The 72,089-nt window shown below is 43.2% G+C and overlaps 1 long non-coding RNA gene and 2 other non-coding genes across 3 annotated transcripts; 1 reads left to right on the top strand and 2 right to left on the bottom strand.

Moving 5' to 3' along the window:
* Positions 1-5,774: 5,774 nt before the first annotated feature.
* On the bottom strand, positions 5,775-5,845 carry trnag-gcc (transfer RNA glycine (anticodon GCC)). The gene has a single exon. It is a non-coding gene; the product is annotated as a tRNA-Gly (tRNA).
* Positions 5,846-11,438: 5,593 nt separating this feature from the next.
* Positions 11,439-11,518, top strand: trnas-uga (transfer RNA serine (anticodon UGA)). Its single transcript has one exon. It is a non-coding gene; the product is annotated as a tRNA-Ser (tRNA).
* Positions 11,519-44,139: 32,621 nt separating this feature from the next.
* LOC114429745 (uncharacterized) lies at positions 44,140-47,905 on the bottom strand. The gene is made up of 6 exons (XR_003669909.1): positions 47,863-47,905; positions 47,627-47,776; positions 47,386-47,505; positions 45,144-45,211; positions 44,809-44,989; positions 44,140-44,661 (listed from the first exon to the last, which is right to left on the bottom strand). It is a non-coding gene; the product is annotated as an uncharacterized LOC114429745 (long non-coding RNA).
* Positions 47,906-72,089: the final 24,184 nt, after the last annotated feature.

The raw sequence follows: 72,089 nt of genomic DNA, 5'->3' as shown, positions 1-72,089 counted from the left end.
ACTTTGCTTCTTTAGGGAAAACATTGAGATGCATTTTCACACAGGTTGGTTTGATCCACTGACCTCTGCACTTAGGAGGCCAGTGCCTTATCCATTAGGCCACTGGGGCTAACATGTGCCTCCTCCATGTGTGTTAAGGTCTTCCCCTTCCTGGGTGATTCACAGGGGTGTGGGGTCAATCAGAGGTGCTGTAACACCATTGTGATTTGGAAGATGTACTCCAGACATTGACAAGAATTCTTAAAATAGGCACAAAATTCTTGGCTCTGTAAGACTAAAATGCGACTTAAAACATGACAGAAAACATTCAAGTAAACCATTTTGTTCTAAAACCAGAAATGAAAAACCACTAATTTAAGATTAAGTAACTTAAAATTAGAATTTAAGTCTATCTACTAAATTACCTTTAGGAAATGACACCTTAATCTGCACAAATGTAGTTAAAATAAGACATCATTTCTTAAAACAGTATAACAAATATAAGTGAAGTTGTCTTAAATCAAGACACCAAAAGTGTTTCATTCAATATATTGTATTTAATTCAAAACAGGACCACTTCCACATTCCAAAAAACATCAACAACAAATGTGACGAATGTGATGAACTTTTCTTTGAAAATCAAACACAAGCTTCTACAAACAAAGGGGCTCACTCACTCAGGGAAGGACTTCCACTCACCAATCGCTTCTTTGTAGTGGGGGGTCAAATCCTGCTCGTGGACTGAATGGTTGTGTACCTCTGTTTGCAGTACTGACAGGAGTGTAGAAATGCACTTTGGGTATGTGCAGGGCATAGTAATATGCCATGAGGTAGAGAAGTCCCTCATTAAGTCTGTCCATGGTGAAGGTGCTCACTGGAGTGTTTCCAACGGCGATCATGCAGTTGTCCTCAGAAACGAGCAGAACAGGAGAAGACAGGCCCCGCTGCTGCATGAACCCATCAGGATCCTCAGAAGTCTGGATGACACAAATAAATGAAGAAGATTAGAAAAACAGAACTTTGACCTGGATGAGGACATTAGTGAAATTCTATGGTCACAATAAATCCCCTTAGCATTCAGCCCTGCAAATGCTGAATGCAGCACAGCTAGAGCCAATGAAGTCAGTACTACATTAAGCACACTGTAGAAAACACTTCCCCTTCCCCTGGAACTTTGGAAATGATCAAAGTTTATCTCAAAGTAACTAAACTAAATATAAAATGTATGAAAAACAGGAATATATTATGAACAATCTTACCGAAAGGACATGGAAAAGAGCCTGGCTGCTCGAGCCCAGTTTCTTTGGTGGCATAGTGCTGGACGGACAGAGCAGTGGCAGGGCTCTGAAGACAGCTGTGATATGCTCCACTGGTTGAATGGAAAAGGCACAATACAACGTGGTACTATAAGTAACTGTAACATAAATAACTGAGACATTATTATGTAAAAAGAACTAAATGCATCATGACTTCACCTCCATTCAAAGTTTTTGGAGGCTTCATGGCCTTCTTCATCACACCATAAAACTGGACCTTTGAGTAGAAGCTTTTCCATCTGTTCTGCATCTCTGATATGTGCTGGAAGTTGGTTGGTTGGATAAGTGGCTGCAGCTCGTCAAGCACCTGAAAAACAGATTCAGTGAAGAATTAAAAAAAGTCTAACATTCTATCTAAAATGATTCACCATCAGGCCAAACAAATCTATAATGTGTGAGACATATGAACATTATGCTATTTATGTCAGGCTACAAACTGAGTCATGTGAACTAAGTGGGACCAACATTACTTACGTGATCCAGTTCCCTGAAACAAGGGTAAGCCTCTAGAATCCTTTAAGACGTCAGAGGTGATGAAGCGTCTTCGAGACTCGGATTCAAGGTTCAGCAATTGAGTTACTGCAGCTTTGTTTGGCTTTTTGGACTTGTACATTTCTTGGAGGGTCTTGTAGTGTCCTGCTTGGATTTTCTGGCTGTCCAGACATCAACTGAACAAGCTGAAGACATTACAGGGACATTATGATGGAAAGAGGACATGAGATATCCAAACAAGCAAGTTGTCAGTATAATAAACTGAGTAAGTGGTAGCATTAATTCATTAATGTTTGTGTTGCTTGATATAAAAGTAAAATATTGGACCAGAGTACAGACACTCTTGGACACATAGTGAAACATTCCAAAGCTGCTGAATGTCCAGAATGTGCCATATGAATGAACTCATCCAAAATTATATTTAATACAATACATACATTCTTCATCACTGCTGTCCCGTTTTGCACTGGGGTGCTGGCTCTAGGTGACACTGGGATGCCCATGGAACTAACAGGTGAATGTTCCAGAATAATGGTGGATGCACTGGAATCTCCAGAACTGACTTCTTGCCGTGGTTTCTTGGAAGGTGGAACTTTGGTTGCACCTCATGTTTGGCAGGGTATCTAGAGTCCTCTGTGGCTCTTGCGATGGAGATAATATCAGTCATAGTGTTTCTTATGAGTCGGCAAAAGAGCTCCTTGGATAAGGTCACATTGTGCTCAGTTCCCAGTCCTTTCTGCTCGAAGTAGGAGCGTCGAACCTGTTCAAGCTCACTGTCCGTGAACACCATGTATTCTGGGTTGGACATAGTCACAAATTTAGAAGTATTTGCCTCCTCTTTTGAAAGGTCACTGCCTCCAGTGGGGGAGATTGATTAATTTCCAGAGCAATATCCACCTAAAACACATTTACACAAACATTTATTGAGCATTTTTGTCATAGTCACATTATCATTTTGGGGAATGAAAAATAACTTATAACTTTTTGAAAAATGTATTTGAAACAGATAGTGATATTGAACCATGTGCTGTTTATCAGTCCTGTTATACTGTGACAGACAGATCTGACCTTTTCATTTTGATTCACTACAAGCCATATAGCCCGGCGCCTCCAGAAATGTTCAGGACCAGGAAAGAGGTCTTTAACGTCATCTCGGGAAAGCGATGGGATCAAGTCTTCTTCAATATTAGCAGCTGTAAAACAGAAAAGTTAGTCAGGGCCAAGAAACAGAGGTTATCATTAAATACCTTCAGATTTTTACATAGTATGTGAGGATATTTTGTCAGCACCTGTTTCCACATTTTTTATTTCTTGCTACTTCTACTTCAAGAGTAGTATGTGAACTTAACATCATGTATTCATGTCTTACAAATGACCAGTTGTTGCTGTATTTTCAGTGTTTACAGTCCTTGACATTGAGAGAATGGCCCCACAGCTCAATGAGACATAAGCTATTACTAGATTAGCCCGTTTTATGTGTTTTAGCTGCTAAACTTTAGCCGTAAATCCACAACTTGTTAAGCTAGGCTAACTACATTAACTCACCATTAACACCAGCACAACATCAAAGTAACCCTTGTAGCATACCTCTGACTGTGGCAGGTGTAACCTCGTCCAGTTTGTCCATTTTATGAGTCTGACATCCACAGTTTGTTGAGAATTATGATTTCACAGCAGCAGCAGGTAACCTCTAGCTCAGGGGTGGGCAATTATTTTTTTGCGAGGGCCACATAGACTTCGGTTAGAAAAACAAAGGGCCACATTTCTTTCATAAATAATAATATGAATTGAATTGGAGATCACTGGCACAGTATCTACCTTTATAAATATGCTCTTGTTACATTTTCATCACTGTAAGCAGTGTGTGGGGGCATCTCGGTGTCACATCGGTCGGAGAGTTGGTCATTGGGGTTTATAAAGGTTAAATATACACCTGCATGCTTATCTATGACAGTTTTAAAGCTACAAGAAGCATTTTGAATGGATTCAGTTAAATCTTAATTCCCTCAGTTAGTTCTGAGTGATAAGACGAATAAATACATGCTTACTTGAACCCTGCCTGGACCTTCCCCCACCTCAGCTCCATACATTACAGGCCAGTAGAATGAGTTTGCTCAGACAGACCTGTCCTTTCTCATGTTTCCTGGATGACTCACCAAACTGAAATGAAAGTTCTTACTTTAATTTGAGCCTAGTTTAGTTCTAATCTAAGGAATGAATTACACAAACATCTGAAGCTGAAGGTTTTTATTTCACTATATGAACTCAACACTGACCTCATGTGTCCGCCTGTTCTTGTTCTGTAAAATGACATTTTCTGGTGAAATAAAGGTTCAAATAAATAATGTGATTTAACCACATAATAGCATATAAAACTATAATCAGATATATGGAACTACTAAAGTTACACCAAGGTAACTAACTGGTTCATAAATGGCTGCGCGATGTTCCATTATCAAGAACGTTGGCTCTTCTCTGTGAACATATCCGCCGGTCCGGGTTTTCCTTCAACAGTCATGGTGCATTGAAAGGAGGAGCGGGCGGATCAGCTGCTCTCGGTGTGTGCGCGTGCATGTGCGCTTATGTGTGTGAACGCGGACGGGAGGAGAGAGAGAGTTGCGCAGAGTTGAATGAATGGAAAGATAGATATATTATAAAATCGCATTGGCGGAAAAACACCACAGAATCAGTGTGTGGCGGAGGGAGTTGATGATGTGAACCGGTCTGTGTGTTTACTGCTCTCTCCTCTGTCCTCTGTGTGTGTCCAGGTCCACTCTGAGTGTTGCTGGTTGTATGTTGAAACACACTCCGCACAGAGCAGCAGATGATGTGAAGATATTTTTACAGAAGAAAACCATTAGAGTTCAAACTAGTTTTAACAACGATCAGATCCCAAAGCTCTGAAAGTTGGACAAGGTCTGAGCTTTTTAAGAGCAGATGTCAGCTGCAGCTCCGTGGAAACATCTGAATGCGCCGTGGCGTTTCTTCACGCTTTACCGTACATTTCAGCATAGTCGCGCAGCATTTTTAAAGTGTACACAGCGCGTCTCTCCAAAGAGTAGATGGGATGACGCAGTGCTGCAGCTTAGAAGAAACGAGGGTGGGAAAAACGTTAGCGGTGATGCCGTGCTGACAGCTGACTCTTGCTGCCTTCTTCTTTTCTTTCTTCTTCTGTTTCTTCTTCTATTGTGCGCACGGTCCGCGGGCCGTACTTTGCCCAGGTCTGCGTTAGCCAGTCGTTAGACACACCTGGCCCAGGCAGCCAGAACATCACAGGTAAGGATGGACACATTTAGTGCTATTGTTTGTTTGACCCAGACCCACTGAGGTCCTCCTCCACATATAAAGCATGTTTCCCACCAACAGGTAGAACTGATGAAGCTGCTTGGAGGAGCAGAGAAACGTCTTCAAGAAAACTCTACAAGTCCAGACGCCTTGCTTCAATCTTCTCTATGAACATGAGCTGGATGACATGTAAACATACAGTGTGCTCTTTGTAATCTGTATTCTGGCTCTAAAACAAGTGCCCCTTGTGAGGGTTGAAGTCACAATCTTCAGATTATGAGACTGACTCGCTGCCTACTGCACTAACGAGGCTCAGAAAGAGGTGAAACATGGTCTTTTCTCTTTTTCTTCTTTAAATAAAGACATCTACAGTGCTCATGCTGGCTACTGCACCAACAAACATTCTTAATTCAAATCAAATGAGTGTGTTCTATAAAAAGGCTCTAAAGGTAAAACATCACAGTAATTCTTCCTGGGACACCTTCACTACCAGTGATGGTAAGTGCTCTTGTTTCAAATGTGATGTGCACTGTACCACTGAAGCTCGTCTGTGAAGTGTAGTGCCTCTGTGTGTGTGTCACAGTGATGTTAACAGAAGTCAGATAGGTCTGTTAACACATATAAAAACAACATGCTGAACAACAGCATAGATGTGAAGGTGAATATATGTCCCCTCACATGTTCCTCAGTTAAAAGGGTCATTGCATTGGCCGGGAATCGAACCCGGGCCTCCCGCGTGGCAGGCGAGAATTCTACCACTGAACCACCAATGCTGTGAAACGCTGACATCTAGTGGTGCCATCGCAGGTTGCAGCCTCCTCATTCCAAAATCAATCCCTCCTCCACATAAAGTCAAAAGTTATAAATTCGCCTCATTACATGACCGGTTGTGTGTAATGACGCGGCTCACCAGCAGAGGGCGTGTGACGGAGCAACAAGCAGGAAACTACAGGGGAGAAGAGACACAAGCATCCACAGATCAGAACAGACACACTCAGCTCTTCTCTCTGAGACCATGATGATACCGTCACATATCATCACTGCACATGTTTTTGGCTGCACGTCTGGAAATGAGAGGAGACAGAACATTATCATACATGTTGCATAAGTAAAGTCACATGACTTGCACCACTGTAAATAAAGGAAACCACATATTCTCAGACTCTTAGAACACAGAGCTGAAGGATGAATGTAAGACAGCAGTTTGTTGCTCTCTGACTTTTCTGCCAACAACAGTGAACATGGTCTGGACCAGGGTCCCTTTAGCCACCAGGCTCTTGATGGCCTCCACATCGTATCCTCCGGCAGCCAGAGCCTTGGATGGAATTTTGGGGGATGAGGACTTGAAAATGCTATATGATGGTGTTAATTCAGACTGCAGCAGGTGAACGTGAAATATCTGGAGCATTAGTGTCGATATGTGGAGACACCTTAGCACAACATGAGCTTTGTGGATTTAAAGAGGCTGTTGGTTTCGCCTAGAGTAAGTGCCGGCAGTGTGAATGTTCATTTAAGGACACGCAATTGTATTTTGACCAAGACAACTTTGAACTAAGGACACTAGAAAGACATGTTCGGCAGTGCAGTGACATTGAGAAGCAAATACAGAGGATCTTAGGAACAGTTTAAAGACTACATTTGGCATCAACAGGAAGAGCAAGCTGGTAGAATTTCCAGCCTTTAACTTGAGTGAACAAACACCTCAGGATATGATGCATGTAATTCTTGAAGGCATTGCTCCATTAGAAATAAAGTGTGTGTTAAACATTCCGTTCTTTTAGGTCAACTAGACTTGGATGCCCTCAATACTGCATTAACTGGATTTCCCTACTCTCCGCTTGATGTCAGAGACAAACCAAGCCCTATAGCTTACAGCACATTAGCTTCAAGTGACAGTAAACTGAAGCAATCCTCAGGCCAAATGACTGTTCATTTATTATTGATACAGCTACAGATACTGAGTACTACAAATTCATCCTTGAACTCATAGAAAGTGTTCAGATGTTGTTTGCTCCTGTCATTGGTCTACAGACAATTAGCAGGTTAAAGAGACTGAACAGCATTTAAAACATCTGAAATGTCTTTTCCCTGATAACAATATTTATATCTGATTCATGCTCCATCGCAGATAGAACTCCTGGGACCGATGGTCCGTCACATGTGCATGAGGTTTGAATCAATACATTGTTTTTTCAAACAGTGGGCTGCAAAGGTCTTTAGTAAGGCATAATCAAATGTATGAGTGTTGTCAAAATGTAAGTCATCCTGAACACCCAATGTTTTTCAATGAGTGTGCATCGGGACCAACTTCAGAAATACGCAGCATGTCATATTTGAAAGAAAAACAAGGGCTTTCCTCGGAAATGATGACACAAACAATGCAGTGTCTGTTGAATGGATTCATCTAAATGGTAATAAATATGTACGGAGAAGACATTACTTGTAACTGCTGTTAATTCCAGTGATTTACCTGAGTTTGGACTCGTGAGCAACATCTATGTAATTAACTGGTGGTTATATTGTTTTGAGCTGCAGCAGCATAATACTGTCTGCTATGATAGAAATTACATGGCATATTCAATAGAGAGGCCAAACATGGCACAAGCAACTGAACTCATAACATCTGAGGATCTGTTAGATTCCACTCCCTGTTATAGTTCTACTCACAAGGATGTGACATGTCCCCACAAAATATTACCTGGCAGCTGTGCTTGGGCTACACAGAGCCTCATCTGAGAGGTTGTAACAGGTGCAGTTTTTAATCGGTTTGCCTCGGTGGTTTTCGTTGTTTCGTGATTGTTCTTTCTGTATGAAAATAACAGTAACACTAATCTGAAACAGCAGATCAACAGTCAGTCAAATGCTGATGCTGCAGTATACTGAACAAGCATGTTCTTTGCTACATTGTGATTCAGGGTGCAGGTGAAGCAAGGGTCATTTCATTTTTTGCCATTTTGGGTTATTTTGTTCTGTTTGTGGACAACGCACATTTACAGCATGTTATTTGTATTATTTGTATGTTCTATAGACCAGTCTGCTGTCATTTTAACAAGATGCTGGATATGAACCAGGTCAGGTACAGATGGCAGCAATGAAATAATAATAATAAAAAGTGTTCATTGTTCTTGTTTAGTTTTTCTTAAATTGAGGAGTTGTGTGAATGCTCTTACTCTTATAATAAGTCTTGTTGCTCCACTGGGATTTATTATAAAACATGTTTTCATCTGTTTCTGGTTCTTTTTACCTCAAAATTAGCTGAAATATCAAGAAAAACTTACCATACCTTCCTAAAATGAGATATATTTTTACCATAACTCAATAACACGCTTCATACCGATGAAGTGTGATGGGATCATTCCACACGGCACACCTGATGAAGGGTTCAGAGCTCCAGTGAACAGCTACCAAATGTAAATGTAGCACTCAGAACCACCTCCAGGACTTTGATCTGCTGGATTAGTCATGGAGGAACCAGGAACAGGACTCACCTGGACATGCAGCTGCTTGTCAGCCCTTTGTTCCATTATATATGAGCCAGCAGAAATGTGTGTGTATGAATCCACCGTCACCACAAACACTTTCCCCTCTCTGTTCTTCTTCTTCCTCTGCCTCTTCTTCTTCTTCTGTGGTGTTTTCTGGCAGCTGACATCCACACAGTGACATTTCTGCCTCCTCCTGTCTTCAGTCAGACTGTTTCTCTCACAGTCTGTAGAGAGAAGCTGACATTGTTGCACTGATTAACCTCAACCACACACACCTGTGTGAGCCGCACCATCATTCTAACAGTTCCATTGTTACACTGAGTGACAGCAAAGCAGTGAGCCCCCTGCTGGTGATCAGCTGCATGTACCAGAAGCAGACAGAGATTTCTGATATGATGTTAAAGGTGTCACAGAGGAGGATCCGACTGTCTGACCTCTGATTCTTCTGTCAGCATCAGACACATCACAGTTTGATCAGTTTTCAGATCACACACAGCAGCATCAGTAACACTGAGCAGACATTACACACTCCATCAAACACACACACACACTGCTCACTTATAACAGGGATAATAAGTAAAGTTCTTTACAATAAATTCACATTCACATGTTATTATCACTTCACACATGGCACAGTATATATGGCAGAGAGTTAAAGGTGGAATATGTAGTCAGAGTTAATACCAAATATTGACACTAGGTGGCAGCACTTCAGCCTCCATCCACTGCTGCACTACCAGCACCACTCAGTGCTTTTTGTTTCCATTGACTGTACAACATGATTCAATCCATGTTATTTATATGACAAACTATGTGTAGTGTTTCTATGTGTGTAGCTGACATGTTGCTCAGCTTCCATTGGACACATATACTAGATGGAAGCTGCAGCAGGATTGGCTGATGACTGATCACAGGTGTGAACAATCAGCCGGTGACGAGTGGAGCAGGAGCAGCTGCCCATGCTGCAGAGACACAAACAGCAGCAGCACTCTGTGACCCATGTCCACTCTGTGTGTCCTCCAGACAGTCTTCCTCATGTCTCTGCTCATGTCTTTATCAGGACAGCAGTCAGGTCCAGCCCTCTGGGGGATTTCTGCTCTCACTGTTTAACTCTGATTTCCTGATAGCAGCACTCACACAGCTCAATGCTGAAGAATCAGATCCTTTCATGAATATGTACTGCAGCTAATACAGCAGTAAACATTCACCCCTTCACTCACACACAAAGAAGGAGAAAAAGACCAACAACAACAACCAGGAAGTACCCAGACCATGACCCTCAGTCCATGTTAGACACACAAATGTTCTCTTGCTGCCTCATATATCCACCCACTGACAGTTACCATGGTAACCAGGTCATCAGTGGTTCTGGTCATCTGTTCTGTTAGTATCTTAAGTGACTGCAGACAGTGTTGTTAGATGTGTTTATGTTTTACGAGTGTTCACAAAGTGAGAGAAACATGTATTAGCATGTTGCTAACAGACGCTAATTCCATGTTGTCTGTGTTACCTTAAAGCTAGACTCATAACCAGAGAGTAAGTACGCTTATATGAAGTTATGAGGTTAAGTTGGTTACATGTGTGACTGTGAAATGAAGATGCATTTGTTTATTTCTGAACAGAATGTTTGAGATTAGTGCAGCATATACATTGAAAATGTTTGGATGTTTGTATTTGGAATCAAAGCAGAACATAAGCAGAGAGCCAGACAAAATGGTGAACTAGAACAGAGCAAATGTACTGCTGAAAATGTCCTGAGCTCATGCGTCTTACTGTACAACAACGAGAGTGGAAAGACACACAACTGTCCTCACCGGGATTATGGCTGTAAATTGTGTGCATAGACAGAGGTTTTATGTGTCCAGGTCAGGGCAGACATTCAGCTTGTAGCTGATTGACTAACTTACTACAATGAGACATTGTTTGTGTGTTTGCTGCAGTTTGAGTTGTTGATCCCACAAATCCAAAGTGTTACTGTTCATTTGACCTGTGTGCCTGTAAGGAGACACTGAAACATGGCATCTTCTGACAGCTTTAGGAGCACCTGGACCACAACATTATATTAGACTGTGATGGAGATGCTATCCATCAGTGATATTAGCACAACAGTGATTCTTTTCCATTTGTCTAATACAATATTTAGCAGCAAAAAGACTGTTTGAGGCCTCACAAAGTGAGGAAGGTCTAAAAGTATGAACTAACCTTCAGCATGATACCTTGATGCTTCACATCAGTCTTTCTGCTTCTCTTGTGCTGTCTGACATGTACTGAAGTCTCACTTTCTGTTTGAGGAACATACTCTTCCTCACTGATCTCACAAAGTGACGAAGACTCTTCTGATGTGTTTTCAGCCTAACATGAATGAGAGGTTGATTATTATTGTTCATGTCTTGGATGTTTAATAGTTGTCAGATCATGGTTTGGAAGAGGCTCCACAAAGAAGAACATTTCAGTGCCTGTCTAAGTGAACCATCACAGTGGACTTGTGTTGTAATCAGCATGTCATTCACTGCCATGCAGCCAGCTGTGTAGTAATACTGCTGATAGAAGTGTCAGTGAGAGCAGCAATTAATTCAAATTAAATTAATTAAAATTAGTGAGAGCAGGGAATTGTGCCTGTCATTCTGGAATACTGATGTCTATACTGGAATGCTGCCACTTATTCTAGATTTCTGGAACTTCTGGAATTTTGACTTTGACTTAACTTTCTGTGATAGCTGTCTGTCAAACGGAGACTCTGGGCGGCGCAGATTTAACTTCGAATGAAATGGAAACAAGTAAAGGAGCACCAACACCAAACTGGACAGGACAACCTGGACAAGACCATGCACTCATTGACAGAACCAACCTGGGTCATCAGACTCTTCATTGTTACCTTTTCCTAGTTGTTGTGGCCGAGTGGTTAAGGCTTGACTTGAAATCCATTGGGGTTTCCCTGCGCAGGTTCGAATCCTGCCAACAACGGTTCTTTTCATCTCCAAGATCACTTTATGCCCCTCCATGTCTGAGGACCAAACCCTGGCACAGTCCATCTGACACTTCCAAAAACTGTCATTTTAAAATTGCTGGACCGAGAGCAACTGGTGTGCAATGAGGAGGCAAAGGATAAAACCTCCCAGCACATTTCAAACCCAGTTTCACCCTGAGGCAGAGACTGCTTCACCTTAAGGACAAAACACCTGGGAAAGGCAGAGCTCAAGGTACTACAATAGTCAGAATGATTCATCATGTGGTGACCAGATGAAAAATCTCATCTCTGGCTCAAGACTTGTTGAGATAGCATAGACAGACACACTCTGAGTCTGTCCACATCAGTGTCAGTGAAGATTTCAGATTGTTTATTACGTGTTCATCCTTGAGCTTTTCCAAACTTGTTGTGGACAGCATGCTGTTCATGTCAGGATGGCCGAGCGGTCCAAGGCGCTGCGTTCAGGTCGCAGTCTCCACTGTTTTATCTTATCTTATCTTCTCTTATCACTGTCTGACACAGTGCTCGAGTAGGATATCTAGTGGTGAATAAAATGAATTGCGGTGCGTGTTATTGGTTCATGGATTGTTTGGGATTTGGATCTCCATGCACATGCACACTAGTGTAGTCTCGTTCGACCACACATGGTTGAATGGTTTCAGGCTGACACAATAAAATACATTACACTTTCAGTTTCACTGCATGAAGTTGTTATACAAAGTGACATTTGAGGTCAGGGTGTCCGCGGGGTCTTAAACAGTATTAAAAGTTGATGAATCAACTGTGGGAAAATGAAGGCCCTTAAAAAGTATTGAAAAGTCTTAATCTTAATTTGAAACGTGTGTGCAGAACTCATACGGCCCTCTCACTGCAGCCTCACACAAACAGACAGACAGACAGGGTTTAAAGACGTTTCGCTGCTGAACAGCAGAATCCGCAGTTCAGGTGAACATGTAGCGGAGGAGCAGGATTTGTTGCTACTATGTGGGTTTTGCTAATTTGCTGTTGACCTGAATGAGTGATGATAACGAGCCGGTCATGTTCAGGGAGGGGGCGTGACGTGCTCGTAGCATCATAACAGACTGAACAGCAGGTCTGAGGACAGTGTTATCTGACCTGTGAGGTTCATCCATGAAGGCTGAGTCACTCTGACTGACAGCAGTCAGCTGGTTTAAGGAGTTATAGAACATGGTTACATGATGAACGCCCATTTAAAAAGTATTGTTATTATCCTGCTACAGTGGACCATTGTCTGCCAGGATGATGTCTGCATACAGCTAAAACTGTAACAGACAGAATGAAGAGTCTGTCAGCTGGAGCTCAGCTTTAGAAAGAGAGGAGACACTGAGGCAGAGGAAGAGAGGTGAGGAAGATGAGAGAAGAGATACTGTAGCTGTATTAGAAACGTGTTGAAGAAAACAAAATATATATCTCAATCACAACTATTAAATAAATAATAGTGTATATAAATGTGCCAATGTGCCAATGTGCCAATTCACATTGGCACATTGGCACATAATGTCTTTTGTGGAAAAGTTCAATATTATAAACTAATGATGTCACACTGTGATCAGATGATGAACTCAAAACACCTGCAAAGCAGACACAATCATGGACAGATGTTGAATAAATAAAAAATAGTCAGCATGGATATCCTCAGGAGCAATAATGGGAATATGACTCCCATCCATCACCCTGCACACTGAGGGAACCCATCAAGACAGACAGTTATCAGGACCGTTACCTGGATCAGAGCCTCAATCTCCCAGGTGAAAGAAAAGAGAAAGAGGAGGATGGTCTCAGGTTCTGAGGGCGACTCCAAACTGGCATAGTAGTGTAGCAGTGGAAGTGAGTTGCAGATAAACCACAGATACAGGTTGGTGAAGAAGTTTCATACCTGTATAAAACCTCAACCACGAAGGGACTCGAACCCTCAATCTTCTGATCCGAAGTCTACCTGGCTCACGACAGTCTGTCCAATTCCAATCTCCTCGGCCTATCGCGTACGCCGCCGTCCAATGTAAGATTGGATTTCATCCAATCGCGCGGCGCGACGACGCTCGACAGCGCCAATGGCGGCGCGCATTTCCATTCTACATTGGATGACGTAGCGAGTCCATAGCAACCGCTTCCAGTCAGTCGGTCGTCTACGACGAAGGATTCGACGCGTCTAAAAAGTAAGTAAATACTGCAAACGTGCGGTTTACAACAGCGTCTTGTATCGTTATAACGTGATAAGACGCTGTCACGTTGTAAAACAGCGGCTCATCCCGTTATAGCATGACAGGACGCGATGAGCCGCTAGCTTGTTATAACGTGATAAGATCACGTTATAGTGACATAAAGAAAACATAATTCAGTTCAGCGCTTCCGTACATTATTTGAAAACCAGGAGCACGTGTTCTTTATATTACACGATCGCTGTGGACGCGTATGTATTCGCATATTAACTGTTTATTTAGTGCAGCGGCGTCACAGCGTGTTGTTCATTATTGCATGCTCAGCGTTTTTTATTGTTGTCAGTGTCTTTAGATGAGCAATAACCACACGGCTATGGGAGAAGATGAGTGGATGAGCAGGCTGCCAGCTCAGGTGTTTGCCCTGCTGGAGGCTGCAGGCCAGCTCCTAGGCAGCAGAGGTGGCATGACCTCTATGAGAAGGTAAAGTGTTAGCCTGTTACTTACTATGGACATTATTATATAGCATCATGCAGTTTAATGAGTGACAGTTGCTTCAATACACACAGATAACATCAAATGCTGTGTCTGTTACATCATGTAATGTTGCTTTACCAGCCTGCCACTCAGTGTCCTGCTCCTCTCCTGTTCACTAAATCTCCCTTTGGTGGGGTGCACTCTGCTGCATTAAAGCCCAGCTTGGTGGCTAGGAGGACCACCAGTCCTCATCCTCTGTGAGGAGGAGGCTACCACCACCTCCATGCCACAGCCTGGTGTATCCTCAGCATCTGGGTATGTCAAAGCACATTTATTTGTAGTAACATTAGTTGCTATTAAGAAATATTATTGTGTGATTTGTGCTTTCTGGGTTCTTATATTTCTCATCTCTGTTTTCCCCCCAGGCTGTGGTTGATGCTGGTGTGCCAGGCATAGACAGAGTTGACAGCTTGGCAGAGTATCTGGTGGAGCTGAGGAAGCAGTCCTCTCTAGCCCTCACCAGTCAGCAGGTCAGATGTTTGTGTGTGCTTCTGTGCCTGTCATACATGTCCACGCTTATATTTTCTTTTCTCATGTGCCTGTGTTGTCATTCTGCTCTCTCTCAGGTCAGCACCATTGTTGCGTCGTGGCAGAACCTTCTGGACTACGGCAAGCAAAGGGTGGTGTTTGCTGCCAGGCACCAGAGCAGGCTGAATACAGGCAGGTTTAGGTCGCCAGAGAAGAGGCAGGACTTTACACCCGGGGTGGAGAGCGACAAGCGCTCACCACTACTGCACCACTGGCTCACTGGCCAGATTGCTGTCGTCTAGTGGAAATGATCTTCATTAGGCTCTGTGCTATCCACCGTAGTCCCAAGAAAAGGGGGACAAGCACATTTTCCAGATGGGACCACATCTTGGAGGATTACCGTAAAATAAGGCAGCTTATTCTGTGTAATGGGGCTGTCATGCAGCAGACTAGTATGCAGCTGGTGGACATTAACCACACTACTCTGGTGCAGTGGCACAACAAGAGGGTGAAGAGGCAGGACAGTATGGTACTGATGCAGGTGCTGGATCTCCCCAGTCGTGGCAGCTGACCCTCTGCCCCATGCAAATGTGCCCCCAGCATCTGCCCCAGCCTGTCCTTCTCCTGCCCCTGTGACTACTGCTGCTCCTGCACGTACACTGCAGCGTGAAGTACTGCACAACACGTGTAAGAAGTGTGGACAGTACAGGACAGCAGAAACTGGGCACAGCCAGTACAAGGGGACAGTCTACTGAAAGTAGAGACTGTCCCAAAAGAGCAGTGGCTGGACAACATAAAACAAAAAAAGTAATATGAGAGAGGCATAGATGACCCCTCGGACAAATACCCTCAGCACTGTGCCAGACCTATTTTTATAAATAATTGTTTTTGTTATAATTTATTACTCTGTAAAATGCTTGTGACAACTATAAATAAAGTTTGGTAAAGTGAGTAATGTATTGTTTTCTGTGTGTTTTTGTGTTGAGATTAGAGTCTGTTAAGTGCTGTGTACATGAGAAGTCTTTGCTTAATGCTGTTGTGTGGGCGTGTAGAGGGCGATGATGGATCTCACCACACACCACAAATGCAGACATAAAAATATCAATATATCAGTAACGTAAGGTTAATAATCGGCAAAATCGGTGTTAAAGTGATGTCCAGTTACACATTTTTTTAAATCAGTCCAAATCTAATGCATTAATATTTGGCGTTTGTGGGACTCGAACCGGGAACCTTGGAGTCGAAGCATAAATTAATATAAAAATGAAAAACAGGTTTAAAATCATTTATGTCCAAATAAAAATCATCTCTTCCCTTCTCTCACGTTTTTCTCATTTTTCTCCTCTTCTTCCTTCTTTTTCCTCATTTTTTCCTCATTTTTTCCTTCTTTTTCCCTCTTCCCCCTTCTTCCCCCTTCTTCCCCCCTTCTTTCCTTTCTTCCCCCCCCATGACAGACTATTGTTCCCCAGCTTTGGCGCAGACGCCTTATCCATTAGGCCACATGGTCTAGTGTGTTTGTCACATAAAATTTTCTTGGCAGGTCCTGTAGAAACTGTTGTCTCTTCAAATTAAATGTACTGAATGTCGATCTATAGGAGCCAACTACCAAAGTCTTTATGTGTGGAGACATTTACAGACAGCAAAGGATACGTTAGGAAAGATATATACATGATTGTGACGGCCACAGGGCCTAGTGCTTGTTGTGTTTGTTCCACTCTGGTTGCAGGGTTCCATCAGGGTGGAGCTGTGTTGATTGCAGAGGCAGAACCCCTGGCCAGTGTTCTGAATGAAGTATTTAGCTCCACCTGATCCTGCACTGCATATATATTATACACTCAACAAAAATATAAATGCAACACTTTTGTTTTTGCTCCCATGTTTCATGAGATGGACTTGAAGATCTAAACTTCATTCCACATACACAATATTACCATTCCTCTCAAACAGTGTTCACAAATCTGTCTAAATGTGTGATAGTGAGCACTTCTGCTTTGCTGAGATAATCCATCCCACCTCACAGGTGTGCCACATCAAGATGCTGATCTGACATCATGATTAGTGCACAGGTGTACCTCAAACTGCCCACAATAAAAGGCCACCCTGAAATGTGCATTTTGTTTCTGCTTTATTGGCGGTCTGGGGACTCAGAACCAGTCAGTATCTGGTGTGACCACCATTTGCCTCATGCAGTGCAACACATCTTCTTCGCATAGAGTTTATCAGATTGTCTATTGTGGCCTGTGGAATGTTGGTCCACTCCTCTTCAATGGCTGTGCGAAGTTGCTGGATATTAGTGGGAACTGGTGCACGCTGTCGTATACGCCGGTCAAGCACATCCCAAACATGTTCAATGGGTGACATGTCCGGTGAGTATGCTGGCCATGCAAGAACTGGGACATTTTCAGCTTCCAAGAATTGTGTACAGATCCTTGCAACATGGGGCCATGCATTATCTTGCTGAAACATGAGGTGATGTTCATGGATGTATGGCACAACAATGGGCCTCAGGATCTCATCACGGTATCTCTGTGCATTCAAATGCCATCAATAAAATGCACCTGTGTTCTTCGTCCATAACAGATGCCTGCCTATACCATGACCCCACCACCACCATGGGCCACTCGATCCACAACATTGACATCAGCAAAGCGCTCACCCACACGACGCCACACACGCTGTCTGCCATCTGCCCTGAACAATGTAAACCGAGATTCATCCATGAAGAGAACACCTCTCCAACGTGCTAGACGCCATCGAATGTGAGCATTTGCCCACTCAAGTCTGTTACGGCGACGATCTGGAGTCAGGTTAAGACCCCGATGAGGATGACGAGCATGCAGTTGAGCTTCCCTGAGACGGTTTCTGACAGTTTGTGCAGAAATTGTTTGGTTATGCAAACCAATTGTTTCAGCAGCTGTCTGAGTGGCTGGTCTCAGACGATCTCGGAGGTGAACCTGCTGGATGTGGAGGTCCTGGGCTGGTGTGGTTACTCGTGGTCTGCGGTTGTGAGGCCGGTTGGATGTACTGCCATATTCTCTGAAACGCCTTTGGAGACGGCTTATGGTGGAGAAATGAACATTCAATGCACGAGCAACAGATCTGGTTGACATTCCTGCTGTCAGCATGCCAATTGCATGCTCCCTCAATGCTTGTGGCATCTGTGGCATTTTGCTGTGAGACAAAACTGCACATTTCAGGGTGGCCTTTTATTGTGGGCAGTTTGAGGTACACCTGTGCACTAATCATGATGTCAGATCAGCATCTTGATGTGGCACACCTGTGAGGTGGGATGGATTATCTCAGCAAAGCAGAAGTGCTCACTATCACACATTTAGACAGATTTGTGAACAATGTTTGAGAGGAATGGTAATATTGTGTATCTGGAATGAAGTTTAGATCTTCAAGTCCATCTCATGAAACATGGGAGCAAAAACAAAAGTGTTGCGTTTATATTTTTGTTGAGTGTACATGTAAGTCTGTTCCGGTTGGCCAGCAGGTGGTGCAGAGGCACGGTTGGTTTGGTTGGAGTGACAGCTCACATGCTGCACTTTTCTTCAGTGACACCGTAGTTGCTGAGAGAAGTTTGTGCAGGGCGCCATATTGCTTTCAGAAGTTTTCTTCCTCTGAAAGGTAAGCAAACACATGTTGCCAACAGCCAATTGAAAGGAGACACAACACAAAAACTAATCAAGTTTACTAACATGAATACAAACAACAAACCTAAAATAACATCCCTGAAGCACATACACCCAACACTAACCAGGTCTAAATGCATTCACTAGTTAACTAGTGCAACGTTTTGCCTTACTAGTGTGAGAAATAAAATATTTAATATCAAGAAATGAACTGAACTGGCTTTCCATACAACACTGTCATGAGGTCCACATTGTCCTGTAATGAAATCCAGAGTCTGAGAGTGTATGACTGGCAACAAATAACAATTTCACTTTGTAGATTAAAGCAACATGTGCTTACACCAGAATCAGTCCTGTCAGGTGATAGGCCACCTCCTCAGGACAAGACTCAGCTGTTCACCTCCACCTCAGAGACAAAGGACACTCCTTTGAGGACAACAATGTTCACATTTTAGACAGAGAGGAAAGGTGGTTTGAAAGAGGAGTCAAGGAAGCATCTATGTTAAGCTGGAAAAACCTTCCCTTAACAGAGGTGGTGGCCTCAGACATCATCTTTCTACCACATACAATGCAGTGATTCCATCCATTCCCAGGAAGTTTGCACATACTCACAAGTCCAGACGCCTTGCTTCAGTGGTCTCTATGAACATGACCTGGATGACATGTAAACATACAGTGTGCTCTTTGTAATCTGTATTCTGGCTCTAAAACAAGTGCCCCTTGTGAGGGTTGAAGTCACAATCTTCAGATGATGAGACTGACTCGCTGCCTACTGCACTAACGAGGCTCAGAAAGAGGTGAAACATGGTCTTTTTTAAAATTAAATACATCTACGGAACAAACATTCTTAATTTAAATCAAATGTTCTATAAAAAGGCTCTAAAGGTAAAACATCACAGTAATTCTTCCTGTGACACCTTCACTACCAGTGATGGTAAGTGCTCTTGTTTCAAATGTGATGTGCACTGTACCACTGAAGCTCGTCTGTGAAGTGTAGTGCCTCTGTGTGTATGTCACAGTGATGTTAACAGAAGTCAGATAGGTCTGTTAACACATATAAAAACAACATGCTGAACAACAGCATAGATGTGAAGGTGAATATATGTCCCCTCACATGTTCCTCAGTTAAAAGGGTCATTGCATTGGCCGGGAATCGAACCCGGGCCTCCCGCGTGGCAGGTGAGAATTCTACCACTGAACCACCAATGCTGTGAAACGCTGACATCTAGTGGTGCCATCGCAGGTTGCAGCCTCCTCATTCCAAAATCAATCCCTCCTCCACATAAAGTCAAAAGTTATAAGTTCACCTCATTACATGAGCGGTTGTGTGTAATGACGCGGCTCACCAGCAGAGGGCGTGTGTAATGACGCGGCTCACCAGCAGAGGGCGGGTGACGGAGCAACAAGCAGAAACTACAGAGGAGAAGAGACACAACAAAGATCAGAACAGACACACTCAGCTCTTCTCTCTGAGACCATGATGATACCGTCACATATCATCACTGCACATGTTTTTGGCTGCACGTCTGGAAATGAGAGGAGACAGAACATTATCATACATGTTGCATAAGTAAAGTCACATGACATGCACCACTGTAAACAAAGGAAACCACATATTCTCAGACTCTTAGAACACAGAGCTGAAGGATGAATGTAAGACAGCAGTTTGTTGCTCTCTGACTTTTCTGCCATGTTCAGTTCGTAGCTGCAACACAAGCACAGTCAGAGTGTAGTTATGATCAGCTGAGAGCGGGAGGCGGTCCTTGAACACACCATGAGAACCGCGGAGACTCAATCCAAGGCAGCTCCTCTGCAGGCTGAATGTTCCGCTCGTGTTTTCTGTGTGTGGATGAAAGAGTCCAGATGAGTGTTGGAGCAGCGCTGCAGGCCGACAGTGAAGGAGCTGCTAGCGGACTGTGTCTCTTCATGTTCAGCTCATGTGGAGCTCTGATGATCTCTGCACTTTGCTGCTGGAGAGAGTCCGCGCGCTGCGCAGCGGCTTCTCCCTCTTCTTCCTCTCAGAGATGAAGTCAGACTATCAGAGCTCCATCAGAAGCTGTTTTCCAGCTGAGCCGCATGTTGCTTCAGAGACTCAGAGGACAACCCGACATCTGCTGACGTCACTTTGTCCCAGAGTCCGGCTGTTGCAGCAGCATCAGACCCTGATGATGGTGCAGACAGACTTCTATCAGAGCTGCTCGCTGCTTCTCTCGCTGAGCAGGTTGAATAAAGTCCATCACTGTTCTGTTTGTGTCACAGCTGTTATCATGTAAACAGACACAGACAGAGCAACAACAGGGAGGCTGCTGTAAAAATCAGCTTCATGTTTCCATTGTGAGGGCGCCCCCTGCTGGAGACACACTGCATCAGAAACATCACTGACTGCAGCTTTATGCTCTTCATAAAGAAGGTGTTCCACAGCAGGTTATTGATCACATCCAGGTTTGATTGATTAAAACAGACATGGCTTAGCATTGCTTGTGTCAGTTAAATCACTTTGACCCAGTTCCAGGCAGATTTCTTTATTGTGCAGCACATTTGAGATTTCTTCTGCTGCATCAGTTGTTGCCATTGAGGTTGATCTTTTCAGTCTAAATCCATGTTGGCTTTCATTTAATAACTGATGTTCTTCAATAAATGTTTCTAAGCGATCATTAAACAGTGTTTCAAGGACTGAGGCTGGTCTGTAGTGTGTGAAGTTGTTAGGAATAAAACCCAAAATATCAGCTGTTCATCACTCAAGTGCTTTTATTCCTGCAGGAAGGAGCAGTCACACACACAGACAGTCGCCTCTGTAGGAGTGCTCAAGGTCTTTTCAGAGCAGCTCCCTTCTTGTACCCTCTGTTATCTGACAGACACAGCTTCTCAGAACACACACATCTTAGAATAGGCACAAGCATAATCATATATGACAGTAACATATCATGTATGAGATCATAGGAGTAACATCACATATATTTCCATAGTAAGACATATGGACAGACTGTCTCCACAAAGTCCAGCAGGCCACAGGTTAGGTTGTTTCCAGAATTCTTCCAACAGATCCTTAGATACTTACCTTTAAATCTTCTGCCTGACTTTGTATCAATGTGACATCATCATCTTATTTTCTTTCAGGGCTTCTTGGTACTTTTTAAGTCTTCTTGGTGCATTGAAATATTCTCAATGTGCAGTTACATCACTAAAGTGAATTGTTGATCTTTGTTGTTAACAGGAACATGAGAATCTGAAGCAGTCTGTCCTGTTTTTATCTGATGTCTTGATGTGTGGCTCACCTGAACATCTGATAAGAGACTAAAACTATCAGGAGGACGCTGCCAAACCACCACAGACAGTCAGTCCTGCAACAACAAGTGTTCACAAGTGTGTGAACTGCAGGAGAAGCACGCTCGTGATAAGCACTGCAAAACATGCCCCATGATCTGCATGAGCCTCTGACTTCTGTGACCGGGCCAGTGGTTTGCACTTTTGTCCACTAGGTGGAGCCACATGCTCAGACAGGCTCAGGTCTGCCTCCTTTCCCATCCACACAGCATGCTTTAAAAACATATGTATGTGTATAAATATGTATGAGTAGTAGTTTATAACACATTTGTGGGTGTGTGATGACACAGTTTTCAGTCAGTTAGTAAAAAGTTACTCATTAATACTCATTACTCATTAATAAGTCCAATTAGTCCAAACCCTCATCTCTCCTGTTCTCCAGCCTTCCTCACCACACACACACACAACAAACTGTGGTGACAGGATAATACCAGATATCATGGCACTATTGAACTCTTCATAAGAATTCTTTTCTTTTCTATTAGCAGTGATCAGTCTCATCTGAAGCTCCTCCTTCATGGTGTGGTTACAAACCACAGCACTAAGCAGTCTTATCTGAGGGCAGCAGGGGCTGATGGGAGTTTTGAGCAGCTCGTCCTCGTTTGGCCTCAGCTGCATCAGAGTGTCACTTCTCTGTGAGTTCACCAGAGGAAACATGCTTCTCCTGCCGGCTGCTGCTCTCTGCTGGCTGTGTTCAGGTGAGTGTTTCCAGCCAATCAGGTGCCGACGAGCCGCACCTGTAACAAACACTGACCTCCACCTGTCTCTGCAGCGCTGGTTTCCATGGCAGCAGATCTGACCCAGGACGATGCCTCGCTGACCAGGAGAGTCGGTGGACATGTGTCCTTCAGCTGTGGAGGGCTTCAACAGTGTCGTGACAGCTTTGTATTCTGGTACCAGAAGAAAGACCAGGACACATTCAGACTGATTCTCTATATTGATAATGATAATGGTGACATCTATGGAGGTTACAGTCATCCTCAGAAAGATGATTTCTCAGCTGTACAAACACAGAAGGGCTGGAGCTGGAGCTCAAGACAGTTAAAGAGGATCATTCAGCCACCTACTGCTCCTGTTGGTGGAGTGGAAGGTCCCACAGTGAGAGATTATGGGAGCAGCCTGAACAAAAACCAGCAGAGAACAGAAAACCACATCAGCTTCATGTTTCACCTCCATCTCAGACTCAAACACTCAAAGAGCTCTGAAGCATCGGAAGCTGCACAAATGCACGTTTGATCCCAACAAAGGAAGGAATGAGTCCATGTGACCAGAGGGGGCGCTGACTGGGAGTCTTCCAGTCGGAGCTTCACATGTTAACAGAGGAAGTTTAGAACCAGCAGGAAAAGGCTGATGATGAGGACGCTGTGGTGCTTTTTACAAACATGGAGATTTTCAGTGTCTCTGTTTTACACAGACGTTCCTGCAACATGGAATTCTGACAGAATCCTGCCTCCTGATTGGATCCTTCACTCAGCAGGTTTTTGTATGAGCCTGTTTCACTGTGTGAGGATCTTTGGTCCTGGAACTAAACTGATAGTAACAGGTAAGAACTAACATTTGTTTTTACTGTTGAAATGTTGAAGCTGTTTAAAGTCACTTTCTTCATGGACTGTTTCTACTGAATCACATTTTTATTATTTTTATACAGTTTAATCTGAGTTATTGTTTCTGCAGAATTATTTAGTGTTTCATCATTTCAGTATTTTTAATCAGTAATACTTAAATTAATATGTAAAATAAAGAAACCTGATGTGGTGCTACATAAGCATATAAAAACATATAAAAGATAAAAGATGATAAAACATTCATATGTTTTACATGTTAACACAGGTTTCATATTCATCAAAATTATACAATATATAAAAATACATATTTTGGTTTTAAAGTAAATGATGGTAAATAGACATCAATATGTAATAATTATAATCTATAATAACTCTTCATAATGTGTTAAATGTGATGTGGTAAATATTTTATCTAGCATGTCCATCAATAATATTTAATGAACAGAAATGTATAATATTTGACATATCCACACATACTGCCCGTGTCTGTTAAATCAATATTTTTGTTATCATGACTATTATAGTAAAATATTGAGACATAACTTCAAATATGTAATATGAGGACTTAAATCATATTTCATACATAAATCTGACAGATAAAACAGATTAAAACAGAAGTGATTAAATAACATGAATTATATGTGACAGATTCATTATAAAGCAGTTTTGTTATTTGTTACATGTGTGTAAACTTTATATATAACTTCATATTATAACAGTGTATTTTTCATAATAACCAGTTGTAGGTCAGCTACAGTTTATAGTTAAATGTCAGAAGCTCTGTCATAAATTGATGTTTTATTTGCTTTTAGCTTCCTTAAAGTTCAGAATGTTTTATGTGCTTGTTCTTATATTTAGTCATCAGATGCGTCATGTGACATGTCCTCCAACATTCCAAGACGTGCATGTTAGGTTCATTATCTTTGTCTTTCTGTGGCAGCCCTGTGATAGACTGGCCACCCATCAAGGCCTGTCTCCCACTGACAACTACTATAGACTCCAGCCAGAGGTGAGAAACCATTTTGAAACCAAACATGTGGCAAATGTTTTAGTCAAAATAACGATTTAACTGTTCACATCAGAACCCATACAGGTGAGAAGCCTTTATCTAGCACAATATGAGGGAACTGTTTCAGTTGTTTTTAAAATTGAATGCTATTTGTCACATGAAGGATGCATAGATAAGAAGCCATGTTTGCCAAAGAGGAAAATGTTCTGAAACATCTGTGTGGAAAAGTTCCTTTGGGGAGTTTTGCTTGAGTCAATGATGTTATATCCAAATGTTTCTGAAACAGGTGAAAGGACAAAGAGACTAAACTGGACAGAGTAGCAAAGTTCAGTCTGCACACAGCTGACAAGAGAAAAACACTCTACAAGCAATCTCAGGAACAGGTGCACAGTTTTGTGAGGAGTGTGAAAAGCGATGTCTGCAACGTAAGATGAGGTGGGAGATTGCTATGCATAAACGGGGATCTGCTCGTGCAGTTGATGGCTGTATGCACAGTTTTTGTCTTCTATGTAATAAATATATATAAAAAGTTACAATGCTATGCGTATCCATAACGTTTTAATTAGGGATGTCCCGATCAGGTTTTTTTGCCTCTGAGTCATTTGATTTAGATACTGTATTAATCCCAGAGGGAAATTCTTTACGGCAGTGTCATACAATGACTAGAAGTGTCTTGCCCAAGAACACACAACAGTGATTAGGGAGGAGTTGGGATCGAACCACCAACCTTCCGGTTACTAGACAACCCTGCACATAATAATTAGGGCTAATCAAACATCATGATGAATCCGTTTAAAATGTTTAACACAATTAAAGCATTTGCGGCAGAGAACAAAGCTGGATGCTGGTGTAGGGGAATCATCGTCGATTTGGGTGCGAGAGGGTCCGGGTTCAAAACTTATGATACGCGAATCAGCAAGAGGTCCTCCACACACATGCACAGCTAACACTAGCTAACATAAATAAATAGCTAACACACACACACACACACATGCAAGAGAAACGTGATCAATAACTTTTATTCTACTAAAATGTACACAATGACAAATTGCGATTAACTGCGTTTAATGCTATGAAATTCTTAGATATAAATAATAAAAAATAAATGTGCATCGTTTGCCTCAAGCCTCGGGTGTCAGAGGACCATCCTTACACATAGGTGGGGAGGGGGCCTTAGATAAACCAGCCAGACCTTCACCTGTCTTACTATTAGCAAATACACATATAAACAACAGCCCTCCTCACTGATGGTGCAAATCATGACGTGTGTCTTGTGGATCGTTCTTAATCACTCAGTTAAGGTTCAGTTCAGTTAAGGTTACTCGAGGCTGATGAGTTTAATACTTTCTACATTAGAACGTTTTATTAACTAAATGTAACTTAGTAGAGTCAACAAAGTAAGTACATACGAGTTAAGACCACTTGATATTTTTAAGTAATGTTACAATTACATTTTACAGTGTAGATGATATTCTTATATATATCAGACCTCATCAGACATGAAGTTTCAAGCTGATGTGTTGATGAAGCATATTAAAGAGAACATGATTTGCATTAGTAATATAATTAACATGAATCATTGTCATTTTATTGATCGTTGTTTTCATTACTTCATATAACAGGAGGGAGTGTGTGAACAAACCCTATCTGTGTTTTTGAACAGTTGTCCTGGAGACTCCCAAAAATGTGAAATTGTGAAAAATTTGAATACAAATGTGTTGGCATGCCGTCTGTTTTTAATCCACCATTCAACCTAAGTATAATAATGACTACATGAACGTGTCTTCATTCAGACAGCATTGTTCACTAGAACACTGTGCAGTGACACAGCTCCCCATCAGCTTCAAGTAATGTTCTCACTGTGTCACTCATTCATGTTGGTCTGTAGATGGAGCTTTTACTGAGCAGCAGCCAGGTTCAAAGTCTTTAATGCAGCCATAAAATGGTGGAAACCTGTGCAGTAACATGTTATCATCCATCACTGATTAACAAGCAGAGATCCAATGCAGCTGTAGAGATTGGGTTATGATGCACAGATGGTGTTCAGGAATCAACATTTCTAACAGCATAAAATGAAGTGTTTCCAGAAACCTGCATAGGATTATGAAAACTGAGAATATCTCATCTGCCCACTGTTTTCATCCACTCACAACTAATCAGCAGACTGACAGATCAGCAGATCTGATTCTATTTACGTTTTACACAGCGTCAACATGTTGCAGTGACCAGTAGGGTGTGTCTGATTTGATCAAATAATAACTACAAGGTTTTCTGTAAATCTGTTCTTTGCCACTAATAGAGTGTCACTGTGGGTTGTAATGTACCTGCACACAGTTCTAACACAGTTGTGTAAATGATGTTTACCTACATGTGTGGAGCTGATGGATTTGTTTTCACTGAAACACACTTTATTAAGAAGGTGTGTTTCTCCTTCCTTACAGTCAGATCAATGTCTGTAACTGTAACTGATAAGAACTCTGTGCTGGTTCAGTCTGTGAATGTTTGACCTGAGCTCTTTGTTCCAAAGGTCAGAACACTGTCATCATGTTTCCTTAAAGAAGCCTTGAGTGTGACGGTGAATCCAGAGAGCTGAGCCTTTCTGTGCATCAACAGAGCGTTGAAAAGCTGCTGCTGTGAGTTCCATGTTTGTTCTTTCTCTGCTGTATTCCTGCTGATGGACGTCACCTTCACTCCTCGGCTTCATCCAGATTCTTTTCTCCATCAGGAGGTAACTAACAGCGGTTTATTGATCAATGTTGTTGTGTTACTGTGACTTCAAGTGTTTGATTGTTGTGCTTCATTTGGAAGATTTATTGTATCTCTGGGTTTCATGTTGTGTGAATTACAGAAGTATATAAAGCAGCAAACAGCAGAAAACCTGTGACAGTTTTGGGCACGGGCGAACTAGTTGTGTACACATTACAACCTTTGATGCTGGCCAATTTATGAACCCAACACTGGACTGAGGGCCGCCACAGGAAAAACAATGAAAAAAGAAGAATCTTAATGACCCAGTTCTTATTTCTCTTCTACATTTATTGGTCTAGTATAGTATCTAGTATTGTGCTATAAACACCAATGGGCTAAATTGGGCAGCAGTGGCTCAGTGGTAGAGCAGGGCTGTCCAATAACCAGAAGGTTGGTGGTTAGATCCCAGCTCCTCCCTAGTCATTGTTGTGTGTCCTTGGGCAAGACACTTTACCCTCATTGCTTTCAGTGTACTTGCTGGTGTGGCGCCCCTTGCTGGTCATTGTATGACATGACATTGTATGACAGTTGGTGCTTGGCAGTTAAGCAATTTCCCTTTTGGGATTATTAACTTAACATTTCAAAATGAACCTGGCAAAACCTAAGAAAACGTTATAATACACACAAAATCCCTGGGTGTATCTGCCCTCTACAGTCAGATTTGGATATAGATTCAAGATTCAAGGCATTTATTGTCATATGCACAGTATAGAAACTGGTTTCCCTGTACAATGAAATTCTTACTTTGCTGCTCACACTGAATGCCATAAAGGTTTAAGAAGTCAAACTAGAATCATTTGCAAAAGAGCAATTTGAAGAGCAAAAAGATGCAAATAAGTACACAAAATATAAACTATGGAAGTAAATGAAGCTATGTACATATAAATGTGCATGTGTGCTACATCAGCTGTTGTGCAAATTGAGCAGAGAATGAATCATAGTGCAAAAACTGTCAGGAGGTAAACAGCTGTACATGTGCAGTTATTGGATTGGATATTAAGGTGCATAAAGAAATAAATAGATAAACAGTATTGCAGTTACTGTTACTGCATGTAGACAGTCAGTGTGTAAACAGTCAGTGTGTAAACAGTCAGTGTGTAAACAGTCAGTGTGTAAACAGTCGGTGTGTAATTAGTCAGTGTGTGTGTGTTACATGTCAGTGTGTAAACAGTCAGTGTGTAAACAGTCAGTATGTGCGGGGTACATGTCAGTGTGTAAACAGTCAGTGTGTAAACAGTCAGACAGACTCCTGTCAGCTGTTGAGGAGTCTGATGGTGGAGGGGAAGAAAGAGTTCCTGAGTCTGGTGGTCCTGCACTTCACACTCCTGTGATAAAGGATCTTTGGCGACATGCCAAACGTCCTCAGCCTCCTCAGGAAGTCCAGCCGCTGCTGAGCTTTCTTCACCAGCTGTGTGGTGTTGAGAGTCCAGGTGAGGTCCTCCATGATGTGGACCCCCAGATACTTAGAGCTGCAGGATTTGTTGCTGCTATGCAGGTTTTGCTAATTTGCTGTTGACCTGAATGAGTGATGATAACGAGCCGGTCATGTTCAGGGAGGGGGCATGATGTGCTCGTAGCTTTATAACAGACTGAACAGCAGGTCTGAGGACAGTGTTCTCTGACCTGTGTGGTTCATCCATGAAGGCTGAGTCACTCTGACTGACAGCAGTCAGCTGGTTTAAGGAGTTATAGAACATGGTTACATGACGAACGCCCATTTAAAAAGTATTGTTATTATCCTGCTACAGTGGACCATTGTCTGCCAGGATGATATCTGCATACAGCTGAAACTGTAACAGACAGAATGAAGAGTCTGTCAGCTGGAGCTCAGCTTTAGAAAGAGAGGAGACACTGAGGCAGAGGAAGAGAGGTGAGGAAGATGAGAGAAGAGATACTGTAGCTGCATTAGAAACGTGTTGAAGAAAACAAAATATATATCTCAATCACAACTATTAAATAAATAATGGTGTATATAATTTTAATCATTTTAATTCCCATCAGCAGATAGATAAGTGAGGAGTGACAGCCAGAAAGTCTTCTGTGTTAAGACAGGTGTCTAGTTAAGGCTGCTGTGTGATGCGGAGCACCTAACCTTTGTGCTGGTGCACCTAAGAAAAAAAGTTAGGTGCACCCAGTGCAGACAGTTAGTGTAGAGCCCTGCCCTGTATGCACCCTTTATGTTGACATGTCAACATGTTGGTGGTATTTGGGAAATACAGTCCGTAAATTACACTGCTTAAAGTCACCCGCTGCAATGAAAACAGCGTCAGGGTGAGCCGTCTCTAGTGCGCTGATGACGTCATGGAGCTCCATGACGTCATCAGCATCTGCTGAGTGCCTCTGTAGAGTTGGCTCACGGAGGAATGTAAAGCAGCCAGAAACACAGATCTCCACATCAGGCGAACAGTGCTTATGAACAGTCCGTACAGCTCACGCCACGTGTTGTTGATGAACACACACACCTCACCTTACCGGCTGCTGTCCGGTCTCCTCGGTGAATGGAGTGTGTCTGTAGCTGAACGGTGGAATCTGGGACGAGAGCCAGGTTTCAGTGAAAACCAGAGCGCAGCATTATGTGTATCTAATATTTGCCATGAGGAGAAGTGTGTCAGTCCTCAGAGCTCAGACAGTAGCTGCTCATGTGTTTGTCCTTTCTATAGAAAACAGTCCACAGACTGTTACAGAGGAAGGTCTCAGTGCTTCACTCAGTCTGTTCACACTGTGACAGAAACACACATGAACACATGTTCATTTATTCACATGTTCACACATGGAGAGAAGTGACAGAATTCTGAAGCAAACACTGAATGTGTGTGTGCACTGTTCCACTTACAGCATGTGACATCAATAATAACAGCATCAGAGATGTTGGTGTGTTTACAGACTCACCAAAATAAAAGCCTGAGAACCAAACCTGGTCTGAGGCTCTGATGCTAAGCTAACAGCATGATTAGCCTGTTAGCATCTACATGAAGGATCAATAACAACATGCTGACTGTGTGTTTCTGTGTCATGTTGCTGTGTTTGTGTGAAGGTGTGAGCTCTGCTATGAGTCAGTGTGAGGACAGAGAGGAGGCAGTCCCTCCCTCTAAAAGCCCTCTGTGTGGGGACCATGAGAGCCGGACCAAAGCTCATGATGATATATTACAGTTTGAAACATAAACTAGAAGTTTCATATAAACCCTTTTTGGAAAGAAAACACTTTTTTCTGGATTTATAGCGTTTTGGAAGCAATCTCTTCATTTGTTAGGCGGGACAGCCGAAACCAGTTAAACAAGCTTTTACTGACAGCTCTGAACAGACCACATTAACTTATCATTCATTTTAGTGCAGCCGCCACAACTTCCATTTCACAAACCATTTTTTAATCTTCATTTATTCCTTTTATTTTGCTTTTTGCTTTGGTTTCATTCTGTAACACTGGACTTATTTTTATGAAGGTTTGAACTCTGACAGTGTTTGAACAGGAGAGAAAGGAGTATAAAGTGTGTAGTGAGGGCTTCACAGCCTTAAAGCATCTAGAATAACTGTAAAAAATAAAGCCGATCACTTCACGGATTTCACCTTTTGCGGGTTATTTTTGGAACGTAACCCCGCGATTAACGAGGGACCTCTGATGAGAAGGAAGAGACTGGGCTCTCAGCTGCAGTAAAGGGGGCAGGTCTGGCTCCAACACAGGTTTCAATGTGCAAGATGTCTTGCCCTCACATTCTTCTTCCATTTCCACTTGTCCTGAAACTTCGGCCTTCGCTGTCAACCTTCCTTTTCTTACTCACACTTGCCATTTTAGAAATGGGCAATAAAAAAACACAGATCACTGGCAAAACTGGGTGGTGAGAGTTTGACCATGTTTGCTGCCATCTTGTGGTGAAATGTTAAATATATATAAATAATGATCATTTTTAAACTTGTGATTTCATCCTGTGGACAACATTACTGGTGGCATATTATGACATTATTGATTTTATGACAGAGGCTTCGGCCCAGTGAACATATGAACTGGACTTTTGGTCTGTTCTACAGGAAAAACCCTCAATGATAATGCACCAACAATCCCAACCAAAGAAAGGAACATAAGGACAGAAAAACCAAACAGGAAAGAAAATAGAAATAACTATTGTATATATAACCTAGAAAATTTCACAAGAAATTTTGAGTGGGCCAATGCGCGCTCACCCACACTCTGCTGCCGGTCCGCCCCATTATATACCACCAAACCTCATTCCTGATCACCGGCAGATGTGAAAGATGCCACTGATGACATTTCATGCTTTTACAGTGTTTCTGATTGGTTTTATATAAGGTTTAATAGGCCCCAAGCTTCTCCATTCATTCTGAATGGAGGAATCCTAAAGATGTGGATGTGACTTTGGCTGCTATTTTATGAAGTTTGGTAAAAGACATGAACATGAGGACTCAATATGATAAACTCCTTATGAGCAGTTTGCAGTTGAAATGAATGTTCTGTGTAGGGGCATGCCAGACTGATAGGCTTCCAAAGTTAGCTGGGTTTTGTCAGGGATCTCACCAGTTTCCCATTATTTCCTATGAGGGGGGTTAGGTCAGCTTAAGTGGCTTGCCTGTCAAAACAAAAAGTGGCACAGACATGGGGACTCAATATGTCAGAGGTCTAATGTTTATCTACATTTTACATTTTGAATGAAAGTTCTGTGTGAAAGCATGCCCAAACGCCATGCCTTCAAAGTTTTGACAGTGATTTGATGCCTGTGGGGAGGGTCGATCGCAGTTTTTCTGGATTTGTTCGAATACCGTTAATCTGATCGCTACCAAACCTCAGAGGGTAGTAGTCCTGACCGAGCCGGTCGATTTGATGTATAATTTGTAGGGGTGGCTAGCGCTAGTTAGCTGAGGCTTTTATTTTGAAAATCAGTGTGTGTCTGTGTAGGTGTTTGTGTGTGTGTGTGTGTGTGTGTGTGGGGGGGGGGGGGGGGGGGGGGGGGTGGGCACTCCCTAATGCATGTTAAAACATGTTTAAGTGTTTTATTTTGAAAATCTACACGTCAGCCATATCCTGTTATTGTGCAGGGTCTTTTAGTTTGAAAATCCATGTTTGTGTGTCTGTGTGTTGGCAGCTGTGTATAGTGTGTGTCTGCATATTTCTGGGTGGCTTGTATGTAGTTTACCAGGCCTAGTAAGGTCTGTAATGATTTGGAGGCTTTTATTTTGAAAATCTGTGTGTGTGTGTGTGTGTGTGTGCACATGTGTGAGTGTAGTTGTGTATGTTCCTGTATGGTTGTGTATGTGTGTGTGTGTCTGCCTTTGTATGGATCAATACAGTGAAGTTACATTGGTTTGAATGAACCCAATGCATTGTTAAAGGGAGCGGCCATCTTTGATGATGTCATCAGAGAAGTCAGTTAGAGCAGCGGTCCCCAACCTTTTTTGCACCACGGACCGGTATCATGTAAAACAATACTTTCACGGACCGGCACAGAAAAAAAAAAATTCTCACTTTCTCAGCAATGAGGCGGTCCCATCTAGGGATAATGGGAGACATGACACCCGAAGTGTGTTTCTTATGTCCAGTCCACTCCGTAATTTTGTTTTGGCCGTCATTAATTGCTTCAGTCGTTCTTGTTCATGTTTTCTTCCATGGCTTGTCTTTTAATGCAGGGTGCTCGGTCTCGCAGTTTTGAAGGCTTCGTTGCCTCATTTGCGAGTCTGTCGCCACATCACTCAGAGCAGACTTGGTGTGTGAGAATCACCTGTTGCAATAAATCCGTATTTTAAATAGGACTCCTGATATAGTCTTTTAAATGCGGGTTTCTTTTTCTTTGAAGGGGTAGGCTCCTCTTCTTCTGTCTCCTCGTTAGGCCTTTTCCCCTTTCCGAAGAAGCTCTCCAAAGACGTTTGTTTTTTATTCATTTTTGCTGCTTGTGGGCTTAATTTTGGGGCCGTATCCCGTGACCGAGACAAGCGTCTGGACAGGTGCTTAAAGGCACAGGCGGATTAATCTGATCGATTTATAAATGAAACAGCTTTCAGACTAAGATAATGAATAATATATGTTTTGCTCAGTCTTTCTGTGCGGCCCGGTACCAAATGACCCACGGACCGGTACCGGTCCCCGGCCCGGTGGTTGGGGACCACTGAGTTAGAGCACCTGTGGAGGTTACCATGGAAACGGCTCCCTCAGTTTTCGGCTTCCTCCCTGGTTTTGTGACTTTTGCCTTTTTTTCTCTCTCTCCCCATTCACCGTCTATGTCGTTCGCCCACTGGTTTTTTGCGATTTACGTCAAAACCGTACGTCGGAACGGAAAGAAAAGTCACAGCACAGGTGTCCCGGTACAGCCGGACGTCCTGTAAAAGTTTCAGGTCGCTCACATTAAAGCTGTGGGACTAGTTCTGCTGAAAATGTGTCCAGAAGAAGGAGAATAATACAGAAGCGGAATAAGTATTTACAATAGTAACAGTGGAACAATATCAGGATAGATCAGGAGGTCTGAGTCTGGTCTTTCAGTCCAGATCCTCCTCCAGACTCTGATGAAGGAGCTTTTGGATGATGCTCTTTATCCAATGATACAGTTGATGCTGCTGTTCTTCTCATGTTCTAAATGTGTCGTCTGTCTTTACTCACATTGCTGCAAATATCCAGTTTGTGTTTGAACACAAAGCTGATAGTTGTGTGTTTGTTCATTCAAACATTAGTGAGAAAAAGTCTGATGATAAACTTTGTATGAATGAACAACACATCAGTCAGTAAAGACAGAATGAAGCCATCAGATGTGTCAGATGATAAACTGCAGCTGTGTCTTTTTCTCTCCATCAGATTTCTGTCAACTTGAAGTCGACACAAACTCAGTGCACACAAAGCTCAAACTGTCTGACAACAACAGGAAGGTGACACATGTGGAGGAGGAGCAGCCATATCCTGATCATCCAGACAGATTTGACTACTGGCCTCAGCTGCTGTGTAGAAATGTTCTGACTGGTCGCTGTTACTGGGAGGTCGAGAGGAGAGGAGGGGTTTATATATCAGTGAGTTACAGAAGAATCAGAAGGAAAGGATACAGTGCTGACTGCAGGTTTGGAGGAAACAATCAGTCCTGGAGTCTGAGCTGCTCTGATGATGATGGTTACTCTGTCTGTCACAATAACAGAGGAACATCCATCACCTCCTCCTCTGTCTCTGACAGAGCAGCAGTGTATGTGGACTGTCCTGGTGGCACTCTGTCCTTCTACAGAGTCTCCTCTGACACACTGATCCACCTCCACACCTTCAGCACCACATTCACTCAGCCTCTACATGCTGGGTTCTGGTTGTTTCCTGGTTCCTCAGTGAGTCTGTGCTGTGTGTAGAAGCAGAGTGTGTGGAAGTGACAGCAGCTTCAACTTTGTGCTTTAAATGTTGATGATGTTTCACTTTCATTTGAATCACTGACTGTGATTTCAGGTCAGAACATGTTTTTGTCTTAGAAGCAGTGAAATGAAGAATGTGAAGCTGAATTTATGATCATGAACTTTGACATGTCCTCACAAATGAAACCCTTACATTAAGAAATGCATGATTCCATGTTGTTATGGCTCTGATATTAAAATGTAGTATTATAATAGGAGTTAATGGACCTAAGTGGAAAACACCATTTAAAACTGCTGCAATACAAACACTAATAACTCCAACTCAATATTTTGGATAAACTTTGACATGACAGATATAAAATAATGCCTGAGCCTTCCAACTTGTAAAATAACTTGTTTTGTGCATTTTTACATGAAATATTTGCATCATGCAATCTACCTGGCATTTAAAGCGTTAAACTCCTCCAATGATGTCATGTTTGGTAGTTCTGAGCAGTCCTGAAGTTGTTCCACATATTTATGCAGAAAAATATGAATCTGTTAAGTTTTTAGAGCAGTTTTTAGAAGCGGACATTTTTGTCCCTGATGACACAAATGGGACAGTCTGGCCTTCAAAGCACTTCCTGATTGTGGCGCGACGTCATAAATTTTGCCCCGGGAAAAACGAAAGCAGCGACAGCGACACAACACGGACTACACAACAAGCGGGACAACAGTGTGGATTTAGAAATTTGGATTTTTTAATATATTTATTTGTTGTTGGAGGAAGAGGAGAGGCGGCTCCAGCGGCAGCAAAACCGGTGACGGCTCATTTTCTTCAGGCTGGGAGAGCGCAGTGGGGAGGTGACGGTAAGCTGCTGTTTAACCATATAATTGATCATAATTAATATACCAGTTACTGAGCAAACGCTAGATATATAACCAGTAGATAGACAAATATGATTAAATGTAATTTACCATACTGTATGGTGGATGGGACAGGTCTAGTAATCCAGATGTGTACATCATAACTGCAAGCCTAAAACATACATGCAGACTGCATAAGAGTGGAATAAACAGATGATATACATTTACAGCCAGGTACTGTGACAGTGTTGTTACATCACTTTATACATTTATTCATTCATTCATTCATATTTATACAAGATTTACAGAAATCACGAATCACGAGGGATGGTGTAGTCGGCCATGTTGGGAAGACCAGAGAGCACACAGCAGCTCAGAGCGATGCGGTCGACGTCCATGTCGCAGGCCTGGGACCACTCATTCGTCTCACTGTCATAGTACTCAACATTAGAGGTGGTGGTGTTGAAGCCATTGTTGCCCCCGACAACAAAGAGCCGGTCCTCAACTACTTCGATGCCAAAGTTGCAGCGGGGGGTCATCATGGAGGACACGTTGTGCCAGGTGTTGGTGTGAGGGTTGTAGACCTCAGCGGTCTGCAGACAGTCTGTTCCATCGAAGCCACCAACCTTTGGAGTCAAAGATGAGAAGAAGATGCATCACTTATCAATTCAATTGTCACATAAAAAACTAGCTGCTTTAAAGCGCTGATGAAAGCTGGTCACACATTTCTTTCATGCACTTACTGCATAAACATGGTTGTTGTATGCAATGACTCCTAGTCCTCTACACCAGCTGGTCATGGGAGAGATCAGGGTCCACTGGTTGGTCTCTGGGTTGTAGCACTCTGCTGTTTGCAGGAACTCATTCCCATCATATCCACCACATATGTAGATCTGAATACAAAAAGGGGGGGTGGGGGGACAATAAGAAATGGTCATTTTTGCTGGCTCAAACTGGCAGCAGTGTTTAGTAAACAGATCTTTCTGTTCTCTGGTATTATCCATTGTGTTCCACCCACCCTGCCGTTGAGTGCTGTGCAGCTGGCGTCGCTCCTCTGCTCATGCATGGGTGCAGTTTGAAGCCACTGGTTGGTTTCTGGCTGGTAGAACTCAGCACTGCTGAGACTTGTGTGCCCATCATAGCCTCCCATGGCGTAGATGCACCCGTTCAACACAGTCACACTCACATAATTGCGGCGATAGTGCATCGGTGCCACCTCTTGCCACGTCCGTGTGCTCAGGCCAAACCTGCACACACTATTGGTGGGCATCAAAATCCGGGCAAAGCCACCAACACAGTAGACATACCCACCGAGGTAGGCTGCACCATGACAGGCACGAGGAGGCTCAGAAAGGTTTGTTATGTTCATCCAGTGATTTGCACGGACGTCAAATGCCTCGATTACATTAGTTAGATCCATGCCGGTGTCCCAGCCTCCAATGGCCAATAGGATGGCAGAAGGCAGACGAGGCCGACCGAGGATTCTGTCTTTGCATTTGATGACCTCAGAGGCCATGGCCTGGCACCTCAAGTTGTCCGTCACCAGCTTATTGGACAGCACGTGACTCTGTATGTACTCTGTAGGCATCATGCTCAGCCTGACCTACAACAATACAGAGAATAAAGAGGATATAACTTAACAGACTGTGTCCGAATAAATAAAAATGCATAAAAAAATCATGGTTCCTAATAAAGAACAACACCATAAATACAACAAGTAAAACAAAATAATGGTCAGTTATTTGAAATGCTATTAGCAACCGGAACAAACGAGGCCTTCATTCTCTTTGTTCTACATCGTGGCAGTCAGTCAGGATCATCAAGTATTTGTACTTCGTTACTGTACTTAAGTACATTTTTAAGTATTTATACTTTACTAAAGTAAAAATAATATTACATACTTTATACTTTTACTCCATGTTGCAGCTGTTACCTGTACTTTCTCCTCCACTACATTTCTACAGTGTCTGTAGTTACTTGTTCCATGTGATGGACACAGTGCTGGACTGATGTGAGGTCAGACTCTGCATGAAGGTGGTGTCACTCTGCCAGCTGTGTTTCTATAATGAGCCGCAGTCATGATGCCGGTGCTCTGGCTCAGTTAGCTAACTAGTTACGTTACTGTCTGCTGCTGTCTGCTAACACAGGTCCATCCATTAATGTCTGATTAACATAAATTATAACATGAATCTACAGCAGGAATACTGACACAGTAAAAATGCTGAATACCTGTTTGTTATCAGCAGCCTCTCTGTTCACTTGATGCCCACAGCCTGCCTCATGACACACAGACCTGTCCATAGCTGCTTCTGGACTGAACATGTACATTAACTACACAGGGTCCATTTTAATTTAAAGATGATTTGTTTGATTATTTTAACCTGTTCAGATCCTTTGCAACGGAAATCAATAATATATATTCAGTGTGTGAGTACTTTTACTTTTGATAATTTAAGTACATTTAAAAGTACTTAAGACTTTTACTTAAGTAGGATTGTTGATGGAGCACTTCTACTTTTACTTGAGTATATATATTGCTGGGTATTTGTACATTTACTTGAGTACAAAGCTTCAGTACTTCCTCCACCACTGGTCAGGATGGACTGAGCCATCTTAAAAGTCTTATCTTTAATATATTTTTTTCATTACTCTCATTACTCTCCTCCCTTCATCTATCATAGTATCATTATCAGCTTATTGATTTTCTGAGTTGCATTAACCTGCACACAAAGCTTATGCAAATAGGCAGCATTACATGTACATGTTCCCAGGCCAGCCGAGAGACATAGTCTCTCCACTGCGTCCTGGGTCTTCCCCGGGGCCTCCAGGATGATTTGTATAAATTCTCCATTTTCAGAGTCACCCAGAAGACCAGCATGCACATGAGCACAATGCGTCACTCAGGTAGTCTGTGGTGCTTTCTATTATCACTCATGAGAATAGATGATATTTCACCTTCTGGCCAATAAAATGGTAAAGGATGGCTGTACTGGCCATCATCATGACATGGAGCACATCTAATAACTGATAACCCTCTATTGGGCTGAGGTTGTCTTGAAATAGATTAACCTATAAAGTGAAAATTATAATGTATAATATAAAGTACCTCTGACAAGAGAAGATCTGCGTATCCTTCTCGTTCCTGAGGTTCATGTGTGATCCACCGAATGATGGCCTCAAACACAGCTGCCTCCTGTCTCACATTGAGGTTGTCATAGCTGATGATGTCACTGACATCCTGGGCCGAGAGCTGCTGGAACTCTTCACTGAAAGCTACATCCTCAAAGTGACTGAGGACATAGTGGAAAGCCTTGAGGTGCAGTTCAGGGGCATGGTAGGTTTTTGTGAACTGCCAGATGCCGATGCAGTTGTCTGGGCAGAGCGTCTTTTCAAAAAAGTTGCAGCATATTTGCACCAGCTTCACTATATTGAGGTAATCAGCTGCCATGAAAAGCCTCCGTGCATTGGACTCTGTCACGTTAACAGAGCCGGTGTATGCAAACACAATGATGAGCTCCATCATGTCTGAGGATAGGTCAGGGATAATGTAGACTTTCTTGTCAGGTTCAGACCAGCGTGTGAAGAGAGCTCTGAAAGACACAGAAAAAGTTCCACAACATTATACACCACTTTGATGCATTTCAGTTTTTAAAATAGATACTAAAATTAGTCACAAGTAACTGGTGGATTTACGGGTAACTTTATTCAACAGTCTAGTTAAAGGTCTAAATCTGCTTGCTGTAACATTATCTAATTCACTTATGACTTCTAAACTATACATCAAGTTTAAGTTTAAGATAAAATAAGTTTAGTCTATAGAGGGAGAAATCACTATTAGATGCTTTAATGTCAACATGTCAAACATGTCCTATCATCCAAGTCCCACCTGGGGCCAGCAGATTAACACACACTTGTTCACCGGTTGTTTTTGTCATGTTCAAACATTAAGGACTGCTGCTGCTTTCTTTATGAGGTCAGGCTGACAACATTTTCCCCAGCAGTTGACTAGTCATCACAACAATATCAGCAAACATACTGAAACACTGTGAGCTATAAAAACAAGACTGCAGTGAATAATCTCCAACACTCACATCATGAACTACAACAAATCCTTGTTTTTGTCTCCCTATGTAAAGGTTACTAACACATTCATTTAAAATTGAGATAATCACTTCACCTGAAGTAAGGGCTGCAGTTCGCCAAGATGACTTTGTGGATATTAAAGTCAACCTCCTCCACTCTGATGACGGCGTCACAGAAAAGCTCCTGGTCAAGGAGATCCTTGTAAACTAATTCCCCGTCTTTTTGAGTCATGTTGACTTTGCAGACTTTATATTTTCTCTATTTGTTGCCTGGCTCCTCTCAGTATGTAACAGAAGCTCAAAGACACACTGTGAATGGAACTCTTGTCATCAAAGCACTTCACATCACCATGGAGACATGTAAACATGTTGACATTTAAAAACTACCCATCATGCATTGCATTTGTTTTTAGTTGATTAGTATGATTGCTGTTGCTAGGCAACAATCAAACTATTGTTCTTCACCCTCTTTCTTCTTTCTTATTCTTCCGTACATTTTTTGGCGCAGCGTATCTTCAGCATACATTCACCGATTTCAACCATTTAACTATCAAAATGTTCATCTCACAGAGGACATTCCGGGTCAACTTCAAGATTTTTTTCACAAAATTATAAATTTTCAAATATTACCCAATATCAATACCAATATTTTTAACATGGGAGTCTATGGAGGAGTCTTCAAAACCACCTTCAACTTTGACATGTAACTAGTTCCACATGCTTTCAGCTACACAAACTGTTCAGACATCATTCTGTTCAGCTCTTCAAGGGCTATTAAACTTGTATTCAGATTTGTTCAAATATGTTCAAAATATTAATAAAAATTCAAAAGCCATTTAACATTGAAGTTCATGAGAGAGCCCTTCAACGAGGGTCATCTGCCAAATGTATCTTCTCCTACAAATTTCAAGCTACAGACTCAAGCTACTTTTTAGTTTTAAAACACTCATTAGATGCTGCTCTATCAAACTTGTATTCAGAATTTTCTAATTCCGAATAAATTGAGCATGTTAGCCTCTCAAATTGCAGTGGTTTTCAGTCTGTTTCTGAGTTTAACATTGGTTGGTTAAACATTGCTGCAATGTCTGCACCTTCCATCTCGCTGAGATAATTATGCCACCAGTTAGAAGGAAAAATGGTTTGGGTTCTGACGGTGTCACTCTTAAAACTCAACACCAAACCGTTTTGCCTCTGGAGCCAGCTGTTTGGGAAGAGTCCCTGAAGGATGATCAATATAAACCTTTACTTTATAAACAGACATTGAGTTTCAGTCTTTTAATATTGTCATGATAAGTTGAGATGATTTACAGTTATAGGAATTACAGCTGCAAAGGGAATTAGTATGCCTGTATCTGTGCCACTAGCATTAGCGTTAGCATTAGTTTCAACAGACTATAGCTGGTATCTTGTTAACTTCATTAACTTACTACTACCATTGTCAAGCAAAGATATGTAAGCGTGTCTTGTCTGAGTTAATGTGGCCACATTCATGAGGTTAAGCAGCCAGCAAAGGTTGAGTAGTTATAAGTCCGGTCTCTCCCTCTCTGTGTCGCCAGCCCCTGCTTCTTTCAGGCCCTCGTGCTCACTGCTCATATAAACTGTATCGCAAACATCCGAGTCCATGATACTACTGTTCCTGATTCTCCAACAGTGTTTGTTGTGAGACAGTGGGTTAAAATGACTGAAATGCAGGCTTCATGCTGACAGACACACACAAAGCCATTTCCAAGAAAATATATATATTTTGTAACTTTTATATTTGCTTGTCCTGTTCTCGGTCAGTCTCGGTCACTGTTGTATTTGAATACAGCTGCTAAATGGAAATTTGGCTTAATTGTCATCACACTAAAATGTTACTATGGGTGCTCCCTTACATGTTGAAATGCATAAAGTTATTTCATTGTGTTGTATGAGGGATACATTTACATTAATTCCTCTGTGGCAAAATGATTGCAGAAGATTTAACCAGGGCTCTATTTGTGTGTGTGTGTGTTAGGAGTCATTTGAAAGTAGCTCTTACATTTAGCTGTGAAAATTGCCACAACAAAGTGGTTGTTTATATTTAATTTATTCTTCTCAGTATCTGTAAACAGTGTAAATGGGTGCACAAACTCAAGGCAAATATATATGAGGTTATAATGTGAAAAACATAAGGTATATTTGACATTTAACTGATAGAACTATGTTTCAGAGCCAACATGTTGTAACAAGTTTCACAAAGGAAAATACAGTCGATTCATGTAACAACTTCCATAATGGAAAATATTTAAATACACAACATGCTAAAGTAAGATACTCACCTGAGCAGCTCAGTGTGCTGAGGCTTCACATTGTAATAGTACAAACTTTGTAGCTTTTAGGTTCTATGTTTCAAACACAATAATGATTTTCTTTATCTGTTTACAGATCACTACCTGAAGAAGAAGACTGGCAGTCTTGTTTCCCCCATCCCAACTCCCTCTCTCTTCTTTCTTGTCCTGCTAATTCTGTTCTTCTCTGCTAAACTTTCTCTCTTCTTTTTTTCCACGCCATCTGAAACAAAACAAATCCAGATCCGGCTTGTGTATCAGACCACACCGTCCTTTTCAATCTGTTCTTCTTTTTCTTCGTTTTTCTTCAAGTGTTATAAACCCTTTCAAGTTACATACCTTTCAAGTTACATACTTTTCAACAGACCTATAACTATTCAAGTGATATAAAACAAAGTGTCTGTATACACGATTGAATAACATTAACCCTCAGGAGACCCTCGGGACATTTTGCGCTATTTCATTTTTAATTTTCAAGCCATTTTAGGTGTGTTGAAGCTCAAAATTGCCAAAGGATATTTATTTTTAACACATTTTTTAATTTTAGCCTCGGTTACTTAAATTAGCCTATAATGTCTGTGCTATGCAAAAACTCACACATTTGTCCCTCGGGACAAAACGTGCCCCATTGAAAACCATTGAAACTGCCATTTTTGACCCTCCATTTATCTTAACATAAAATATGCAGTTCTTTATGTTGAGATATCATTTTAAACTACAGGCTTCCAAATGTTAATGTTTATATTTGCCCACTAGTTGGCTATATTTTTTTTGAACATGAGGCACTGCTGGATCACTCTGAGGTGCGATGGCTGTCGCAATGGCTGCAGCACAGAGCTCAAACTGTACTGACCAGCTCAGACGGGAAGAAGGAGCAACATCACATCAGGAAGGCCCTGCAAACCTGTGGCTATCCCAGCTGGGCTGTCATCAAAGCCACAAAGACAAGACCCACAGACAACAAGACAAAGACAACAACTGGCTGAGGAAGAACATTGTCACTGCAGAACTGAAGAAGCTACGGGGGAGTGTTGGTCCCACTTAACCCTCAGGCGTCATTGGGACTTTTTTGTCCATTTGGGTAATTTTTGCCTCTTTACCATTTTATCTGTGTTGGTGCATATGGCACAATTTTTTGTAACAAAGACTCTCTCTAGACACATTTTAGAATTCCAATTTAAATTTTTCAAATACATCACCAATTTACTACCCTTTTGTGTCATTAGGGGACAAAAAAGTCCACTTCCAAAAAACTGCTATAAAAAATTAACAGATTAATATTTTTTCTTACTTTTTTCTGCATAAATATGTTAAACAACTTCAGCCCTGCTCAAAACTACCAAACATCAAATCATTTTGAGGAATTTAACCCTTTAAATGCCACTTTGATTACTTGATGTCACAGTCATTTTTTTATGAAGAAAACACAAAAAATGAGTTATTTTCCACAAAACAAAAGTTAGGTGGCTGAGGCATTATTTTTATATCTGTCATGGATAGGTCAAAGATTAGCCAAAATATTGAGTTTGATGCATTATTAGTTTTTGTGTAGCAGCAGTTTAAAATGGTATTTTCCACTTAGGTCCCATTAACTCCTATTATAATACTACATTTTTAATATCATAGCTATAACAACATATAACCATGCATTTCTTGATGTAAGGGTTTCATTTTTGAAAAAAATAGTTAAATTTGACATTTTCTACTGTTCACCACTAAAATCAGCCATTAACCCATTATATTCCTATGCATAAAATCCTTGTGTTTTGTGGATGTGTTTTGGATTGTGTTCAGTAGGCGGTTTTAAGTGTGTGTGCATGTGTTTGTACACGTGTGTATGTGTCCATGTGTGTGCATACGTGTGTGTGGTGTGTGTGTACTTCCGACTGTATCCTGGGGAAGCCACTCCACGCCTGTATGGACTCCCCAAGGTACACAAGGAAGGAGTCCCCCTCTGACCCATCGCCAGCAGCACATACTCAGTCACATACAAAGTGGCTAAGCACTTGGCTGAACTCCTGACACCACTGGTAGGTAACACACCACATCACATCCACAACTCCCAGGACTTTGTGAACAAGGTAGAGAAGATCCGAATGGACCCAGAAGACACCATGGTCTCATTTGATGTCACCTCCTTGACCACCACTTATTTCCAGTACAATGGGAACTTTTACAGACAGAAACTAAATAAATAAATAAACAGCTGTACAAAAAGGCCTAAGGCACTGATTCAAGGTAAAACTTTGTTGTTTACTAAATTTGTACATATATTTTTTTAATTTACTATTTACATTTGCATTCTAAGTTATAAAAATGGTGTTGATCATTTGGAAGTTGTGTGTAAAGCAGTGAGTTGTGTTTACAGTTCAGCAAAAAGATGCTGTGAAGTGGATTATATTTATACATTTGCAAATTGTGTGTTACAAAAGTGCAAACTGAGTGTAAAGCAGTGTTTTTGCTTTTAGTTTTGCAAACTCAGTGAGTGATTTTGCTATAACTATTAATAGTTTTAGAAATTGTGCTATAAGAATCATTGTTAGTGTTTAAGCAATCAGAAAACACTGTAAAAGGTACTATAGCTACATACAGATAAAATCGACTGAATGTAAATAAAGAAGACACTGTGTAAAGATGCAGTTATATAATACTCAACATAAACGTAGCTCATGCAACACACTACTGAGACCTTTTTCATCCAGCATCAGTATTTCAGCAACCTTCTTTTTCTTGCCCCATGATCTCTACACGTAGGAGTTCCAGTTTTTCCAGCAGGATCTCAGAACGCTCGCTTAGCACAGTTCTCTGTGGTGATTTCTCAATAGTGGAATTGAAAGAAGAGCTGTGAGAGAAGAATGAAATAAACAAGAGACCCAATTATGTGATGTGTTGAAGCTTTGTTTGTGTTTTACACAAATTTTGTGTGCTTTGTAGACAGGAAAATAAAGCCTGATTCATCTCTTCTGTTTGAAGTCCTTCAGGGAGCACTGACTGGCGACTTCAAAATACAAGCCAGAGCCTCGGGTGGCTACAGGCTGATAGCGTTCTCTTGCAAGGTAGATCATCAGCTCAGTAGATTCTGCCTCCTTCAGGTGATGCTTTATGGCCTCTGATGTCACCTGGAGATAGTGGAGAAAAAACAGACAAAAGAAGTGAAAGAGGAGCACGACAACTAGAACAAGAACAACAAAAAGTTTCAATTACAATTAGGAAAACGATCAGAAAGTTGAAAATGATGACAGGTATGATCTCTGCCAGATCCCCACCTTTGACTCCTGGAGAGTCTGAACAAGCTCCTCATTGTCAAGTATATTCCCCTTAGAGTTAGAGAGAAGCTCAACAATGCGGTCCTCGATATCTTTAACCTGATTGCGGTCAGCGTTGATGCGAACAATCAGCTTATTGCTCTGTTCCTCAAGATGTGGACTCTCAAGACGCACCACATCACTTTAAAGAGAGAAACAAGTTGCAGGGTTGTAATTTTCAAGGGATTTGGAGGTAGAGAAAGGAGAAGAAAGGGGGGAAAAGAGAAGGAAAAGGGTAAAGTTGTGAATGTGAGTCTTAAAGTTTGGTTAGAATTCAATATCTGTCTTGTGTCTACCTGAGCAGTTGGTCCTCCAGGCCAGACTCAGTCACAGTGAAATTGATGATTGTAACTTTAATACATTTCTGGAAAACAGAAAAAAATGTACATGCCAAAAGACACATTTTACATTAATCGAAGCCAGGATCACACACACTACAATTCTAATGAAACACTCATTAATAGGGATGTCCCGATCCGATCACGTGATCGGAAATCGGGCCCGATTACATGATTTCAGGCTCTGTGTCCTGTAGTGTAGGGGTATGACTAGGCCTGTCGCGATAAACAATAAATCAATTAATTGCACGATAAATTAAATGGGCTCGATAAGTTTTTCGGCCGCGATAAATTACATTTGCATGCTGGTTTGTTTTCCTCTCTTTCTCTCTCTCTCCCTCTCGCTGCCAAAGAGACTGGATAACAAAAATCGTCACTCCGGTGCATCGTAGCGTATAAAGGCCGTCAGACCTTATGGCCCGCGGCTTCTGTCTTAAAATGTGTCAAATCAACAGGTATTTTTTTAACTCATTGTGTAATGTTTATGTTATGTTCTGAGCAGACCAGTGGCGTAGGAAGCATTAAAAATGTGGGGGGACACCTTCTGTGGGTGGGTGGTGAAAAAAAGTACATCAGTATATTATGAAATATAATAATATGAAGTAGTTGCGATTTCCTGTGGACTTTAACAGGTTGTTAAACTATTTTACCTACAGAAGTAAACACTTCATGACTATTTCAGAGACAGATTCAACAAAAACTCGGTGACAAACAGAAACTAATTCCAAGTGAAACAACAGTTTTGTCAAACATACTGGTGCTACTACACTAACAGCCTCCATATCTGAGGCCTTCTCTCATTTACAGAAACAGAAAACTGGCAAATCCCATAGAAAAATGAACCAAACTGCTTAATGCAGATGATACTGAAACACTAAAAATACTAACTTACAAAAAGATGCATGTCTTTATTTTTATTTGCTTATAAAACTTCTGAATTCACAACAAACCTTGTGGATGTGTTTATAATGATGCCCTGCCTCATCTGCTACATCAGTGTTTCCCTGTTCATATAATGCTCCACTGTGTCCTGACGTCCATCACATGTGTTTTATTCTTGCTGATAAGAATAGGAGCAGGTGGCTGTGTGCACTGGCTAGGCGAGGCTGAAGCTAACAGGCTAACAGGAGCTAACCTGGCCTTTTACAATATGGGTTTTGTGAACATTTGTGAAATGTTCACTTTTCATGGACACAGAGCTGGATCAGTGTCCATGATGGCCACTACAAGAGACTGAAAAACTGTTATCACACAATTTATTTGATCACAATTTGACCAAATTCAACCAAAAACACCGAAGAACAGAAGCCACCTTAAAGTTCTGCACAGGCTGTGTTCAAGTCAGAATAATCAGCAGTGTGAGGTACGTGCAAAAATCCAAACCAGGACCCTGGGAATCTGAGGAGGAGGAGACTAGCTCCTAGCTACATATAGGCTGACAGCTACAGTCGTTTTGGGAAGTTGGTCAAACTTTCTATATTTCTGCATAAATATGACCCGAAACACGATCAATGCTGAATTCTGCAGGCCGACAAAACATAGCTGAGCTAAACAACAGAAAAATGCATAAACCGCTAGCGATTAGCACAATGCTAATTTGCATTGAAAAACCCATAAGGTCGCTAGCGCTATTAGCGTCACACTTTTAACCCGTTTTCTTAAACTTAAATAACTTAAAGTGCCTCCTATGAGCGCATGACGTAAGGTAAGGGCTTATGAAACATAATACTTACAGACAGATATTCTCAGACGACTAAAAAACATGTAGCAGGATGAAAAAACACAGCAGAAACTTTCCACTTGGCTCTGGAACCATTATGCTACTACGGAAGCCTCGTAGGACAATCTCAACTCAAACATAGAATTTTGGCTGACTATAGGGGGCAGCACAATAATATTTACATACAGTGTATGAATCTATCATTTATTTAAATGTTTTATTACTGAAATGTCTTTCCATACTTTGTTTCAGTGGGCTGCCTTTCTAGTACAGTGAGGCAGATGTTTAAGTCATATTTATGCAGACATATAGAAGATTTTAAATGATTCATACACTTTGAAGCAGCACTGTAAATATGCATTACTCTGTGCTACAGATGCTCCAAACCATCAACCACCTGCAGAGCAAACAGACACATACAACCCCAAGGGTCCAGCAGAGCTCATCACAGCATGGAGACACTTCCAGAGTGATTCTTACCTTTGATCATCAGATGGCTGATCAGCTTGGAAATTAAAGGGCTCAATCATCGACCGATCACTTTTCATGGACACACAGCTGGGTCCAGGTCCAGCAGAGTCTGCTCTCACATCCTGGATCCTGATAGAATCACAAACACTGACTCTGAGCTTCTTCTGGAAAAATGATGCTGAACATCATGTTACACTTTAAATGTTTAATAATGATGGAAACAAACTGCAGCTGTGACATTAACTCTGACCTTTGACCCTCAGATGGATCAACAGCTTTGAAATCAGGGGGCCGATCCTTTGACAAATCACTCTTCATGGACACACAGCTGGCAGGTCCAGGTCCAGGTCCAGGTCCAGGTCCAGGTCCAGCAGAGTGTGCAGTGTGCTGCTGCTTTGTTCTTGAACACACACAGATGTGTGAATAATGTGAGTGTGAGCTCTGACATGGAGAAGAGTCATGGACAGTCAGAGACGGTCCTCTTACCTCTGAGCTTTGGTCCGGCTCTCATGGTCCCCACACAGAGGGCTTTTAGAGGGAGGGACTCCCTCCTCTCTGTCCTCACACTGACTCATAGCAGAGCTCACACCTTCACATAAACACAGCAACATGACACAGAAACACACAGTCAGCATGTTGTTATTGATCCTTCATGTAGATGCTAACAGGCTAATCATGCTGTTAGCTTAGCATCAGAGCCTCAGACCAGGTTTGGTTCTCAGGCTTTTATTTTGGTGAGTCTGTAAACACACCAACATCTCTGATGCTGTTATTATTGATGTCACATGCTGTAAGTGGAACAGTGCACACACACATTCAGTGTTTGCTTCAGAATTCTGTCACTTCTCTCCATGTGTGAACATGTGAATAAATGAACATGTGTTCATGTGTGTTTCTGTCACAGTGTGAACAGACTGAGTGAAGCACTGAGACCTTCCTCTGTAACAGTCTGTGGACTGTTTTCTATAGAAAGGACAAACACATGAGCAGCTACTGTCTGAGCTCTGAGGACTGACAAACTTCTCCTCATGGCAAATATTAGATTTACATATTTATGAACCCTTGAAGAGAAAATGTTTCTTCTGATGAGTTTCAATCATCGATATGAATTCATGAAAAATAAAACATGACAAATTGATGCATTTATAAATGTTTTAGTTTTAGTAATAAGAATCATCTGAACTCAATTCAACCAGATGCACCTGAACGCACCATGAACTTTAAACCAACCAAACTTACGTAACGTGGCGCGCGGCTGTTGCGCAGCACAGGCGCGTCAAACCGGAAACAGACTGATCTGATAAAGTCAGAATAAAGCGACCTTTTCTCCGCTTGAAGCTTTAAACGAGTCGATCTGAGTTTCAGAGCAAATGAAGCTGCTGAACTTTACAGAGAGAACGATCAACAGAGACGCTTGTTGTTGGTTCCGCGTTTCAGGGACTTACTACAATAAAGATCCATCAGTTACAGGCAGCAAAGATCAATGAGGTGATCACACTGATGATTGATCAGATATCGACAGACTCACCTGCTGAATCAGTCCTGACTTCCAGAAGTTTCCACCTTCGTGTGTGGAGCTGCTGGTTCTGCTGCAGTCTGTCTGACAGGAGCTCAAAAACGAAAGTAAGTCCACAGAAGCCACGCCTTTAAACCAGGACACGTCTCCAGCAGGGGGCGCCCTCACACTGGAAACATGAAGCTGATTTTTACAGCAGCCTCCCTGTTGTTGCTCTGTCAGTGTCTGTTTACATGATAACAGCTGTGACACAAACAGAACAGTGATGGACTTTATTCAACCTGCTCAGCGAGAGAAGCAGCGAGCAGCTCTGATAGAAGTCTGTCTGCACCATCATCAGGGTCTGATGCTGCTGCAACAGCCGGACTCTGGGACAAAGTGACGTCACAGATGTCGGTTTGTCCTCTGAGTCTCTGAAGCAACATGCGGCTCAGCTGGGAAACAGCTTCTGATGGAGCTCTGATAGTCTGACTTCATCTCTGAGAGGAAGAAGAGGGAGAAGCCGCTGCGCAGCGCGCGGACTCTCTCCAGCAGCAAAGTGCAGAGATCATCAGAGCTCCACATGAGCTGAACATGAAGAGACACAGTCCGCTAGCAGCTCCTTCACTGTCGGCCTGCAGCGCTGCTCCCACACTCATCTGGACTCTTTCATCCACACACAGAAAACACGAGCGGAACATTCAGCCTGCAGAGGAGCTGCCTTGGATTGAGTCTCCGCGGTTCTCATGGTGTGTTCAAGGACCGCCTCCTATGGCGCCAAATCGGGGTCATAAGTTTTGTTCACCTGAAAAAATAAAATTCATTCAAACACTAAAATTTGAAACTGAACTGAATGTTTTGATGTTGATTTGGCTCCATACATATACTTGTAGAGTTTTCCTTTCAGCTTCGGTTGTTGTTTAAGTTTCTCCTCATGTACTCAGAAGGACTACACATACATACACAGAGTGAGTATGACTGACATTTACATTTGCTACAATAATTCTTAGTTTTGATCTAATCAACATTAAGTGATTCCTACCTTCTTAGTGGTCCTCTCTGTGTCTGCATACTCCAACAGCATGGCATCATGCATCTTCTGGTACATGCTGACACTCGTCTAGTCTCTACATTTCTTCCTTTGGTCCCACTGACTCTTCTCCATTACCCTCTGTGTCCGATCATCCTGCAAGTTCTGCAATTGAAAATGAAATTGCATCTCTATCAGCGTTCTGAATTTCAGAATTCAATTCAGAGAAATTATTTTTTTACCACACATCAGTGAGAATGTGATTCTTTAAACGTCTTTTTCTCTTTTTCTTCCAAATGAGAATAATTACATCTGAAACACTATAAATCCAATACAGACACTATCATTACGCATACATTAACTTCTTGTTGAATAATTAGCAATATTTTTATTTCAAAGTAATCAAATAACACAAAGTTGAGGTAAATGCAGTTATCATTTACTTCACAGGGTAACATTGTTGCATTTAATAGTCAACAGCGGCGGCGGCATCGTTCTGCTCTGAACATCTTGCGAGCAACACTAAAAATCCTCTCAACAGCTGCAGAGGAAGCAGGTATGGCCAGATATTTACATGCACATACAGCAAGGTTTGGGAAACTGTTTTGGTTTTCTTTCCAGAACAATAAAGGATCTGAAATGAAATGTCTGAAATGTTTGTTCCACCATTTTGAAGACTTGGATTAAATTACGCATTCTGGGAAATTTTTTTTACATTTTTTTTTAATTTTAGGTATATTTATTATATATATATATATATATATATATATATATATATATTATTATTTTAGTAATCCCAGAGCGAAATTGTTTAAGGCCCCTAAACAAAAGACAGGTCCTCTGGCCAGTAGGTGGCGCAGTGTCTGTAGCATTTCAGCATATCAATCTGTGCAGAGTCAAATGTTCAGCATGACTGTAAGGTTTCATCCACATAGGATGAAGAATGAGGGAGATACAGCCACAGAAACCCTGTGGGGGTCTCAGCAGGGGTTAATTGTCTAGTTGTTGAATCTAGAATCTAGAATCTTCTAATACGTCAGACAAAAAGACATTTCCTGGGACACATCAGCTGAGTGTGTGTTTGTGCAGTGAAATACACTTGTTGTGAGGACTTGAATCTGACAGAGCAGCAGTGTATGTGGACTGTCCTGCTGGCACTCTGTCCTTCTACAGACTCTCCTCTGACACACTGATCCACCTCCACACCTTCAGCACCACATTCACTCAGCCTCTACATGCTGGGTTCTTGTTGGGTTCTGGTTCCTCAGTGAGTCTGTGCTGTGTGTAGAAGCAGAGTGTGTGGAAGTGACAGCAGCTTCAACTTTGTGCTTTAAATGTTGATGATGTTTCACTTTCATTTGAATCACTGACTGTGATTTCAGGTCAGAACATGTTTTTATCTTAGAAGCAGTGAAATGAAGAATGTGAAGCTGAATTTATGATCATGAACTTTGACATGTCCTCACAAATGAAACCCTTATTTCAGGATCGATCGCAGTTCAGGATCGTTGACGAGGGAGAAACGTGCGATCTCAAGGATGGAAAAATGTGCAGTGGGTGCAGGAAGTATTCAGACCCCCTTAAATGTTATATTGCAGCGATTTGCTAAAATCATTGAAGTTCGTTTTTCCTCATTAATGTCCACACAGCACCCCATACTGACAGAAACACACAGAGTTGTTGACATGTTTGCAGATGTATTAAAAAGACAAAGTGAAATATGACATGGTCCTAAGTAGGGATGGGACTGTTCAGGAAAAAAATCAGAACCGTTCGGTAAATGTGTTTTGGTTCGGGGCGTGTGTTTTGTTCGGTTCTGTACATGCGCAGCAAGTAATGTCAAGTCCAGTCCAGTCCAACCGCCAGCTAAATACCTAAAAGAAGAAGAAGAAGCAGCAGCAAGTAATGCAGGGGGGCGTGTTTTCCACTGTCACACTGAGAGGCACTCTGGACTCTGACTCCAGCAATCTGAGTTCAAATCTCAGTGGAACCTTTTGTTTGGACAGTAATCCTGGTGTCCTATCTACACAGATCAGTCTATGGAGAAGTCCACAGTCTGTTCATTGGTCCAGCTGTAGTCATTAATTACTGAAATAAATCAACCTTTTCATGATATTCTACTTTCAAGTGTTTATTTCTTTTAGTTTTGATGGTTATAACTGACAACCAATGAAAACCCACATTCAGTATGTCAGGAAATGAGAATATGTGAAAAGGTTCAATATTGAAGACACCTGGAGCCACTCTAACCAGATAATGAACTCAAAACACCTGCAAAGGCCTTTAAATGGTCTCAGTCTAGTTCTGTAGGCTGCACAACCACAGGAAAACTGCTGACTTGACAGTTGCCCAAAAGACGACCATTGACACCTTGCACAAGGAGGGCAAGACACAAAGAGGCTGGCTGTTCACAGAGCTCTGTCCAAGCACATTAACAGAGAGGGAAGGGGAGTACAAGCAAGAGGGAGTACAAAGTGTTCTGCCCAAACAGGGACTTGAACCCTGGACCCTCAGATTAAAAGTCTGATGCTTCCAATACTTCACTAGTACACTTCATGTAGTGCAGTGAGTCCTGATTGACTTGCAATTGACTCTTTATACAAGGGGGATTAGCTCAAATGGTAGAGCGCTCGCTTAGCATGTGAGAGTCTGCATTTTAGGAGGGAGGGTGTAGCTGGATGGATGAGGATGGATGGATAATGTAGTGGACTCCACCCAGCAGATCAAGTCCCAGAGGTTACAGCATCATTTATTAGCTGAGTTTCCCCTCAGGGAAGCTGCTGTTTACAAGCTGTTTACAGAGAGAAGCAAGAAAACAACAGTCAGCATCATCTTCCATAAAAACACATGACAATAACATGTGAGACAGAGAGTTTATGATCAGTGCTCCCCCTGCTGGTTAGGACATATGATGACATTTTAAATGTACCAGTCAAAAGTCACTCAGTGGTTTGTCTTTGTTTTTATGACTTTCTACATTGTAGATTCATCCTGAAGACATCAGAGCTATGAAGGAACACATGTGGAATGATGTAGTGAACAAACAGTGTTAAACCAAGCAGAATATGTTTGATGTTTGACATTCTTCCAAGCAGCCAGCTTTTGCTTTGATGACAGCTTTGTACACTCTTTGCATTCTCTCAATCTGAACTGAACCACCAATGCTGTGCAATGCTGACATCTAGTGGTGAAATCGCAGGTTACAGAATCAGATCAGAAATTACTTTATTTATCCCAGAGGGGAAATTCTTGTTTGTTACAGACAAATAGAAGAAAAGATAATTGAAATATGAAATAGAAATATATAATAAATATCTAAATACCTAGACAGCATTTAAATCCCTGAGTTGTATCTAAAAAACATATTTACTATTGTATAAAAACCTTTACACAGTAAAGAGCCTGACATGAATGTACCAGTATGAATGTACAGGGTCTGAGTGACTGTCACAGTTCAGAGTTCAGTAGTTTGACTGAGACAGGCAGGAATGACTTCCTGTGTCTCTCAGTGGTGCATCGTGGGAGTCAGAGTCTGTTGCTGAACAAGCTCCTGTAGCTGGTCAGCACAGTGTGGAGCGGGTGGGAGGGACAGTCCAGTATGGTCTTTATTTTGGACAACATCCTCCTCTGACACACCTTTGTCAGAGAGTCCTCTCCCACAACATGGCCGGCCTTCCTGATGATTCTGTTTATGTCCCTCACCCTCAGACTGCTGCCCCAGCAGACAACAGCATACATGATGGCACTGGCCACCACAGACTCATAAAACATCCTCAGCATCGTCCTGCAGATGTTAAAGTAGAGGCGACTCTGGCCCTTCCTGTAAACAATGTCCACGTTCTTACTCCATTCCAGTTTGTGGTCCAAGTACATTCCCAGGTATTTGTACTCCTCCACCACCTCCACACTGACCCCTTTGATGCTGGTAGGGGTCAGTGGAGCCTTTGTCCTCCTCAGATCCAGCACTAGTTCCTTTGTCTTTGTCACATTGAGCAGTATGTGGTTGCTCTCGCTCCAGGTGACAAAGTTATCCACATACATCCAACCACTGCAGAGTCATCAGAGAATTTCTGGAGGTGGCAGGTCCCTGTGGAGCCCTGGTGTGGCTGATCAGTCTGTCAGACATACAGCTCTGTAGGCGTACACACTGTGGTCTGCCAGTCAGATAGTCCACCATCCAGGACACCAGTGGGGCATCCACCTGCATCGCTGTCAGCTTCTCAGCCAGCAGGGCCAGCAGTCGTTAGCAGGGTGAAACTGATACAGCTCATTGGCCCTTTCCACACTGCCATTAACTCCACCCCTGCTGCTCCACCTGTAACCAGTGATGGTCCTCATGCCACTCCACACCTCTCTCGTGTTGTTTTCATTGACAGTAAAAACTATGGACAGAGCTTCCGTGACGTCACCCGTTTGTTTCTGAAGAGCCGTTTTGAGTCTCAGTGGGAGGTTCCGGGACGTGATGACCGCCACCATGTTGGCAGCGTCACGTCAACTAAAACTCCGAATATGGACAAAGAGGGGGAGCACGAGCGGGGTTTAGGGGGGCGGGCGATCGTGGGAGCAGGAAACTCACGCTGTGATACGGCAACTGTCTGTCACTCAAGCGGCAACGCCCATAATTAGGCGTAATTTTAAGTCCGAATACAATTGAAACGAGTGGGTTGTAAAAAAATTCACCCCCCGTACAATTGACACTAGAAGAGAACCTATCATCTGAGACCAGAGTGGTTTTTTGTACCAGGCTGTAAACATGTTAATTTCTGCTGTGAAATCGGCCATTTTATCATGGGAGTCTATGGGAAATTACTCGCTTTTGGAGCCAACCCCCAGCTGTTGCAGCGTGAATTACAAGTTTTGACACTTCCGCATGGGCTTCCACTTTGAGCCCCGAAGGTTGCCGCTTGGTTGTTTTGCTGAAGTTTCCACTCCAGCTTCCTCCTGTACTTCTCCTTGGCCTCCCTGATTTTTATTCTCAGGTCCTTCTGTGTAGCTCGCACCTCCTCCCTGTCGCCCGCTTTGAATGCCTTCTTTTTTCTGTTTAAAATGGCTTTAATGTCCTTAGTCACCCATGGCTTGTTGTTGGGGTAACAATTCACTGTCCTAACTGGAACAACACTGTCCACACACAAGTTTATGTATCCAGTCATGCACTCTGTGATCTCATCAATGTCCTGCCAGTCAGTCACTTAAAAGCATTCCTGAAGTGTTGCAGCCTCCTCATTCCAAAATCAATCCCTCCTCCACATAAAGTCAAAAGTTCAAAAGTTCTATGTGAGTCATTAAATGAGAGGTTCCAGCAGATTCCAAGCGGTTCCAAACATCTGAAGAGAAGCTGAGAAGCCTGAGATACAGGGGCTGCAATCTGTGCTTCAACTGTTCCTATTTAGACAATAAGAACAGATCTGATCTAAAATGTTCTGATCAAATCACATTAGTTTGTATATTTATATTACACACAGAGCTGTTGTTTCAGTCACATCCATCTGTTATGTGTACAGTGGGTGCAGGAAGTATTCAGACCCCCTTAAATGTTTCACTTTGTTATATTGCAGCCATTTGCTAAAATCATTGAAGTTCATTTTTCCTCATTAATGTCCACACAGCTCCCCATACTGAGAGAAACACACCGAGCTGTTGACATGTTTGCAGATGTATTAAAAAGACAAAGTGAAATATGACATGGTCCTAAGTATCAGAGCCTTTGCTGTGACTCTCATATATTGAACTCAGGTGCGTCCATTTCTTCTGATCGTCCTTCAGATGGTTCTACACCTTCATCTGAGTCCAGCTGTCTTTGATGATACTGATTGGACTTGATGAGGACAGACACACACGTGTCTGTATAAGACCTTACAGCTCACAGTGCAGGTCACATACTGGGTGATGACGTCCTCCTGCAGGTGTTACTGTGGAACAACTGCTCTGGATTGGGATGAGTCTGAATAGAACTTTGTTAGTTTTGTAAAGCTGTGTGGTAGTTAGAGAGGAACTGAAAAGAGTCAACAACAAGGAGTTGGTCTCCAATGGAATACAGTTAAACATCAGGGCTCGTCCGGGATTTGAACCTGGGACCTCTCGCACCCTAAGCGAGAATCATACCCCTAGACCAACGAGCCATGTGTGACCTCTTATTTTTCATGTGTCAGTCGGTGGAAGAACAACACAAAGCACATGTTCTTCTTAGTTTGACATTGGTAAAGATATGAACAAAGATTTCTTCTAATTGTGTCAACAAAGATTGAACACTTTGCATATCACTGTCCTCCATGAGGAGACTGTCCTCCATGAGGAGACTGTCCTCTGTCCTCCATGAGGAGACTGTCCTCCATGAGGAGACTGTCCTCCATGAGGAGACTGTCCTCCTCACTGTCCTCCATGAGGAGGCTGTCCTCCATGTCTAGATAAGGCTTGCTGTCTAGCAGCTGGAGAAATGTCTTTCTGTGGCTGTGGCATTAGCTCAACATTGAATCATAAAGTGTATTTGTTGCATAACAGGAAGTGGTCTTGTATTAGGGTGTGACCCTCCTGAGAAGCAGAACCTCTCCTTTATAGGGGCTGTCTTGATAACTGCCTCTCATTTCCACCTGTTGTCTGTTCCATTTGCACAACAGCAGCTGAAACTGATCCACAATCAGTGTTAATCCTAACTGGACAGGCTGGTTTCACACAAGTGTGACTGACTTTTACATTGATTCAGTGTTTCCTTTATACCCCAGTAAAGCCAGGTAGGGTTTAGGTTTTAATTTAAATTTCAAAAAATCATTTATTTGCATTCAATTATTTTTGATTGTAACCATATATAATTCATACTTCTGTCTGTGTTCTAAGAGTCTTAAAATATGTGGTTTCCTTTTTATTTACAGTGTGCATGTCATGTGACTTATGAACGTACAGTTTGTGCATATATATAAACAGTTTGATTTCCAGGTTGATGCAGCAACAGCTGCTGCTCTGACACCATTGTTCATGTCTTCCTCTCTCTGCACTGTGTTAACACACCTGAATGCTGCAGAGCATCTTCTTCTTTCCTGCTAAATAAATAATGGCCCTGTGGTCTGGTGGTGTCGGTTCACCTTGGACAGTGATGGACAGGAGGACAGGAAGGTCCGGCTGCTCTCAACTGGGACCTGTGTGTGTCTGGGTGCACACACACCTGCAGTCTGCCCACAGTTACTGACGTAGCCACTCCGTCACACCCCAGCTGACACATGACCGCACCAGGTGGCTGCTGCTATGACAGATGGTGGTTGTCAGCATTCCTCGTTAGTATAGTGGATAGTATCTCCGCCTGTCACGCGGAAGACCGGGGTTCGATTCTCCGACGGGGAGAAAGACTTTTACCACCAGATAGGATGATACTGACCCTGTACATTGCTGCTGCAATAGAAAACATTTCCCAGTTTGGGCTCTGTGTTCTTGGGCTCTGTGTTCTAAGAGTCTGAAAATATATGATTTCCTTTATTTACAGTGGTGCATGTCATGTGACTTTACTTATGCAACATGTATGATAATGTTCTGTCTCCTCTCATTTCCAGACGTGCAGCCAAAAACATGTGCAGTGATGATATGTGACGGTATCATCATGGTCTCAGAGAGAAGAGCTGAGTGTGTCTGTTCTGATCTTTGTTGTGTCTCTTCTCCTCTGTAGTTTCTGCTTGTTGCTCCGTCACCCGCCCTCTGCTGGTGAGCTGCGTCATTACACACAACCTCTGCTGCTGTCAGACTGTATAATAACCACTTCTGATAGGTGCAATATTCACACACCACAGTGTACAACACATTATTTATTTAGTTTCTGATGCACTATGTACAGTTTTCTTACAGACCACTTCTCCCTCCACTCACCTGTGCAATAACTGTTCATATGTAAACTGTTGATGATTCTATTCTATATTTTATTGGTAGTTTATTTTATCATATATATCTTTTCTTAACGTATCCTTTGCTGTCTGTATCTGCTGTTGCAAAAATGCAGTTTCCCCATTGTGGGACTAATAAAGGTTTCTTAATCTTAATCTTAAGACTGTCTGGAGGACACACAGAGTGGACATGGGTCACAGAGTGCTGCTGCTGTTTGTGTCTCTGCAGCATGGGCAGCTGCTCCTGCTTCACTCGTCACCGGCTGATTGTTCACACCTGTGATCAGTCATCAGCCAATCCTGCTGCAGCTTCCATCTAGTATATGTGTCCAATGGAAGCTGAGCAACATGTCAGCTACACACATAGAAACACTACACATAGTTTGTCATATAAATAACATGGATTGAATCATGTTGTACAGTCAATGGAAACAAAAAGCACTGAGAGTGGTGCTGGTAGTGCAGCAGTGGATGGAGGCTGAAGTGCTGCCACCTAGTGTCAATATTTGGTATTAACTCTGACTACATATTCCACCTTTAACTCTCTGCCATATATACTGTGCCATGTGTGAAGTGATAATAAAATGTGAATGTGAATTTATTGTAAAGAACTTTACTTATTATCCCTGTTATAAGTGAGCAGTGTGTGTGTGTGTTTGATGGAGTGTGTAATGTCTGCTCAGTGTTACTGATGCTGCTGTGTGTGATCTGAAAACTGATCAAACTGTGATGTGTCTGATGCTGACAGACGAATCAGAGGTCAGACAGTCGGATCCTCCTCTGTGACACCTTTAACATCATATCAGAAATCTCTGTCTGCTTCTGGTACATGCAGCTGATCACCAGCAGGGGCTCCCTGCTTTGCTGTCACTCAGGGGGCCTGTTCTGTCTGCCACTGGGATATGATGAGGTGAACTTCAGAGTTTGAATAGATTTCATTTGTCATGTGTTTATGATCATTTTATGAATCAGTTCAAATAAAGGAGACTCACTGAAGTCACAGTTTAGTGTTTTAATACTTATACACACATTATTTTGAAGCTGCTATCAACTTGATGAGCCTTCCTGTTGAAGCACGAGGCAGGACGTGTGTCAGAACATCCATGAACTGAGTAGATTAAGAGGAAAAGCTGATGTGTCACAGCTGCTGGTTGTGTTCTTTCAGTGTCTCCATCTTGATGAAATGAGGCGTTTTACTTCCTCCAAGTAGAGTGGACCTGCCTCACAGAGTGCTGCTGCTGTTTCTGTCTCTCTGTGAGCACCATGTTAAACAGCAGGCTCTGAATAGTGATGTCATGATGTCACAGTCACATCAGTCTAATCTCCCAATCTGAGAGAGAGCTGCCATCAACAGCAGGAAGTGCAGGAAGCTCATGGTGTGCAGGCCTCTGATGTGTGGAGGCTGTCGGCTTGTAGCAGCCAACAAGAAGGGAGTTTGTAAAAGTTCTCTGTAACTTTAGATGTGAGGATTCAGAAAGAACTTAGATCAGATATGTGCAGCACTTGTGCAACAGATACTCCAACAGTGACAGCTCTTCTGAAGAAAGCCTGAGGAGCTGAGACCTGGATGAGACACTGATACAGCTTTGCTCTGCTGACAGGAAGGATGAAGGCTGACCACACACACACACACACACACACACACACACAATCATACACACACTCTTACAGACATGCACACACATATATTGTCACACCGGCTCAGAAAGTGTGAAAAATTGGGGAGGACAAACACAACCTTAACCGTTTGACCATTTTATTGAAGAAAGAACAGTAGTTGTACACCAACAATTGACAAACAAGGAAATGTGCAAACAAAATACACCACCATGCCTGCAGCAGGCTGGAGAGAGAGCAGCCCTCCTAGTAGGCCAGACGGGGAGAGAGAGAGTGAAGCAAACAGACTGGGAACTCTTAAACCGTCTCCAGCTCGTCAGCACAGGAGAGCTGCATAAGCTCAGGATCAGCTCCACCCAGCAACCTCCTGCACACACAGGGGAGAGACAGCAGCAACAACACAACACTCCCTGAGAGGCCAACACAGGGCCACAATATAGACACTGACACACACTAACACACAGACACATGCACACAAACATATACAGACACACACACATACACAGCTTCAGACACACACACTGCCTGCTTCAACTGTGGAAAGGCTTCCTGTGCGTCAGTACAACAGGCTGTTGGGCCTTTGCAGGATCCTGCAGGGTCGCCCCCAAAGTTCAGTGAAGTATTGGAAGCATCAGACTTTTAATCTGAGGGTCCAGGGTTCAAGTCCCTGTTTGGGCAGAACACTTTGTACTCCCTCTTGCTTGTACACCCCTTCCCCTCTCTGTTAATGTGCTTGGACAGAGCTCTGTGAACGTTGGTTACGTATTGTAACCCCAGATTCTATGAGTATAGGCGCAGCCCTTTAAGGCTATCGCTAATGGGTTTCATCCCTTCGTGCGCATGTGCAGCACTGAAAGATTTAATCACCGCCCACCTACTACGTGGGCCTCACCTCGGTCTCACCTCGAGTATAATTGGACTGAGACCGGACAATCGGCTCCCAAATAAAAAAACGGCTTTTTCTTCAGCCAAAAACTAGGAACCAGTGAGGCCCACAGCTTAAAGGGCTGCGCCTATACTCATAGAATCTGGGGTTACAATACGTAACCAACGTTCTATTTGTATAGGCTTCGCCCTTTAAGGCTATCGCTAATGGGTTAAAGGCGAAGCAGGATGTAGTCCATGCCTCACTGGGTCCGTACGGTACCACAAGCATAACCACACACCTGCCAGATCACTACACTGAAAACAATAACACAGCAGTGTAGTCACACAATCAACAGGCCGGGAGGAGGAACACAGCACAGCTCATTCTGACAAAAACCCAGAACAGCACGGGTCATGGATAACCCAGAAACATCCCGCAGATAAAAAGGCACAAATGAACAGGGGGAGGACCAGGATGCTGCAGAGCAGATATCAGCCACTGTCATCCCTGTGAAAAGCCGCAGAGGATGAGATCCCCCTGGTGGAGTGTGCCCTGATCCTGTCTGGAGGGACAGCATCAGATGACAGATATGCCTGTGAGATCGCCTCACACAGCCAGTGTGACAGGCGCTGAGCAGACAAGGAAACCCCAAAGACTGAACTCTGTAATGCACAAACAGACGCTGCGTGCGGCGCACAGCAGCTGTGCGCGCCACATAACAGGACAACGCGCGCACCGGACAGAGAAGATGAGATGTCCTCTCCTCATCAGAACTGTGAGGAGGAGGGAAAAAACCATCCAACGTTACCACCCTGGATCTGAAAGAGCTAGTGATGCTCTTAGGTATAAAAGTCGGATAAGGACGCAACACAGCTGAACTGCCATCCCCCTGAATCCTGAGGCAGGAGGGGGCCACAGAGAGGGCAGATAAATCACTGACTCTCTTTGCAGATGTTAAAGCCAACAACAAAGCAGTTTTAATAGACACAAACTTCAGTGAAACTGTATCCAGGGGCTCAAAGGGCGCCCTGGTTAGTGCGCGTAAAACTAACGCCAAATCCCACTGAGGAGCAAAGGAGCGGGACACAGGCCTGTGTCTCCGCACTCCCTTCAAAAAATGCTTTGTTAAAGGATTAAACTGAGGGATAAGTGTGACTGGAGGAAACGCATATAGAAGCATCCTGGGCCACGGTCGATGCGCAAAAGCATCCACTCCCAGTGGAGGATTGTCCCGTGCGCTCAGAGAAAACCACAGAGCGCACAGCGCATTCTCGCGTCTGGAAAACAGATCCACTTGCGTTCTTCCGAACCTGCTCCAGATCTGCCCGGCCAGATCGGGATGGAGACTCCAATCCCCGGAACGAGGACCTCCTCTCGACCATCACATCCGCTCCTTTGTTCAGTACACCTGGGACGTACACGGCTCTGATAGAGAGAAGGTGTGTGTGCGCCCAGCGCAGCAGCCGTCTGGCTATGTTTAACAACTGGGCGGTATGTATGTATGTATGCCGCTGCTGCTCTGTTGTCTGTGTGAATCAGAACATGCTGATTCTGCAGTACATAGGCGAAATGCTGGATCACTTTCCACACGGTGAGAAGCTCCAGCGCATTTATGTGGAGTGACGGGCGCGCCGGCCACCGTCCTCCCACCACCTGAGACAGACACGTTCCTCCCCATCCTGACAGAGATGCGTCTGTGAACACTGAGATGTGTGACACTGCCCTTCCCAGAGGCACACCTTCCGACAGGACCTGTCGATTCCTCCAACAAGAAAGATCGGGACTTACGGAGGGATGCACCGACACCATGCGTCTCCGTTGATGTACGGGATCGTATGAGCAAACGGATGAACCATCTCTGCAGTCGTCTCATATGAAGCAAGTCCCAGCGGAAACTACGGCATGACCCGCTGACATCAGCCCAACAGCTGCATGATGGAGAGCGCTGTCACAACGCTGCCAGGTGACAACGATGGAGAAGAAGCGCCGTCAGCGCCTCCACTCTCTGCCTGTGAGAGCCCGCGGCTCTTCATCACGGCTGTGTTCAGCTCCACCCCCAGATAAATCACCGTCGTGAGCAGGACAGTGGGCAACTCTTTGTCCCAGTTTATCATAACCCCAGGTTACGACAGGTGGCTCATAGCCACTCTGTGTGGGACCGCCTCTCCTCTCTGCGACCCGAGCCAAGCGCAGCAGGGCGTCCAGGTAAACAGCACTCTCATTCCCTGAACATCTGTAGCGGCCGCCAGCGCCGCCCCCCACACACTTTGAAAAAGTAGGGGAGCCAGAGAATAGCCAGACTGGAAGGCGATGATACTCGTACTGGATCCCCAGAAAAGAGAAACGCAGGTATCTCCTGTGTTTGGGAACAACGGGGACGTGGAAATACGCGTCTTTTAGGTCTATGGATGTGAGCCAATCTCCCTGACGCACACATTCCAGCACCTGATTCACAGTCAGCATGTGAAACGGTCTTTCATTATTGATTTGTTGAAGTAAGACAGATCGAGAATGGGCCTCATTCCCCCTGTGTTCTTCGGAACCAGGAATAACGGGAGTAAAACCCCTGATTTTCCTGTCCCCGCGGAACCCTGGAAATCGCCCGCTTCACCAGCAGCTCTTCCAGTTCCGCCTGGAGAGCCTGACGCTGGCCTGGGGAGGAGAGAACTGTCTCCAGAATGCCGTTGAAGGGCGGAGGTGTTGTGGCGAACTCTAGAGTGTAACCTCTGCTGATCAGCCTGTCCATCCATCTGTCCAGGGAACATACGCGCCGCCACTCTGAGTAACGCTCTGAAAGCGGGCGTACACCTGTCTGACACTCCGCCGCTACTACGGAGACGCCCATTGTCTGAGCCCCTGCCGCCGTTGCCATGGCAACCCATGGGGGGCTCCGATCGAAAGGGCAAGTCATGTGTCTGTGGGATAGACGCAGCCATCCCCGAGAGATGTGGAGCGGGCGTCAGAAAAAGTCATTTATGTGCTGCTGTGCTGACAGACAGGGCTTATGACGCAGAGAGGGAGACTCATCCCCGCTCACTGGTAAGTGAGGAGGAGAGAGACTGTGCAAAGATGAGAGCGTCTGTGTGTGTGACGGCTCATCAGAGAGAAGCACAGGTGAAGACAGAGAGACGTGCTGCTTGTGTGATATGAGCGCCTGCTGTATCGTAACCGAAAGGTTAGAGACTGCAGGCTCACACTGTGTGGGAGACATGTGTGCGACAGCCTGAGCTGTAGGATTGCTCTCAACAGGATGTACGTGTTTTATTTCAAAACGGGGAGAAACACTCCCAACATCCTTACAAACAATATCACACATATCCCCCGCACCGTCACGGTTTCTTGGGCTGCTTCCTGGGAGGCTGCAGAGGAGGGGTTAGACCAAAGTGCATGCCGGCCGCCGCTGTCTGTTGCCTCGGGGTGCCGCCGCGGGCACCGGGTGAGACGGCGGTGGAGCACTGAAAGAGCAGGTAGTGGTTGCTGTGGCTGAGACGCAGCGTCATAAGTACTGGGGGGCGTCTCTGCCGGGGCGCGGGGTCCGGCGGTCCCGCCAGTGACCAGAGGAGCGCTGGGCTCGAGCAACATGCTTCTTAATTTTCTCTTGCGTCCTCAGAAGCTTTCTGCATGTGATCCCCAACACTTGGAGGTGAGGACCCGAACAGCCCGTCCGAGCTGATGGGACACTCCAATAACTCCTTCTTCACAGCATCGGGAATGGAGGATGACAGGTGCAGCCACATATTCCTCTGAATCAGCTGTTGCCACACTGCGATCCGGGCCGCGCAGACAGCAGTTGATGCACACAGATTCAGGATGGCGCTGGCAAGGTTGCCGAGCTCCAAGGCTTGCTCAGAAAGGTGATCGGAATCCTCCGTCAGCTTAGTGATAGCAAACGCCAGGAGAGAAATGTTGTTGGCTGCCGCTTTAATCTGAAAAGCACACTGATGAGAACGGTCAGTGAAACGTGCGATCAGCTGATCTCTGCCGGAGGGCAGGGCTGGCCGGCGTCCGCTCAGCACGTTGGCCCTGACTCCAAACAGAGATGTGAGGCTGTGGTCGAGGGGAGGGACGGGAGGAAAACCAGAGGCGGTGAGCCCATCTACCTTGGTGATGGGAGAATAGGTAGAGACCGGCGCCTTTATTTTCCCAGGTTCTGCCGCTGCCCCCGACAGATACGGCACAATAGCAGGAAAACGTGGCCAGACAGGGTCCCGTCTAGCCGCGTGTACTGAAGCATAACGCCCTCCCATCTCGTCCCGAGGAATTACTTCCTCGGCCGACGGCACGCTGCCTGTGGAGTTAGCGCCAGGCCGGCGTGCTCCGGGCCAAGGCAGGATTCGCAACGGGCATGCAGATCAAAGCTCATGATGAAGCCGATCTGGCACACCGGGCAGATCCTGATGCCATCCGAGGACTTAGCGGACTCTCTTGCTCGTTCTTGCTCGCTATTGCTCGCCATTGCACGCTCTTAGCTCGCTCTTAGCTCGCTCTTAGCTTGCTCTTAGTGCTGCAGCTTACGCTGAAGAAAAATGGGAGCCGATTGTCCGGTCTCAGTCCAATTTATACTCGAGGTGAGACCGAGGTGAGGCCCACGTAATAGGTGGGCGGTGATTAAATCTTTCAGTGCTGCGCATGCGCGCGAAGGGATGAAACCCACTAGCGATAGCCTTAAAGGGCGAAGCCTATACGAAATAGAACTGAACATTCCAAGGCAACAGGACCCTTTGCTCTACTGGCACACTCAGAAGCATCTATATCCGCACCCGTACAAACTGGCACTTCAGATTCTGTGCACACTTGCTTCTTCGGTCCCCTGTGAGAGGGTGTTTTCCAAGGCTGGGGAAGTTTATCAAAAAAGAGGAATCGCCTGAGCCCAAACACTTTGATATCACTATTGTTCCTAAATAAAAATCAATAAAAATGCCCCTCCCCCAATCACCCAGTAACACAAGCACTTTCATAAAATGTATAAAAAATGTTAATATACACATAATAACTAACAACAATAATATTATAAATATTAATTCATGCACATTTATCTATACCACATTACCACACAATAGATGTATTTACTTTCTCTATATCTTTACAATACCTCATACAGAAATTCTGACAACCCTTAGAACACGTTCCATTGACAGTAAAAACTATGGACAGAGCTTCCGTGAGAGCTTCCGTTTGTTTCTGAAGAGCCGTTCTGAGGCTCGGTGGGAGGTTCCAGGACGCGCTGACCGCCGCCATGTTGGCAGTGTCACGTCCGCCAAAACTACAAATATGGACAATGAGGGGGAGGAAACTCGTGCTGTGATACGTCAACTGTCTGTCACTCAAGCGGCAACGCCCATAATTATGTGTAATTTTAAGTCTGAATACAATTGAAAGGAGTGAGTTGTAAAAAAATTCACCCCCGATACAGTTGACACTAGAAGAGAACCTATCATCTGAGACCAGAGTGGTTTTTTGTACCAGGCTGTAAACATGTTCTTTTCTGCTGTGATGTCGGCCATTTTATCATGGGAGTCTATGGGAAATTACTCGCTTTGGAGTCAGGACTTCCAGCATGTGCAGCTAAAAGTCCATTTTCCATCCCTCAGCAAGTCAGAGGACAAGGAGAGAACAAAAGCTGAACTAGGAGACAAAGAAACTAAAAAAGAGATTCAAACAAAAGAGACTCGTTATTTTCTACTAAAGGAACAAGAAAACACATCAGGTTTTCTAAAGGAGCAACAACAAGCAGCAGCCCTACTAACAAAAGGACAAATGTCCCTCTGTGTCTCATCTTCCCTCCTTTGTCCTTTGTCTCCTGATCAGCAAGTGGAAGCAGGTGAGCTCAGTCAGAGAGGAGGACTGGGAGTGTCTGGAGGAGCACAGGAGAAGAAGCAGAAACTACCAAGAGCCCTGAGCACAGTGTTCAATGAGCTTTTTACTACAATCATGTTGCTGCTGGTAACAAACACATGTGCTTAATGGGTAAGGTGGGAGGAGGCATGAAGAAGAAAGGCTTTACTATGAGGTCTGGATACATCACTGTGAGTTTAATGGAACTTATTGGAGTCTTAACTCATAATGAAAGAAGTGACAGAAGCAGGTGAAATTATAAACTACCAAAGTATTAAAGAAAAGGTCAAGGGACCCAAACCTGGACAGACTGCATGCTGAAGACACTGAAGGAACAGGAAACAACAGGTGCAAACATAGAAAGCTCTGAAAGTGACAGAGACAAAGGACAGCACAAGACTTGGACACACAAGAGTTAACAAGACACAGGTGACAACAATCATGGCAGAGCAGCTGACCAACAAGGAGGGAAACACAAGAGGAAGGAAAGAGTCCTTTCACAATAAACAGGATATCCAACAAACAACAAAGTACATGAAGCAGGAAGATGGAGGACTTAAAGGGAAACAAAGCTGACACAGCTGGCATCATGACATTAGTAACAGTTCAAATGCAGTAAACATGCTGCAGACATGTGTTCATAGATGAAGTCAAACATCAAATGTGCCGTCCCATTCACCTAAATGTTACTAAGAAGAGGACTTCCTGCTGCTCCTTAAACATGATGGTCTGCTGTGGGTCATGTCTTTGTTCTGCACGTGTACAGCTAACATCTCCAGTGTTACACAAACACATCATGTGCTGCTTGACTTGTTCCATTCATGGTAGGAAAGCATGTGGAAGTCACACATGTCAAATCTGTGCTAGTCTCCCTTCATTCAGCCCATATGAAGACAAAGAGTCTGCAGGTCCAGGAAGTTATAATTAACTATCATTAAATAACAAGAACTTATGATGCAGCCAGCACATTTATACCATGAAGACCCCTTTAAAATAATAAACCTCAAAAACTGGTGTTTTCATCAAAAAGTGACTGTGGCCCCACAGTGAGTCCAGGGGCTTATTTCTGCCTCAAAAGGACTTGATTTCACTCTGGTCTGTGATATTTAACAGATTATTGTTGAATCCTGGAACACTTCAAACAGACCGGTGCTGTAGGTGGACTGACTTGCAGCCACCCTTTGAAATATCTTAGAAGTAAAGGTGAGGTTGGAGATCACAGCAGTTTAGAAGCCTGTGGTACTTAACCTGTTGCCAGAGACAGGTTGATCTGGCCACACTTGTGTGAAACCAGCCTTCCAGTTAGGATCAACACTGATTGTGGATCAGTTTCAGCTGCTGTTGTGCAAATGGAACAGACAACAGGTGGAAATGAGAGGCAGTTATCAAGACAGCCCTATAAAGGAGAGGTTCTGCTTCTCAGGAGGGTCACACCCTAATACAAGACCACTTCCTGTTATGCAACAAATAAACTTCATGATTCAATGTTGAGCTAATGCCACAGCCACAAAAGACATTTCTCCCAGCTGCTAGACAGCAAGCCTTATCTAGACATGGAGGACAGTCTCCTCATGGAGGACAGTGATATGCAAAGTGTTCAATCTTTGTTGACACAGTTAGAAGAAATCTTTGCACATATCTTTACCAATGTCAAACTAAGAAGAGCATGTGCTCTCTCTAGGCCTACCTTGTTGGGGGGTACAAACAGGACCCATTGAGCAGTTTCCCCTCACCCTCTGACCTCTCCTCCACTCTCCTTAGTCTGGATCATACTGGGTAATATCGTCTCATAATCTGTGTTTTCTGTCTTCCTTGTAGTTCTGTACCTCGCTCTCTCTCTCTCTCTTTGCAGGTCTCAAGACCTGCATGCTGACCTGCAGTCTGGTCCCTGATCTCTCCTGTGCTCATCGACTTCACTAGCCCCTGCTGCTCATCTTTGCTATCAAATTACTATTACTACTTATGGACTGACGATAGATATCTATTACAGTATAATCACCGTTTCATCTTGCTGTCATGTTTGCTCTGTTCTGTATCGTGTTTGCTTCTCTCCCCTCTCTCTCTCTCTCTCTCTCTCTCTCTCTCTCTCTCTCCTCTCCTTCATCCTCTCCCCTCTCTCTCCTTCATCCTCTCTCTCTCTCTCTCTCCTCCTTCATCCTCTCTGACTAGCGGCAGGACTGGTTCCCCTTAAGTTGACAGGTCCTGCTCAAGGTTTCTTCCTCTTAAAGGGAGTTTTTCCTTGCCACAGTGCTCTTAGGGGGGTTCCTGTGAAGCTATGCGCTATATAAATAAAACCGACTGACATAAAAAATAAGAGGTCACACATGGCTCGTTGGTCTAGGGGTATGATTCTTGCTTTGGGTGCGAGAGGTCCCGGGTTCAAATCCCACATCTTTGAACTTCAGTAGATTGGATGGCTGCCTCATGTTTACGTTTGCAGGATTAATCTTTATTCCAAATAAGTTCATATTCCAACTTAGACCCTGTAAACAGCTGTCAGCAGCAATCATTCTAGAACTGATATGTTATTAGTCAATAAAAACCCACAGCCACATCCACAGGACAACACTCAGCAGTCCATCTTCACCTCAAAGAGAAAGGACAGTCAGTCTTTTGAGGACAATAATGTCCACATTTTAAACAGAGAACAGGTGGTTTGTAAGAGGAGTCGAGGAAGTTAGGTTGCTACAGTACATAACAGTGCTCAGGGTGAGCATGGCTCCCTCTCCAGTTTGGTGTTGGCGCTCCTTTATTTTTTTCCAGATTTTAAAAAGCATGGTTTAGCCTCTTGCCTCAAATGTCGAAACACAGTCTCCCTCCTCCCAAACACACTGGGCCTGCTGTCCAGAACTGTCTGCAAAAACAGGAAAAGATTAATTTGTCCCACAATGGGGAAATTGTGTTTTAGCAGCAGCAGATATAGACAGCAAAAGGATGAGAAAAGCTAGATACATAATAAAATTAACTACAATATACAATAGAATCAAATAAGAGTATGCATATTAACAGGTGAGTGGAGGTAGAAGTGGTCTGTAAGAAAACTGCATAACTAAATAAATTATGTATTGTACACTGTGGTGTGTGAATATTGCTCCTATCAGAAGTGGTTATTATACAGTCTGACAGCAGCAGGAAGGAAAGACCTTCTGTACCTCTCCTCCACACACCGAGGGTGGAGCAGTCTGCCACTGAAGCTGCTCTGCAGGGCTGACAGGGTGTTCTGCAGGGGGTGGGACTCATTGTCCAGCATGGATGTCAGTTTTGTCAGGACCCTCCTGTCACCCACCTCCTGCAGTCTCCTCCTGCAAGGTCGGGACAGAGCTGGACTTCCTGATGACTCTGTCCAGCTTTTTCCTCTCCCTTTGTGATGCTGCTCTTCCAGCAGACCACACCGTACAGAATGACTGATGCCACCACCATCTCCTCGGATCTCATCGGAACACCCAGGTATTTGTAAGAGTCCACCTGCTCAATGTCCATTTCCTGGATGTTCACCGGTGAGGGGGGGGGGGGCTGAGTGTCGTCTGCGAAAGTCCACCACCATCTCCTTGGTTTTCCCTGCATAGATCAGGAGGTGGTTTCGCTGACACCAGTCCACAAAGTTCTGCGTCAGTCCTCTGTACTCTGCGTCGTCGTGGTCAGTGATGAGACCAACAATCGCAGTGTTGTTAGAGAACTTCTGCAGCACACAGCCGTCAGTGTTGTTTCTGAAGACCCACAGTTCTGGGCTTTCACATATTGTTCAGATTCAGATTCAGATTCAGAAAACTTTATTTCTCCCTGAGGGGCAATTTAAGGCACAAGTGAGCAGCTTGAAATATAAGACACAGTAAAATAGAAGAGAGAATAGATACAAATAAAATATAAAATATTAAGTATGTAAGGTTACATCAAGTCATAAATGTTATGACTATCCAAATGTCCATGAACAATGTAAACAGACTGTAAAGTGGCTGAAGTGCAAAAGTAAGCAGTAAACAGTAGTATTTGTATGTGCAAATTAAAGCTATTGTGGTCAGTTTGTGAGGTAGTCCCTGATCCACTCTGACAGCAGGTGGTCCACCCCTGTCTGCTCCAGTTTGTCCTTCAGGATCGCCGGCTCTCCAGGTGAGAAAGCTCAATTTAGCAGGAAGATGACAGCATCCTCCTAATAATACTTACTTTAAGATATGTTATATAATGTGTTATGGGTTTTTGGTGGTCATGTATAGGGTTTACTTGTTTGTTAGATACTAGATGTTACATCATGCAGTAGCTGACTCCATGTGAACATGTAAGAACTAATTAGCTAACCAGGTCTAAATGTATTCACTAGTTAAGTAGTGCAAGAACAAAATATTTAATATCAAGAAATGAACTGAACTGGCTTTCCATACAACACTGTCATGAGGTCCACATTGGCCTGTAATGGAATCCAGAGTATGAGAGTGTATGACTTGCAACAAATAACAATTTCACTTGTGGTTACACCAGAATCGGTCCTGTCAGGTGATATGAACAGATACATTCGTATCAATCGTCGTTCAATCAATCGTTACTCTTTATAAAGCTCTGCATGGACTTGCAGCAGACTAGAACGCCAGCATTCCAATTCCTGTCATGTTCACTTGTTCAAAAATCAGCATGGTCCAACAACAGATCCACTCCTGGTCCCGTGTGTTTTGCTGCTTCCTCTCTCTCCCCACCTCTGTGTGCTTGTCCCCGCTGATTAGCTGCCCTGCCCTAACGTGCTGCACCTGTGTCTGATTGTAGGCAGGCCCTGTGCTCTTAACACTTTTTTTCGCCACTTCTCCAAGGCTACGTTCAGAGGTCGGCAGGTCTTAATGCTCAATTCTGATTTTTTGGTGAAATCCGATTTTTTTGGTGTTTACAAAATAATATGCGACTGCTACCACTCTCCTGTGTGAATGGACTGTGGCCCTGAAGTGCCCTGCATGTGCAGAAGAGGACACGACGTCACACAATGTGTGCTTGTGCCTTTGTTTACGTTAATGTCCGATCGTAGCCAACATAATTATATTCAAATAATATCCAGAGAATGCTGAGAAGGAAGAGCGCAGTAGCTGCAGCGTCTGTACAGAGATGCGTGTGGTGCGGAGTGGTGGGATAGTGATGTGACTGCTTTTAGCGACACTGACTTCATTCATAACATTCAACATTCATAACTTCAGAATGACGAGAACCTTTGAATACGTCTGCGAGCTCCTTTCTGTGTCACTTTCACACAGCAGTCGACATCTCCCTCATCTGTGAGCCGTGCGTTGGAGTTGGGCTCTACTTCCTGGCAACAGGCGCTTGTTGCTAACAACACAGCTTGTCTGCCGCTCCTGTGTCGCAGAATTGTGACGCCTGTCGCCTTTCACTGACGCAAAAGTCGGATATATGCCGCATAGCTGTTCAGACTGAGGTCGCATTGCAAAAAATCTGATACGCTGATTTAGGACCACATATGAAAGCGGCCTGGGTCGGATATAAAAAAATCAGAATTGAGCTGTTCACACTGTCATGACAATATCAGATACAGGTCACATTAGTGCAAAAAAATGGGATTTGGTCACTTTAGCCTGCAGACTGAACGTAGCCCAAGTGGCTCCATCAGTTCTACTGAACTTGACCAGATGAAGCACATCGGACTTGTTAGGTGTAAACAATTAACTCTTTGAGCTGACAGAGGAGCATAAGATACCTTGGAGATGCCAGGGATTGAACCCAGGGCCTCATACATGCAAAGTATACGCTCTACTACTGAGCTACATCCCCCACTGTTGTTAGGGCCTGACCACTGAGTAGTGCGAAAGCCCCATTGTAAATGTTTATTATGTGCATATAAACAAGATCCTGAGTCATAAAATACATAAAGTAAAATATTGTCGATGGAAGAACAACACTAAGCACATGTTTTTCTACAACATTAAAATATCTCCAGTTTGTACATTTCTTTGGGGAGAAGACAAAATTGCCTGGAGGAGGGAAGGCTGTAACAGACTTCATGCTCAGCCGATGATT

This window comes from Parambassis ranga, unplaced genomic scaffold (assembly GCF_900634625.1).
Source record: "Parambassis ranga unplaced genomic scaffold, fParRan2.1 scaffold_21_arrow_ctg1, whole genome shotgun sequence".
NCBI classification, from domain to species: domain Eukaryota; kingdom Metazoa; phylum Chordata; class Actinopteri; family Ambassidae; genus Parambassis; species Parambassis ranga.
Note: the sequence above shows the minus strand (reverse complement) of the source record. Positions and strands in the feature narration are given on the sequence as shown.